Raw genomic sequence first — 71316 nt, forward strand, 5'->3', positions numbered from 1 at the left:
TCTCATCCTCCCTTTTGGTTGTGTGGGTTTGTGTCCCACTGGTGCAATTGTAATTAACACTGTATGGACTCATGGACTGTCACTACGGACCCCCAGCTGCAGATCAAGAGTGTGACTGCGGACCGGGCCTCTCCATGGAGCACGACCGTGGATTCCTACTACATTACACTATACCACTACACTATACTGTATATTATCTTAACATTCTTATACCATTATATACTGTATACACATTATTGTTGTACTATATTATATTATCATATACTATCTTACACTATTATATTTGCTACTATTGTTATTGTTACTACTTTTATCTCTCTCTCTCTGTCTCTCCTCTGTGTCTCTCTCTCTCTCTCTTCTTTCCCCCCGACACGGTCGAGGCAGAAGGTCGCCCACCCTAGAGCCTAGGGTCTGCCTGACGTTTCTTCCAGTTAAGGGGGAGTTTTTTGTTGCCACTGTCGCAAAATTGCTTGCTCAGGGTGGGACTGTCGGGTCTCTGCTCTACATGTAAAGTGTCTTGAGACAACTTGTTGTGATTTAACACTTTAATAAAATTGAATTGAATTGAATTGAATTGAATTGAATTGAATTGACTGAATGAAACGTTAGGCAAACCCAGGCTCTAGGGTGGGCGGCCATCTGCCTCGACCGTGTCGGGGGGAAAGAAAGAGAGAGAGAGAGAAGAGAGAGACAGAGGGGGTGACAGAGAGGGAGATACAAGAAAATACAAGTAGTAGCAATAACAATAATAATAAATATAATAGTGTAAGATAGTATAATGATATAATATAGTATAACAATAATGTTAGATAGTATGGTATAGTATAAGAATGTTAAGATAATATACAGTATACTGGTATAATATCATATATTAGCAATCCACAGTTGTGCCCCATGGAGAGGCCCGGTTCGCAGTCACACTCTTGATCTGCAGCTGGGGATCCGTGATAACAGTCCATGGACCTGCGAAGTGGGAGACACAAAAAACGAGTGGCAGGCCTTACTGGAGCGTGAGTCTGTACAGTGTTAATTACAATTGTACTGATGGTACATGAACCCACACAACCAAAGGGAGGAGGTAGTTCAGCTGGTAGATGAAAGCGTCCTCAACCGCCAAGTCCCAGAGATGATGTGACGACCTCCACGCCAAAGACCCCAGGGTCAGCGAACCTCCACCCATTTGCCCCTCATTCCACGACATTACTTTTTTATCAATATTCTATTTTCTTTAAATAAATAATGCTTTATCAAACTTGATGGTGTGGTTCTCTGAGTAGTGAATTGGGTAACCAGAAGAGTGGGCACCTGAGAATGGGCACTTTTTGGACTGACACAATTTGGGGTGCAAACTGGGTTCTCTGACTAGCTAGTCTACCTGTATTCATATGCTGTGTCCATTCTGTATTATTACACTCTCTATTATTATTATTACACTATACAATAGCTATTACACTAGATACATTAGTTATAATTATTATTATAATGAAAGTTGTCATATCAAACAAACAGACCGAAACAAATGCATTCTAGATTGCTAGCCTGATACCTGTATAAGCCTATACCCCAAACATTGACAAATGGCACTACCATTCTGGACCTGCAGAGAAGACTGTGTGTGAAGCTGTGTCATGTGGATGCCCATACAAAGAATGGGATGGTTTCAACAGCAAGCTTAAAGACTGGGTGCCGTGATTTTTTCTCCCCCTAAAACATGATCATCAGGTAGACCTATTATTGTTATACTAGGAGGAAGATTTTTTTCAAAAAAGTTTACAGAAAGATACAAAAAAGTTAAAATTATGTTTTTATGTGGACACGCCTCCAGTTCATTAAGTATACCTGGTTCTCACCTTAGCACCTCCCACCTGCACCAGTCCCTCCGCCTCCTCCTACAAGACCACCCACCTGTCCTGAGGGGGAGGGTGTATTTCTACTGTGTCAATATAGCGCTGTTTTTCTATTGGCACGTTTGACCCTCAAGATTTCAGCCTCCAGGAAGAAACTCAAAATAGTTAGAGAAGACATAAAACACCATAAAACACCACCAGGGGGCTTAATGAAGTTCTATCAACCTCATAGACACATGAAAAACAGAAAAGGTGCAAAACCATGGCACCACCTCTTTAACCAGCCTGAAGCCAACATGTTTCAACCCAAGGACTGATACCTTCTCATCTCCTCTGCTGTTTGCTGTGTTCTCACCAGCAGACACATATGTGCCTATAACTGCCTAATGATGTATCTTCTAGGGGTAGGAAGGTTCATACTACTACTACTACTACTATTATTATTATTATTATTATTATTATTATTATTAAAATATGACAGACATGCTCATAAACATATTGTACAAAGTCGAGAATTTAATATCTAATGTATTATTATTTATATTTTATATCAACTTTACTTGATAGAAATTAGAAAGAAAGGCAACTCAGATGATGAAAACCTCTGGTTTTCTTAAGTTGTTCAGATTCATTTTGGTCCATGGAAAATCTCTCAAATGAGATTTGAATGTAGTCCAAAAATAAATTATATATGAAACATTTTCCTTTGCAGCATATATAACAACCAGGATTCAAACCCAAGTCTCGTGGGAAACCAAGCATCTACTGCTCAGGAAATGATGAGCCAATTAATAATTAATTAATAATATCATCAAACATTGATAGAAAAACAAATCCAGTTTGCTTTCAATCACAAGTGCACTGAAATCTGGGTTTCACAATCATGTGTGGGCGTGGCCATGAAAAACAACATGGATGTGACAAGCAATGAAATGAAACAGCACTGAGAGATATCATTGGATTGGCCACCAGATGTCACCCTTGTCACTTAATTGCTCCATTAAGATTATTGAGTTCACGGTGTCTTGTCATATCAATGTATATGTTACAGGGAAATTGATAATCCCTGTACTTCTCAGTCTGTATCATGTGTGTGAGCATACAACATATCTGATGCACTTCTCAGTGTTATTTAGGGGACTGAAGAAAATTGTGAAAATATTGTGATTCATATACAAAACAACTAGAATATGTCATCTGATACAACAGCGCTCATAAGTTTAGTGTCTAAGAGATGAGAACGTCATTCTGAGTCCTGACTTCTGATTAGAATACTGAGCAATCGTTTTCACAAAATGATGCACATTTGAACAAATCTTCTCAAACCTTTGGTTCTGAAACCATATGGGGCCCCCTAATGTATATATAGCTTTAGTAGGTCTAGATATGCACTTCCAATTAGGTGCTGGACTGGACAATTAAAATCGGTAATAGGAAAGGTGAGCACCAACACACAAGTAAAGGGAAAACACTGAGTACCTAGGAAGAGTAGGCACTTGGGAAATGTGGGCACCCGGAAGAGTGGGCACATTGGGTTAGAAGAGTGGGTGGGCACTAGGGAAACAGAGTGGGCACCGGGAAAACTGGGCCCTAGGAAGAGTGGGCACATTTTCAGACAAATTAATTTGAGTTTAAGAAAGAAAAAACAATTATTTCGCAGTGTGTCGGCTCAGCTAATTTCCATGCCCGTTTGTATTGGAATGATATGTTTACACGAACAGCAATTAAAAAAAAACATAACATAAACAAACAAAAACAAAAACAAAACAAAAAAAGTCCCATCCTTTTACATTTTTCATACGTTTGGGGGAGGACGGACGAGCCCTAATAATAAGAAGAAGAATAATACATCACACTTATATAGCGCTTTACTTTTGTAAAGTCGCTTTACAACACAAATCCAAATAAACAACTTTATTAGGAGAGAAATACTTAAAAGGCAAAAAATGTAGCAAAGACAAAAACATTAAGCTAAGACTAAAAGGCAGAAAGGGAGATTTGATTTGAGTTAGGCGGTTATAGGCCACCCCTGTGGCGCCCTCTACATTTCTTTCCTCTCCCAACACATTTTTTTGTAGTTTATGTATGGTGACTAGTTTTTAATTAATGTATTGAGTGAATTAATACAAAATCCAAGGGAGAACAAAAAAATAATAATCATAATCTAATCAAAAAATAATTATTTTCTCCATCATAGCAGCGCGCATGCTCGTGCGGCGGTTCGCGGTTGCGCCAAGAGGAGAGGATGTTGCTAGCAGAGTGTTGATGCACCGAGAGAGGAGGCTTTTTTCACAACAATAACACCAACCCTTTCGCATCTGCACACACATTATTCACGGATTAAAACATCTCCAGAGCCGCCTGTCGTTCGCCGCGCATTGGATCATTGGATTGGTGGGGATCTGCACCGTGTGTTCCGTTGCATTTCGTGTGTGTTTTGTTGACAATGGGATCGGACGGGCTTGTTGCAGATTTCCGAGCCTGCTGCTTCTTCTTGCAGGAGCAGAAGCAGGAGGAATCATGGCTGAACAGCTAATCAGGGCCTCCGGAGGATCGTTTTGTGTGTATAACCAGAACCTGAACTGAAAAACGGCAACATCCCACACGGTTTCTGTTTGCATCCGCGAGGCGTTTGATCGAAGCATCAACGCGATCGGACCGCGTTGTTTATCGTAGGGCTGTTGTTGTCTTTTCGTTTGGGCGACTGAAGCAGAAGAAGCTAACGGGGCTAGCAGGGTTAGCCCTAGCCGTTAGCCTCCACACATACAACCTTGACTGGGTTGACGTCTTCTGGTGGCTAGTAGTGGCTAACGTTAGCCGGCTAACATTAGCCACCGGGGGCATTTTTCTAGCGGAGCGAAAAGGGGAAAACAAACAATTAGTTCACACCCAAAAAAAGGCTTGAAAGGGTGAAGGTTCGCCCCGTGGATCGAGCCTTGCTTTTCATCGTCGTTGTGTCTGATCGGATATTTTTCACCCACCGCAGATTGGGTTTGTGCGTTGGCTTCCATCGGATGAATGTGGGACAAAATGGAGACCCCGACGATTGTGTACGACTTGGACACCTCTGGAGGCTTAATGGAGGTGTGTGTGTGTGCAGCTTCTTTCTGCAGGCCTTTTACAGGAGTTTATACACACATCATGATGCAGAGTCAAATGATCTGTTAGTTTTACATCCGAGAGTGTGTTCAAAATGGAGTCAAATGGACCCCGGGCGGGTAGATTAACCCTCAGGATTGTACTGTGTTCTGTTTTTTTAACAGGGTGTGTGTGCAGGTCCTGGAAAAGTATTTAATGTATTTTTAAACTGGGGGTTTGTATAGTACTCAGGCCTTAAGTACATTTACATGTGGACGTCTTAAAGTCGGTGTCAGTTTCTATTTAGTTTTCTATTGATGCACTTAGACTAAGCCCATCATCAAGTCACACGGAATTCTCATTTTATTTTCGTGTCGATGTCACTGGTGAAAGTGTTTTTGATTTACACACCAGTATCAAAACGATCCACAAAACGTCTTATACATGCAGTCACTAAACTGTGGCATTGTTGCCAGATTTAGCTAGAGAAATAAGCAACCAGGTCTATGAAAACAAGCCCAAAATAAGCAAAGTTAGGCCACACGAGCACTTTAAACCTATATGCATCGGCTATTTGAAACTTTTCATGACAATATTTGAGAACCACCGGTTTAAATAATAATGTTTAAAAAAAAATTGGAAGCAAGCCTCAATAAGCAAGTAGCCTACACTTTAGAAACGAGACGAGACCAAAAAACCGCAACCACCAATTTTTACAAGAAACTTTACATTTACAGAAAAAGAAGCCCAAAGTCGCTTATAATAAGCCGACATGGCAACATTGAACTGTGGCGGTTCTTCTGGGCCTCGACGTTAGTCCTCATAAAATGCACCACTATTGCCCCAAAGCAGGATATTAAACTCAAAGACGTGACCATTAGACGTGACTGACAGCCACTGCTAGTGAGTATTTAATACCCCATATTTTAAACTTTCTTTTTTTTTACTACAGCAAATCCAGACTTTGCTGGCGCCTCCTCCAAAGTCTGAGGAGGTGGACAAGAGGAGCAGGAAGCAGGTGAGGGACGTCCGGAGGAGTGGCAGGGCCACCAACCACGACACCTGTGACAGCTGCCGAGAAGGAGGCGATCTGCTGTGCTGTGACCACTGCCCGGCGGCCTTCCACCTCCAGTGCTGGTATATGAAATAAATAAACCTTCCATTCTTCTACACAACCATAAACCATGAGCCTGAATCAGCATGTATTACTGAATGTAGAGAGAGGTTCTCTCTCTCTCTGCTGTGATCTCTGGAATGTCTGACCATTGTAGCCAGGTTTTGTGAGAGAAACAAGCAACAAGGTCTACGGAAACAAGCCCAAAAGAAGCAACTAGAGGCCACATATCACTTTAAACCCAGGCCTGCATCGGCTATTTGAAAATAGCCGATCTACAAGCTCACAACATCGCGACGTGTTGTGAGCTTGTAGATCTGCTATTTTACAATAAAATGTGGAATATATTTTTAAAACATTCTAATAACACATGCTCCCTGGCACAACATTTTCTTGAAAATATTTGAGAACCACTGGTTTAAATGATAATAAAATGTTGGACCAACAACTACACTTAAGAAACGAGCCCAAAAAACCTGCAACTCGCAACTGCCAATTTTTTTACCAGCAACTTTACAGAAAAAGAAGCCCAACGTCGCTTATAACAAGCGAACATGGCAACACTGCGTCTGACCACCAAAAACTACACGGGCAGGCCAGGCAGAAGAACAGAACGTCATGCACGCAATGCTAGATTTAGAGAAGTATGTGTACCAGTAGAGTAGGTGATGTTCCCCCATACGATGTGTGTGTGTATAAATATGAATATATACACACACACACACACACACACACACACACACACACACACACACACACACACACAGACCAGGCGTGCATTCTCTCTAGCTCTTTGATGCAAGAAAACGTCAGGCTGCTTATGGTCCATTTCAAGCTTTTAGAACAACTTAATGGTGTTCACTTCAAAGTGATTCATTGCGGTGGGGGGAAAAAAATACCACGTATGCTTTAGTGGAACAGAGAGAAAGTGCAAACGGACCCCTAAAAAGCTTGAGCCTGTAGTTCCGTTTCGTTTCGGCAAGCGACACCGTCGTACGACGAAGTATAAACATGGGTGCGCTCGATGTTGTCGATTCATTTTGTCCACATTCCGTCTCTTAGTTCATTGATATTGTCTTGTCGTCACGTCAACCAATGTCGAGTGGAAGTAAACGAGGCGTAGAAGCGGTCTCTTCTTCGTTTATGGCATTTTTTTTGATTATTTAGCGGGTTGAATTATTAGAGCATTAATAAAGTTAGAATTTGCCGCGGAACGCTGGCAATCGGTCAGAGCGGCTCTATTCCGCTGCTAAAAATGGAGTCTGTCTCTGTCTCTGTTTACAATATGGCGACCTCCCTGGATTTTTTTTTTTTGTTCTATTCCAGCGCCATCTTACCAACATTTTAAATCGCAGCTATGCACGTAACGGTACATAGGCTACGCTTTGCAGATGAAAATGGGCCTGTACTGTCTGTGTGCGTCGTTTGTGATGATGCATTGCATGCAGATGCAGGGGCTATTTGTTATTATAAGACCGTTGTACAGCCCCCCCCCCCCCCCCCCCAGATGACATTCTCAGCATTTTTTTTAACCATGCAGGCTAAGATGTTTTTGAAAGTAGCCAATGTATATGTTTAAAGGGAAAAGGGCTCGCTTCTTTTGGGCTTGTTTTTTTTAGACCTGGTTGCATGTTTCTCTCTCTAAACCTGGAAACACTGCTGACCACCAAAAACTAAATAGGCAAAAGGACAGAACGTCATGCATGCAATGCTAGATTTACAGAAATATGTGTAACAGTCGTGTGTTATTGGTACACATGCCTTTCTCCACGAACGTTAACACATCTGTTTGCCATATGATTGTTGTTTTAGTCGTGGGTTCAGAGAGTGACAAATAATGTAAAATAGCAACTGTTTGACAAAAGGTGAGGTGGGATTTGCTTCTCTACAATGATGGATGATCATTATCTTGGCATTGGTATCAGTGGCATGTTGTGCGTGTCTGCTATAACACTGTAACACTAGACACATTTTACATACAGTTTGCATGCGCGTGGGACCTGGGACGTTTGTGACTCACTGATATGATTGAGCATAATACAAAAAGGATATTGCACACAATATACTGCAGGTATGGTTTCTGACGAGGCATGAACAAATATGTACGGCATGACATGAAGTATGTAAGACACACATCTCAGAATGTATACTACATGCATACAGTATGCACGCATACATTTTGGGATGTGTGTATGTCTCCAGATATGAACAGGTGACAGCAATTTACTCTAGTTGAAAAATGATATATGGTTAAGTAATATATATACACATTTGTTTTTACATGTGTCTCTTTACATACATATGTCATGCCTCAGTTGTTGTAACTGGTGCTACGAACTGTTAAGATAACATTCAGTTCATGGTCGGTTTTACAGCTGAGTTGTCAGCTGTACTAACTAAACACAGGCATTACAGTGATAGAGTTATACAGTGATATAATTTGTCCACTAGATGGAGGCAGAGCAAAGTGTATGTACTGAATTTTTTTGTTATATATATTTTCATTAATGACTAATGATTCAATCTGACTTTTTTTGTCTTTGTTACTAGATTGAGTTTTAAACACTGCTGGTATTGTACAGACATAGGGCTAGATTGAGTTGCCCTGAACTTAACCACTTCTATCTGTTATATCAACATTAGGGATAATGAATAACTAACAGTACTGATAATAGCCTTTTATCTCTTTGTTACCATAGTAACCCACCTCTAAGTGAAGAGATGCTGCCCCCTGGTGAGTGGATGTGTCATCGATGTAATGTCCGAAAAAAGGTGAGCAGCATGTTGTTGTTTTTATTCAGTACCGTTTGAGTGCAAACTGTTTATCTGTCGTTGTAGATGTAGCATTTAAAGGTCCTCTTTTGCCATAGATCTAAAGATCAAAGATCATTACAGCATCTCTCTGATCTCATCTGCTCCCCTTCCCTCAGAAACGAGAGTCGAAGTCTGAGCAGACCAACGGTCTGCCGGAGAAGGTGGTGGCCAAGCGCTCGGTGTCCCCAGCGGTGGAGTTGGAGCTCAACTCCGGTCCACTGCGGTTGGACGGCCTGCCCCCGGGGGCCGGGGCCGCGGGGCCCGGCCTCAGGGTGGCTCAGGTCCGACTCCTGGACCGCCGGACCGGCAGCAGACCCAGCAGTCGGCCTGGCACGCCGACCTCCAACACTTCCTCCACGCCGACTCCTTCAGAGGAGCAAAACGACGGCGAGGACGAGACGGCGGAGGTAGAGGAGGAAGCTCAAGGGTCGGAGCTTGAGGGCACTATTCCGCCTCCGCCCATGCCTCGCCTCCTCAAGAGGCCCTTTCAGTTGCTGATTGCTGCTGCTATGGAGAGAAACCCCACACAGTTTCAGCTGCCCAATGAGCTCACATGCACTACCGCACTACCAGGTAACGATATGCTGTCCTGGTCTGGGAAATTCATAAAACCCAAGATTCAGATACAGTTATCTGCTTTTAAGACTTCTTTTCGATGGGCAATGCAATGTCTTTTCTTTTGTGGTTGATCATCAGGCAAGCGTTTTGATTTGCTGTTGGTTTTTCCAGGCACCAGTAAGCGGAGAAGAAAAGAGGATCTTCTGGGGAAGCCATTCAGGAGGCCCCAGCACGAGTTGGACACCAACGGCCTGGTCCCTCTGCCAGTCAAAGTCTGCTTTACTTGCAGCAGGTTGGTTATTACTGGGTTTATACACTCAAATTTGCATTTAATGTATGGATAGTATATCGCTATATTGTTTATCACAATTTAATTCAACAAAACTTGAAAGGTCAATGTGGAATATTCTGCCATGGACCAAAATACCAGAGATCACAACATTCATGAAAAATATAACAATTTGTTGTCAGTATTGTGCAGTCCTAGATATGAATGCAGATAAAGTTACCTCCTCTGCTTTGCATCCTCATCTCAGGAGCTGCAGGATGGCTCCTCTCATCCAGTGTGACTATTGCCCACTGCTGTTCCACATGGATTGCCTGGACCCTCCGCTCACCGCCCTACCAGCCGGCAAGTGGATGTGTCCCAACCACGTTGAACACCTCGTGGTAAGAGACATGGTTCTGAGCACAAACATTATTAGTGCCCAAGAAGCATTATGCTTTAGAAAGTACTTTCTCTGAATTGTACGCGTCTGTGCAATCTAAGACTTTCAGTACAGTAGACATCAAAGTTATAAAATGGTCCAGGACCAGTCCCTTTCAAACAATATCTTAGCAAGTAGACGTTGCGTGAAGACTACATGAAGGGATAGACCTGCACTTCTGCATTAAAGATGCAAATGAAAAATGTAAACAGAGTGGTGTCCATCTTTCTATTACAGCTAGCCTCCTACAGAGCCACGCTTTAAAAAGTCTGGCGGGGGGGTGGAGGGGTTTTCTAATGAACCATTCTTAAGGAGAACAGTATAATCTAAAAGGATTTTAGTCATATGCACATCCCTACTATTTTTGTGGCTGCACCTTTTTTCTTTTGAGGGAGCCGGTCTTTCTTCTTTTTTTCAAGATTTATTTTTGGACTTTTATGCCTTTTATTGATAGGACAGTAGGCTGATCGGAAATGGGGAGAGATATGGGGAGTGACATGCCGCAAAGGCCGCCGGGATCGGGAGTCGAACCCGCGACACGCTGTCAGGCTGGATTACCAGCCTAGGTGCCCAGACGGTTATGCCGACCGTCCGGGCCCTTTCTTCTTTTTTTAACGGTTATAAAGACTGCCATTTGTTTAGATATTGACCTGCTGTCCTGCTGTTGTCTAGCTGAACCAGAGGAGCCTGAGCTTGACCAACCGCTGCCAGCTCTTTGACCAGTTCCAGGACCGCATGTCCCAGCATGCCGTGAAAGTGGACTTCCTGCGCCGTGTCCATCGGCAAAACACGCCCAACCGACGCACCACTCACCAGCACAACAAAAAGACGATCAAGGTACAACTTCTTCTTGAATTAATTGGAGCATGGAAAATTCAGCTTTTTGTTTGAGTCCCACCTCAAGTCCCTGTGTTGCATTTCAACCCCTCCTATGCCTATTACTTTCCTGTCTTTATTATTCACTGTCCTCTTTCAGTAAGGCAGAAATGTCTGAAAAGAATCACAGTGATGCATGAGAAACGAATTAACGTTTTATACTTCCAGTGTTCCAGATTATACTGTATTTCATGAGAAGCTCTTTGTTCTCAGGTGCCAGATGCCATCAAGTCCCAGTATCAGAACCCTCCCCCCATGCTGGCCCCCGCAGGGGTCCGTCAATCAGAGCTGGTCTGTAGTGGCGTTCTGGACCAACAGTCCCCCAAGCACTTCACCACAGAGGCAGAGCAGCAGGAGGTATGCACAGCTCGCAAAGCTCAATAAATAAATAAACACAATGATTCAACGGCAAAAATACATAGCCATTTTATTTTACCACATAAGTCACGGTTGAAATATTATGGGGTGTCATTTATGTCTTAGTACAAAAAAAAACTATCGGAAATTGGCAAGGGAACCCGTAGCTCAACCATGATAACTCACCTCCGGGTTTTAGGACTACAAAATGCAACACTTGGTGTTTTCCGCTTGTTCTGGTCTAAATCGTGCCTTTTAATATGCTCAACAGTGGCTACAAGATGTCCTTGCTCTCCAGTGCAGCATCATGAGGCACCTTTCCATCAAGCAAAAGGCCTCGTCGTCGTCAACTCCCACATCAGTGTCGTCATCAGTGGGATGGGACACTGAGCAGAAGGTCGATATTAAATCCTGTGTCACGGGGGAGCTGCTCAAACCTCTGGTCTCATCGGAAAGGACTTCCTCTCCCGTCCCCTGTTTGAAACCCTGCGGTAGATTTGATGGCCCCCACGGGGCCCCTGTACCCAAGGGCCCCTTGGCCGAGATGGATAGTTGTAACTGCATTGTGAGGCCCTGTCAGAATTGCAGAAAGCCCAACGGGCCCCTAGTAGAGGAGCGGCGGCCTCCCAAAGCCAACGGCCCTGTGGACTGTGACAGTGCGTCGGACTCGTGCAGGCAGACTGAGCTCCAACACAGAACGCAACCCAGCCCGACTGTACAAGACCCTGCCCCCACAGCCGCCTCCACCACCTGCTCTGATCTACCTAACCACATAGTTGCAGCCGTCATAAAAAGGGAGAGCGTGAGCCCGATGGAGGTCTGTGCCCAGAAAGGCTTCCCAGCTCCCCCAACGTTAGTTTCCAAGACAGGGCAGCAGAACCACAGGACCCAGTCTGGGCCACTGGCAGACTGTATGAGCAGTGATGAGAAACCACCCCTCTCCACCACCCCCAGTGTCCCCTCAGCCTCCCCACTCCCTAAAGCCATCCTGGACCATGGCACAGCCAAGCTAGGATCGTCACCAAGTCCAGCAGGTAAGGCGTTCTCTGAATCAGTAGTTGAGTAGATTTCAGGGATCGTTATTTTTTCCTGAGGTTGCTTTGAACTCTTGCTGATGGATATATTCATGAACGATATGAATTGTTCCCGTCCTGGGATATAGAAAGTATTCTCAGGGTCAGGCTTGTGATTACAGGAGGTCAGACGGTGGACTATGAAGCCTGTGAACAACTAGGAAGCCTTTTAACAATTTGTGAATGATTAAGTAATTACTTAAATAGTGTTCTTAATAGATAATGTATTACATGAGTAGGGACTTAAGCAGGTTTTTTCCCCTCCCTCTTGGATAAAGAGTTGAATCTTGCCCATGCTAATGAAAAGAAAACAATTGACTAAAATCTTCCCTTCCTTACCTCTGTGATGCTTCCCTTTTGACATTTGGTATTCAGAAGTTTGAACATTTAAGTTGTGTTGAATACATTTTTTGCGCACCATTCGAGTTGAAGTTTGTGAAGAAGCTTATTGAAAGTCAAAATCACAGAGACTGTTTGCATCGGATGTGTGCCATTCCCAAGGTGAGCGCTTGTTTTGGTTCATTTCATGTTTCGTGTATGTGCAAGGTTTTACAACAAATGAAGGGCTTTAAATCCCTTGAGAACAAGACAGGCGTGCCTCACGAGCCTCCAGTCCTCGCTGTTGGCACACCTGACGTGTTCTCAAATGATTGTAAAAAGTTTCAGAGTTGCCAGGCTAGGGAGTGCCCGCACAGAGCAGCCAGTGGCCTAGCGCGTCCCCGAGCGCATTGTCCAAGTTGGCCAGCCATGGTGGACGAAACAGGTTATCGTGTGAACCAAAACAAGCGCTCCCTCCAAGTGTCACCCACTCTGTCAGCCAATTACAGCGATTGTATGCTTGATTTTACGTTGGGAATGGCATACATGCGTCTGCATCACGTTTCCTCCATTCAGTTCTGTGTCGTTTGCATGTGTCTCCAGGATTCTCCTCTCCAGGTGTAAAGGCAGTACTGGGTAGTACTGGTGCTGGTGTCATCTCCTCCATAGCTGACCTGTCCAACCACATGAAGGCTGCTATGGACGGTGATGGAGGTAAGCTGTGTTGCCTTATTATTAATTCATACTGTGAAGCATCCTCCTGATAGTTTGTACGCCATAATGATCTTGTCACAGGGTCGTCGGTTTGGGTCTGGTTATGGGTTTGGATCGATCACTGGGTCATACGTTTGGGTATGTTCACAAGGTTATGGGTTTGGATCTTTTCCCAGGGTTGTGGGTTTGGGTCTGGCTCATGAGCCTGTGATACAGTGACGCACAATATCTTCCATTTGCATACCAGCTTGCATCTACAAGAAAGATGTCATATCCGCGAAGTGAATGATGCAACAGTACCTTGAATTTGTTCGTTAGCCATGCCCAAACTGGTAAAGTAATGAGTCATCAGCACTTCCTTGTGCAAAAGCACCTTTGTTCTGACTATGTCAGAAGAGGAAATCGACATTCTGACTACACTTGTTTCTGATACTTTTGGCCCAATTGTTACAGCTACATGCCACCAGGACTTTATTTTAATGAATACAATGTTTTTTAACCAATCTGTGTGGTGGAGTTGCTACAATATAACTATAGCACATCTGTTGTAGTTGGAGGTGGTCTCCCTACTCTTGAGAAATGTAGACCCTGGTGTCGGGTAGGACACCTACTGGTTGACAATGTCTTTAAGGTTATTTAAAGCGGAGGGCAGAACAGATTGGACACTAGCCAGATGTATTGTAGTTCAGACATGGTTGCAATTACCTCTCTCCATAGGGAGACGGTGGACATAAAACCTATATATTGTAGTTTAAAAACAAAATTATCTGAACTATACTCGTGTTGGCCTATTAGGAATTGAACTGGACAAGCTGGATGGAGAGATGATCAAACTCTTGGCTCGGCAGAGGATCCAGCAGCTTTTCCCACCCAAAATGATGTCCACTCCTCAAAGCAGTGGAGTCACTCCGCCTCTTCTTCCTCCTCCTCTTCCTCCTCCTCCTGTCACCCCCACCCTGAAACCCCCATCTCCAGTCCCTGAAGGTAAGATAGCGTAGCCTGGTGTTGGTGCTCGCCAATATCTAATTGTTTCCACTGTTTTTCTTTTCTTTTTTCCTCCACAGTAAGATAAGGAAAGACAATTTACAAAAACATTCTCTTCTTTTATCTGAGCCCTGCCCAGCACTGCCAGGGAAGGTCATGGAAAAACATGTCATAAACATTCAATTAAGATACTGCATATACTGTATGCATTGCACCTTTTGTTTTTATGTCATCGAGATTTTATTCAGGGTTTAAATGTTTTGATACGTGCTTTATAAATGAATATCATCCTATAACATGGACGGTACGTCATATTGTGTGATCAAGGAAGTTTCGAGAAAATCTGGCTTTCATACAATTTTGCTTTTACGTCCTAGTACTCAGCACTGCCTAATAAGTGTCCATTCTGGTCCTTGGTTTTGTTCACCGGTGTCGTTTCTTACAGGTCCAAAGAAGGTGCAGGCTAGAGCAGTCTTCTACCCTCTCACAGGAAAGGGTGAAGCTGTCAGCATGTGCTTCAGGACATTGTACATAGGATCTGGTAAGAACCTTTCCATCTAACATCCAATGCAGCTCTCTGCGTTGATTAATTAGTTATGAATCAATGAATTGATCGACTGAAAATTCATCAGATACAATGTTAAATACAAAGTAAATATAATAATAATAATATATTTCTAATGTCTTGTTAACAATTTCACCACAATGTGAATGCCTGTCCTTGTACCATTATATTATATTTTTGTGCCATTTTGCATTCATGACCTTATTTTACTGTTACAGTTTATTGAATAATTGAAAATAAAATGTATTATGAAAGTAATCATTAGATACAGCCCTACACCGAACACTAGTTTAGTAGTGTAAGTAATTGATACAACAGATCCTGTGTACTTGTGTATTTGGTCTTTTCAAGCTCTTCTTTCATTCCTTTTATTTTTCAGGTGCTGACATGGATGTGTGCCTTACAAACTATGGTCATTGTAACTATGTGTCGGGAAAACATGCCTGCATTTTCTATGATGAGGTACGTTGGCTTTGACATCATTGCTGTTTGTTCTTAGCCACATGACACTATTTTGGGTGTCTTTTTATAGGTACATATATACATTATACTCTATGGTACGCAGGTGTCGTGTGGTGAAAACTGCAGATCTACAAGCTCAGCTAGTTTCACCATAATTTGCAGGACATGGTGGTTACATTATGCTTGAGGAGTAATGCATATTCATTTCATACACAACAGCCTGTCTCACACACGCACACATTCACATAAAATAGCAGATCTACTGTGCGTCATCTGGGACGGATTGAGAGCTTTTTTTCCCGGCGAGTGACACTGTCGTACAATGAAGGATACATTTGCAGTTAGGTGCCAAGTAGGCTGCCCCAACGCTCCTGATTTCGTGTATAGAGGGGCGGGTGTATAGAGCCGGTGAGAGATTTCGCCTGATCCCATTGGTTCACCGATCTATCCGTCAACCACCGCCCCGTTAACACAACATTACGAGTGACGCCCACTGCACTCTGGTTGGTTGGGAAATGAAACACTTCCTCATACCGAGTACACCGACGCGCTGGGCCAGGCTTTTATTTTTTAGCAAAACTAAACAATAAAAGCCTGGAGATCGAGGCTAGGTGCCAAGTGCCTTGCTCTGGGACTAACCGCCTCTTTACCCACTAATTACTAGTTGTAGTTTTTATGCATGGGTTTTATTTATTTTTAAGACACGGTGTATAAATTAGGTTGTTCTGTGTCCCCTCAGAATACTAAGCATTATGAGCTCCTGAACTACAGTGAACATGGGACCACAGTGGACAATGTGCTTTACTCCTGTGACTTCTCTGAAAAGGCTTCACCATCTCCACCTAGTGGCCTGGTGTCCAAAGTGCAAGGCATTATCCGTGAGTTTCTCCCCCCATTCTTCGACCTTATTTCATTGTTCTCTACTTCCATCAGAATAGCCTTGTTATGGAAGTGCCTTTTTGCTACTGAAGAGAAATTAAAAGGCCTGAATTATCGCAATTGTGCATGAGAATAACTGCCTTATTGAAACATATATAAAATTGCACTTCAGAATTATGAGATAGAAGTCCACAATAGCATTTTGTCGCCAGTCTTAAATGTGTGCTGGCTTTTGAAGTCTTCATCATTCCAGTGGATAGGAGGAGGTGTGTAGAAACCTGTACATGCAGCTGCTCACACAATGCTTTCCTTGTTTTGCCGCGCTTCAGGCCGCAGCAAGAAGAGAGAGCAGCAGGAGGCGCCCACTCCCACTGTGGGTGTGATGCCGGCAGGCGGAGTGATGAGCAGTCAGCCCCAGGGAGGCCCCGGCCTCACGTGCAACTGCAAGGCCAGCAGCTCCAGCCTGATCGGAGGCAGCGGGGCCGGCTGGGAGGGCACAGCACTGCTCCACCACGGCAGCTACATCAAACTTGGCTGCCTGCAGTTCGTCTTCAGCATCACAGAGTTTGCTAGTAAGCAGCCCAAAGAGGAAGAGGCAACCAACAGCAGCACCACCACCACCACCACCTCATGCACCAGCACCACCACCAGCGCCATCACAACCACCCACACCACAGTAACCATACCTGACACTGCCACTGTCGGCATCCCGTCCAATCAGGGCGGGGCAGTCAAACAGACTCTGGTCGTCCACCAAGTGCCCGTACTTCGTTGCAGTTCAGTTCCATAGCCCACAGAGTCTCCCCTTTTTTTGTTTTGCACCTTCTTTCTACTCACAATGAAGGGAAACACTGCACAGCTGGTTGGTGAACAGGGAAGAAAATGTTTATTTTTTCATTTTTAATGGTTTGTACCTTTGCATGAACTTGAAGTATTATCGACAATCTCTTCTGTTTTATGAACGACTGACTGTAATCTTTTGTTCACTTAAGACCATTGGGACTTTGAGCGGACATTATTTACATACGCTCAATTTTCTTTCTTTTTATTTTGCCAGTATAGTAGTTATGTATGGTGTAACATTACCTTATTTGTCAGTCAGCCCATTTAGCACAAACCTTTATTTTGTAGTATTGAAGTCATACAATATAATTTCTTTTGCTGCTTTTGCACCACAGGTAGCTATATATGTATGAAAACATACATGCTTATACACTTTTATATGTATATATTATGTAAATATATACAATTCAGTGCCTCTCAGTTGGAGAAACATTGGATTTCATGTAGATATACCATTTTTTGGTTTTTAAGTGTACAGTTCCTCATGGGATTTGTGATACTTGGTAGAGTAACAGAAGTTTTGTGATAAAACTTGTTCTTAGTCTGTACTTTCCTCTGTAGTCCATCTGTAAATAAGGTACTGTTTTAGCACTCATTTTAACATCTTGTGCTGCTCTGTATATAAGCACTCTTTGTCTGTACCTGCTTGTCTGTTAAAAACCTGTAAATACAGAAAGATTTTCTAAGAACAAAGTTAATAACATATATGAGTCAATTTATTATTATTTTTATTATATTTTTATGGCTTCGTGTTATTTGTTTTGGCCATAAACTCATGCATAATAATTAAGATTCTTGGTTTCGATTTAATGTGAGTGAAACTTTGTCATAGCTTAATGAAAAAGCACTCAAACAAATAATTCATCTACTGGGAGTTGTAGCTTTGTAAATACGGGGACTACAAGCTTGCCATGTGTGTTCTGATAATATAGGGCAATTGTGTGACACCTGACCCGAAAGAAAACAACCAGTTGTCACCTTTTTCACCTCGGGGCTGTTTGCATGCCTGTGATATGTTCTCCGACTTAGGACATTCCCAAAACTGACGCCTGGTTGAATTGGGTTAAAGGGTAAATCTGCATTGAATAACAGCGCAGAAAACTTGCTCCACTTCTCTCTGTCACACGTCTGACCACACCCAGTTAGTGATGTCACCACAGGTATTTTGCAGTTGACAGCTAATGTACACACCTGCTCTAGCCCATGTGATACAGTTTGGGTTACAACAAATCACCCAACATTGTGGCACTTATATGGAGCTGATGCTGCCAGGTGAGTGATACTGTGGTACTTTCAGTCTGTCCAAGAAATCTTATGGTGACAGCAGTTTTATTTGTAGGTATTCCAAAGTAGTTAAAGAAAAACTATGGCTACAGTGAATCTATGAAGGGCCTCCATGTTAGGGACATACATGTTAGGATCATTATCCTTGACCTTGAATCTACTTACCTTAGAGTTGGGTTGCTGGCCTCTAACCTCATGATAGTTAGGATGGGTTAATTGCCGATAACAAATTCCAGGTATATGCAAATGTACTTGGCAAATAAGCAATAAACAAACAAATGGCAATTTATTTGAAAGCTTCAAGCCTTGTAAAGAAGTTTGAAAACATTTTTTGTTTGTGTGAATGATTTGAAGTACACAGGTTTAGAGGGTGAGAGACGGTTGAAACATCGCCTTCCTTTCTGTCATACAGGCATTTATGTGCAAGGTAAAACAGAGGATGGCCTGGGGATGATATTTGGTGTCAATGAACGCAATGAACCCCATCGGTCCCTTCCTGCTCACCAACCTGTCACACTTCTGACCACACCCAGTTAGTGATGTCACCACAGATATTTTGCAGTTGCTAATGGAAAACACCTGCTCTAACCCATGTGATTCAGTTTGAGCTACAGCAAATCCCCCAACATTGTGGCAGTTATATGGAGCTGACACTGCCAGGTGAGTGATACTGTGGTACTTTCCGTCTGTCCAAGAAATGTTATGGTGGGATGCACAGTGCACACCTTGCGTAACGCCCAGTATTTGGGTGTGACTGTTTGAATGCTGTCATGATCTGCTCCTCTGAAAACTATTGTCACACCAGGAACAGAGTCCATAGCCATGTCTGTCTTTCTGTTGGTCATCGGAGTACTCGTAGGAGTTGGATATATCTTTCATAATGTTGTAGTGAAGGGGAAACGATGCACCAGCAAAACGAAGCTGCATGGTAAAACAGTGATTGTGACAGGTGAGTTACTTATGTTTTTCCCCCCCCAGGATATTGGGTGTATTTGTAAACTATGAATAGAAAAGGACACAAGTAGTTGGTTTAGAGGTGAATGTGGGATGAGGGGTTGCCATCCCTGGTCATTTGTCATCAGCTTAGGATAATTCTGGTTTGGTTCTTTGTCTTGTTCCCATCCTCTTTTATTTTAAGGTTTTAGAAACGACCAATATCCATGTAAAGTTAATGCCATTAGTACTATTCTTTGATAATTCCATTTAGTGTTTTAAAAGAGAATTCATTGAGGATTTATCTTGTCAATGCAGAATGTCAGAATGGTGTTGGATTCACATGGAACATTGCAATACAGTCACATTTTACCTCCACTATCTGTTCAACTACAGGCAGCAACACAGGTATTGGGAAAGAGACAGCCATAGACCTGGCTAAAAGAGGGGCCAGGATCATATTGGCCTGTCGCAGCCAACAGAGAGCTGAAGCTGCTCTAGCTGAAGTCAAGAGGGTGAAAAGTTTATTTAAATTATGTTGATGATTGTACATTTCACCACACCCAAAGCACAAACGGTTTCTTCTGATGGCAACAATTTTAACAGAAATCTGTTTGCCCTTCAGCTGGGTAAAAGCAATGAGGTGGTGTTCATGCAGTTGGATCTGGGGAATCTGAAGTCTATTCGCTCCTTTGCTGAAACCTTCTTGAAGACTGAGCCCAGACTGGACCTTCTCATCAACAACGCAGGTTAGCTGCAAACAATGCCATTGCACAATTGATATTGATACTGCTAACTGTCATAAAACTTTTTTTTCTTAACACTTGATTTAGTGTAGCAAAGGGTCCTGCTTCACTTGATGCTTGTTATTGCATTACAATGTCAAATTACTTGACCATTTTCTTTGCTTAAAGGGATATTTCCCTTTTTTTTAAAGGCTTTTGGGAGCACCCCGGACAGTTTTTAATTTGCTTGATTCAGTATTTAGATATTTGATATTAATTTTACCAAACACGCCCCCTTCCTATACAAACCCATTGTAACTTCAAACTCCATTTTAACAATGTTAGATTAATCAAAAACACCCGTCCTTGGTTCTGGTGACTGATATTGTCCTTCTAATACGTGAGGAGACCGTGTTTTTTCAATAACCTTTTTCATTTATTTGTAATCCTTTTTGGAAAAAGAAAGTAATTCAATACAATTTAAAAAATATATTATATTAAATAAATGAAAAAAGTAATAAAAAAAACTCAGCCCCCTCATGTATTAGGAGGGCAGGATGAGTCACCAGAACCAAGGACAGGTGTTTTTGATTAATCTAACATGTTAAAAAAACAAACTTAAAACCTGTCTGGGGGGCTCACAAAAGCCTGAGTAGACGATAAAATGACCCAAAATGTTTTTGAAAGTGAAATATCCCTTTAATACTTATTGCAACATCATGCACTGGAAATAAATAACTTGTTTGGTGAGATTGTGAGAGTGCATACAACATCGATGATAATAAGTAGGCTAATGTTTTTTTTGTGTGCCACAAGAGACCTTAATATTTCCAATGTGTAATTAGTCATTTAGACACAGAATCTTTAGCCTGCACGTGTAGTGAGGCTGCACGTGTAGTCTACCCAGGACAAGTTGAGCTGGTACATACCTGTTTGTCTTGTTGCAAAAGGAATTACGACACAAAGACAATCCTGAGACAATTGATGCAGACACCAGACAGTCCAAGTATTCTCAGAATACTTGGGCAGAAGTATTCTCTGCAATAAAAAAGAACTCTGTTTTTCTTCACGTTACCCCAGTTTTATTTGTAGGTATTCCAAATTGGTTAAAAAAACCTATGGCTACAGTGATAATCTATGAAGGGCCCCACTACTCCCAACATTACCCTTGACAAATTCCGGGTATGTGCCAATGTACTTGGTAAATAAGCGAGAAACACATGGCAAATGAATTATTTGAAAGCTTCAAGGCTTGTAAAGAAGTTTGAAAATTGTGAATTGTTTGTGTCAATGATTTGTTGTTCACAGGTCTGGAGGGTTAGAGACAGGGTTGAAACATCACCTTCCTTTCTTTCATACAGGCATTTACGTGCAGGGTAAAACAGAGGATGGCCTGGGAATGATGTTTGGGGTCAACCACATCGGTCCCTTCCTGCTCACCAACCTGCTTCTGGAGAGGCTGAAGGAGTGTGGTCCCAGTCGGGTGGTCAATGTGGCATCTGTTGCACATAATACAGGAACAATTGACTTTGATTGTCTGAACACCCACAAGGCTCTAGGGTTGGGGGACTCGTTTGTAGCTAGCATGAAGATCTACAGTGCCAGCAAGCTATGTAACGTCCTTTTCACCCATGAGCTGGCCAAGAGGCTACAGGGCACCGATGTCACCTGCTACAGCCTCCACCCAGGTCAGCTCACAACTCCTGTGTTTATATGACAATGACAAGTCCCGTAGTCGAGGGGGGGGGGGGAATTATCATGCATTTTTGTACATTCTGAAATCGGCAATTCATTTTGCACTGAAGTAGATTAGTGATTAATTATTGTAATAAACTACTTTTGGAAAAGGAAGCATCACAGAGCAGCCTACAGTAACAGTATGCTATTGAGGCACAGTCAGGGAGATATTCTTTATTTGAAGCTCTTTTCTCTCATAAGACAACCTTTGAAAGCTTTCTTATGAAGAAAATATCCTCAACCACTTTGGAAAGCATCGTAAATTGGAGATTGTTTTGTAGGGTGTAAATTATACTAAAATGGCTACCATCAGGATGCCACTTTAGGACCCTTTCATGGTGACTACCCTATTTGTTTTACAACACAAGTAATATTACTTCTGTTCTACTTGAGTAATATTTAACTTGAGTAACAGTACAACTACGTGAATAGAATATTCCCTTTATACCCCTGCTCACAAAAGTGTAAAAGCTGTGTTGAAATAAGGGATTTATCATATAATGCCTTGTGCACACTGATCCTAATGGAGCTTTTTCTATCTCTTCAGGAAACATCAAATCTGAGCTCGGCCGGCACACTAGCTCCTTTCTGAAATTTCTTATGAAGCCCATCACAGCCTTCTTCTTCAAGACCCCTGTTCAAGGGGCCCAGACCACTCTACACTGTGCACTCCAGGAGGGCATCGAACCCCGCAGTGGACACTACTTCTCCAACTGTACAGAGAGGAAAGTCTATGCTAAAGCCAGGGATGATGCTGTAGCCAAGAAGTTGTGGGAAGTGAGTGAGACACTGAGTGGACTGATATAAAGTCTAACGTATACCTTGTTGCTTGACGTTTTTAACGGGTGGTGTTGAATTATTGTAGCCTTTTTCAGTTGAAAATACAAGTGGCATAGATTAAACACTTGAACCCTAGCGTCGCCATTCTGTGGATGCCATAATAGGAAAACATTCGGTGAAAATGGCAAGAATCCACAAGCTCAATATGTCGCGTTGCAACGCATTGTGTGAGCAAGTAGACTGGCTATTTTCGGTGAAGAGATTTGTAGAGGGGTAAAAAGGAGGGGCCAAGTACAGACCCCTGGAGGACGCCGGTCAATGAAGGTTTAGGTTTAAATGTTTAAAGGTATATTTCACTCAGGCTTTTGTGAACCCCCAGACAGTTTTTAAGTTGCTCGATTCAGTATTTATATATTTGATATTAACTTTATCAGACACTATACAAACCCATTAACTTCAAACTCCATTTTAACCATGTTAAATTCATCAAAAACACCCGTCCTTGGTTTTGGTGACTCATACCGCCCCCCTAATACGTGAGGGGGCCGTGTTTTTTCAATTACTTTTTTCATTTATTTTTTATATTTTTTGGGGAAAATCAAAAAATAAAATCCAATAAAAAAATAAAATAAAATAAATGAAAAAAGGAATCAGAAAAACACGGCCCCCTCGCGTATTAGGAGGGCAGGGTGTGTCACCAGAACCAAGGACAGGTGTTTTCGATGAATTTAACATGGTTAAAATGGAGTTTGAAGTTATAATGGGTTTGTATAGGAAGGGGGCGTGTCTGATAAAATTAATATCAAATATCTAAATACTAAATCAAGCAACTTAAAAACTGTCTGGGGGGTTCACAAAAGCCTGAGTAGACGATAAAATTAGCAAAACTTTTTTTGAAAGTGAAATACCCCTTTAAGTACTGTATGGAAGCATGGCACAAGTCACTGATTTTTAACAGGGCCTGTTGAATGGACAGCATTTACTGTAGTAAATATTGTTGCCTTTTTTGCATGTGTATGCTCTGAAATTATAATGTACCCAAAACTGAAATTCTTATAATATACCCCAAACTGAAACACTTGATGTACCTCAAACTGAAACTGTTAACATAAATTTATGATAGAAACCTTTAAAGGAGGAGTTCACCCAAAAAATGACATATTTTCTATCAATTGCACACCCCATGAAGCCTTGAATTCATGGATTTATTTTTGTTTTTGTGGGATTCCTAAGCCAATAATTTGATGACCGGGTGTGTATCCGGTAGGAGACACAAATAATCTACTTTGTGTCTCCTACCGGATACATTAGCCGGTAGGAGACGGGAATCAAATTATTGGCTTAGGAATGCCACAAAAACTAAAATAAATCCATGAATTCAAGTCTTCATGGGGTGTGCAATTGATAGAAAATAAGTAATTATTTGGGTGAACTACTCCTTTAACTGGACTGGAACAGATTTTTTTTTTATTAACTGAAAGAAAAGCGAATGCATGATTCCACACCTATTAATAAACATAAATAAAAATCCTTGAATCCAGTGTCTTTCTTTTCCTTTGTTTGTAGTTTATTTTTTTTGTTTTTTCTTTCTTTTTTTCTTTCTTCAGTCTCTGAACCTAGCAGAAGCTGCTTGTACTACACTATACCAGTGGTTCTCAACCTTTTCAGGCTGTGACCCCCCCCAAAATAATCATATTTGAACTGGGGACCTCCCCACCCTGATAAGCACTTGGAATGAAAGAGTTGAGGCATTCAATTTTCGGTTCCACAGATAAATATTGTGAAAATAGCAGATCTACAAGCTCACAAAGTGAAGTGTTGTGAGCCTGTAGATAGGCTATTTTCACAATTCTTGCCTCTTTCTTATATTAGACAACTTGGCCAATGTTTCACCAGTTTTTATAGTAGTTTGTTGATTACTTTTGATGCAGTAATGGTATTTTATTTTTGAGGTATTAAAAAGTCCTTAAATGGTCACTTCCGTGTCATCTGGGGACCCCCCAAAAAATCATGTGCCACAGGTTGAGAACCACTGCACTATACTGCACTATACCCCCTGGCCTGCAGAGGGCGGTGAAAGCAACATGTCTTCAAAAATGTAATGCGCTTCCATCAAGGCCAAAACAAAGGGTGGGTGTGTGTGAGAGAGAGAGAGAGAGAGAGAGAGAGAGAGAGAGAGATTTCAGCTCTCACCCAGTATGAAGCACAGTAGAAAAGTTGTTATTCAGTAGACCAACGTGGTATACGCAGACAGGGTGTGATATCCAGAATATTGAAGTGATGGATCCATTTGTACTTATTGGTGGGGTTCTAGTGGGAGTTTATGTGATTATTTATATTGTTTGTGTTAAAGGAGCTTCATGCACAAGCAAAGCAAAACTGAATGGGAAAACGGTGATTGTTACTGGTGAGTGCATTTCTAGTATTCATTCTGTTAATTCTACTGAAGATAAGTGCTGTGTGCAAGCTTTATAACGTAGTTATTGTATTTGTTAACTACTGTACTGCAGTACACTACTACAGTACTACAGTAACTAGTATGTTATTGCATATTATTTGGTGGATGCTATAATTCATAGTGCATCATCTATACTGTGATGCCATATAGTGATAACTACACAGTACTTCAAACACAATGTTTGATATGAGGACAATACATTTCTTTCAGGAAGTAACACAGGAATTGGCAAGGCTACTGCCATAGAACTGGCTAAGAGAGGAGCCAGGGTCATTCTGGCCTGTCGCAGTAAACAGAGAGCTGAAGCTGCTCTCGCTGACATCAAAAAGGTACGAAAAAATAACCCTGAAGCTAAAGGTACTTTATTGCCACTTTGTAATGAATGATGGTCTCCTGCAGGAGAGTGGGAGCAATGAGGTGGTGTTCATGCAGTTGGATCTGGGGAGTCTGAAGTCTGTTCGCTCCTTTGCTGAAACCTTCTTGAAGACTGAGCCCAGACTGGACCTGCTCATCAACAATGCAGGTAACAATGTTGGAAAAGGAATACCTCTTTTATACAGTAGGCCTGTACACAACATTTTCTAAAGTCGTCTCCATATATGGGCATTTTATGTTTGTGACACCCCATATATGGGCATGCTATGTTTGTGACGCCCACCGCTCACCACCTCTAGGTTGTTCTCAGACGAACCCTCCATCATCGCCTCCAGCCTCCAGCTCGTCTGTACTTTGTGCTCCTTTATCTTTCTTAAGTAGGTCCACCATGTTAATGTGGGACAGCCTCGTGACCGATGCCCACAGCACCAATTTGCTGGCTGGCAGTTCTTGATGTCTCATTCTACTGGCTGCTATTTTCTCGCTCACCCTTGGCATTCCCTCATACAGATTCTTCTTAACATGTTCATTCTTGCTGATAAGTACTGAACGCAACGTTCTGGTGTAGCACCCGTCTAGAGACTTCTGCAGGGTTGGTTTCAGGGTCCAGCATTCGCTGCCATATAGAAGAACAGACTCTACCGTTGCATAGAAGAAGCTGAGTTTGTCGAGGGAGGCTAGAGTTCCATACACTGGCCATGACTACCCACAAGGCAATTTTAATATAGTAAAGGTTCGGGCTGCTACACGGCCCTCACACCTATGTTGCACCGCCGATCCAACCGATATGCCCATAAATGGCGATATGTATTTATTATTATCTTTTTAATAGATGGAGCAGGGTTCAATCTGGCAAAGAGGATAAGGAGAGGTAGGAATACAATTGCCCAACATGCCATTGTGGTCCCTGGCCAGTGTGGTGGCAATGTCACCCTTTGTGCAGCTGCAAGTAATCAGGGGTGTTCTCCACCATCATGCAATCCTAGGGCCACACATCACTGAACATCTCATTACATTGTGGGTGGTCTTAAGGATATGTTGGTTGAGTGTGAACAGCTGGATCATCATCAGTAGGCAGTGCATCCTGTCTGTTGTGGTTTGGGACCGCGCCAGCTTTCACCATGTTGTCCAGGTACGCCAGTGGTTCATAAATGTTTGCCTTCAGCCATACAGCCCTTTCCTCAACCCAATAGAAGAGTTTTTTCTGCGTGGCAGTGGAAGATTTATGACCAAAACACACATACCAGGGGAAATCTATTACAGGCAATGTAACTGGCCTGTAGTTCCATAGCTGTGGAATGTTGCCAAGGCTGGATCCGGCACACCAGAGGGTTTCCCCCCCCCCCGTTGCCTGGCAAAGGACAACGTTGTGGACGAATCCTCTGTCCGGACCCAGCACGACGTGATGCTGAGGGAGAACAAATCGCTCATTGACTTTTTGCACAATATTTTGTACAATATCTTTTAGTGTACTGTAATTCATTTAGAGTATTCTTGGTTCATGCAAGTTCTGAAAGTTCTGAAAGTCTGTAAAAGACAGACTGAAATTATTTGGTGGGTCTGATGTCATGTATTCACAGAAATATAAAACAACATAGTTGTTGATGGATTAAAAGAAAAATTCGGGGACAAAACGTTTGGTGATGAAGGGTCCTTTGCAAGATTAGCTCCAGACTCTCTCTCTCTCTCTCTCTCTCTCTCTCTCTCTCTCTCTCTCTCGCTCTCTCTCTCTCTCTCACACACACACGATTAGAGACAGCTGACACTTTTCTCTGTCTGTCACAGGCATCGTCATGCAGGGTGAAACAGAGGATGGCCTGGGGATGATGTTGGGTGTAAACCACATCGGTCATTTCCTGCTCACCAACCTGCTACTGGAGAGGCTGAAGGAGTGCGGTCCCAGTCGAGTGGTCACCGTGGCGTCTACAGCTCACAACATGGGCAAGATTGACTTTGACCTACTGAAAAGACACAAAAGGCTGGGCATGGGCCACTCACTTATACAAATATTTAAGACGTACAGCAACAGCAAGCTGTGTAACGTTCTCTTCACCCATGATCTGTCCAGGAGACTGCAGGACACAAAGGTCACTTGCTACAGCCTCCACCCAGGTCAGCTCTGACTGGTTATATATTTGTATTTTAAAATGACACTAGAGATTTGCCACGACAGACACAGCTTTTGTTTTTTTATAAAAACATTTCAACTTCCTCTTGATTTTACTATTTGAAGATCCAGGTCTGCAGATCCAGTCTGGATCTTCTTCCCAATTCAAATAGTAAAACGGATTGGAAAATATTCAGGGAGTGTATTCCTGTATGCCTACTGGCAGCGTGCACTGATTGGTCCAGTGGTTTGCAAGATTAGCACTGAGCACACACACACACACACACACACACACACACACACACACACACACACACACACACACACACACACACACACACACACACACACACACACACACACACACACACACACACGCACGCACACGTGTGCACACACACAGATGGATGAGAAAATAATTTCTCGCTTTATTTTGAATATTACATTGTCCAACTTTAGGTGATGTGAAGTGAAATGCCCATTGATATTTGAACTTATGGACTGTATGTCTTTGACCCTTAGGTGCTGTCAGCACTGAGCTAGGCCGTGATGCCAGCAAGCTCCTAAAGCTGTTTTGGAAACCCATCTCTGTACTGTTCTTAAAGAACCCTGTTCAAGGGACCCAGACCACTCTGCACTGTGCACTCCAGGAGGGCATCGAACACCTCAGCGGACGCTACTTCTCCAACTGTACAGTGAGGAATGTCTATGCCAAAGCCAGGGATGACGCTGTAGCCAAGAAGCTGTGGGAAGTGAGTGAGAAACTGAGTGGGTTAGCTTAAATGGCCAGGTGGATGAATATACCATTACTTAATAGTGATATTGCATTCAGGGGACAACCTATAAGTAGTGTATGTTGTGTGTCATGACTAATTATCCTTAATGGTATGTGTATTTTCTCTCTCGTCCTAAATAAACAGTTTTGACACGTAAGCTATTGAGTGTGCGGCTACTTTGACCCTTTTAGACACCCATTGTGAGAGTATGGGATTTGTTTCTACCCTCTATCACTAACGTTGGGTGAAATCAAACCGAAGACCTGCCTGTAGAAAAAAACAGGGATAGGGGCAGGGAAACAAACCTACCATCTATGACGTCAGTGAGCATCCTGAAGGCACCCAAGGACCCGCCCACCTCAGACATCAGCATCATTATGAAAGGTTTTAAATACTACTTTAATATTTTGTATATTTTCTTTGTTGAAATCATTTCATGGTGTATTACACCACACATTTTAAAAACATTTAAAACATTTTAAATTGTAATGTCATATTTTCATTATTATCATAGTTTTGCCAATGATTTGGGGGGCTGCTTGCAGTATCCTCACAGCCCACCAGTGGGCCCCAGCCCACAGGTTGAGAACCATTGCTATAGTAAGTATACAATGCTTGACACAACTGTCCATGTCCAACTCACAGAAATACTGTAGCTGAAAATCTGTATCAATGAGAAATGAAACGTGGTCTCTGTAAATTGATGTTTTATTGACACAATGTGAACACAAATTCATTTCTTCCATTTTTGACACTGTGGTCAGAGGAACTTTCTGACGCCAATATGGAGTTACCTGCTGTAACAGTTTTGGAAGGCCTGACTTGTCAGTGTGTGTCTGGTTGTGTGTTTAAATGCTTGTATTGGTTAAATATGTGTGATGTGTGACATTTTCGTTCAAAACTTCAAATGGATTACACGTGTGTGTGTGTGTGTGTGTGTGTGTGTGTGCGCGCGTGTGCGTGTGCGTGTGCGTGTGTGTGTGTGTATACTGCAAACATGTTCTAGGGTTTGGCCCCTCATAGTCAAATCAATTAATCTGTCAGTTTGGTCTTTGTTGACAAAGGCTTTGCTAGTTTTGTATGCTTTTTCCCACCATGCAGATCTCTTGTAAACTCTACATAACCCTTTCATTGTACATTTCCAAAACTTTCAATAGCAGTAGTAGCCATTGTGAAATTACATTTGGAATGTTAAGTTCTCAACAGGATGGATCCCGAGCAGCATTTTATGAACATGCTGACAAGGTCTTGGCACTTGAAAACCCTCCTGTGATTTGCATTGAAAACATCTAAAATGAATACACATTTATCTATCTTTGCAATGGGTTTACAAAATAGTATATAGCGGACCTGTGAGTTGGAACCAGAATAATCTGACACACCAGATAATAAAAAGTGATTGACAAGACAATGAAACAAAATGATTTTGTTGCCACCTTTATTGAATACAATGGGTCATATTTTATGACTTTTCATGGTGCGGGCCTCCCATCTAGCGTGAATATAATGGGTCATATTTTATGACTTTTCATTGTGACTTGAATTGGAGAACTTATTCAGCAGCATCTTTTCCCTGTAAACATAAAAATATACTATTAGATATTCAATCAACACTAATCTTTAGTTAAATCTTAGTTAAAGATAATCATCTTAATAAACCTTCATATTGCACATGTATTTACCTTGGCGTCACGACCTTTAGCTCTCATCTTGTTAACCTGGGATTCAGCAATGTCAGCACGCTCTTCAGCCTCCTCCAGCTCATTCTGAACCTTTCTACACTTGGACAGGTGAGTGTTGGCTGCTTCCTCCTACAATATAATAGAGATGGTTCAAAGCCTCAATATTTGAAAAGAGCATCTTGCACTTATAGTCCAAACAAGACAATTTCAGGAAATTGTAAAGTGCGGTTGTGGCTAATACAATGGCCCATGCAGCATGTTCATGAGTGGAGTGCCTTGGGACCACATGAATGAGCATGGACAGGTTCTTATTGGAACCGTACTATGCCCATGGCAGCCACAAGTGAAAATTCATCACCATGTATGTTTGTTTGTCTTACCGCTTCCTCAGCTTGTCTCTTGTAGCCCTTCACCTTCATCTGCAGCTTGTCTACCAGATCCTGAAGCCTGCCAAGATTCTTCTTGTCCTCTTCAGTCTAAAGTCAGAGTAAAGTCATGCAATCTATTCATTTTGTCAGAGGCATGATGGTCATTAAAGTGAACATGGTATACAGTACCTGGTATGTCAGCTCCTTCACTCTCCTCTCGTACTTGCGGACACCTTTAACAGCATCTGCTCCGCCTCTCTGTGCACCTTCAACCTCTCCCTCCAGTTCACGCACCTTCACAATTGAATTGTACATTATGAGGTTATGTCTTCTTATGTCATCATCTATGACTATAAGCTGTGTTGAAGTAAACTACATCTTACCCTGCCCTCCAGTTTCTGGAGCTGCTTCTTGCCTCCCTTCATAGCCAGGTTCTCAGCCTCATCTAGACGGTGCTGCAGGTCCTTGACTGTGACCTCCAGGTTCTTCTTCATCCTCTCCAGGTGAGAACTAGTGTCCTGCTCCTTCTTCAGCTCCTCGGCCATCATGGCAGCCTGGAAAGTCATGTTTGCATTGTATTGTATGTTAATATGAAGCATGACATGAGTATATCTAATACTGTAGATATGGGTAGGGCAATAGGCATCCTAACTTACATCAGTGATGGCTTTCTTGGCCTTCTCCTCAGCATTCCTTGCTTCTTGAACACTGTCGTCCACTTCACCTTGGACCTGGATCAGGTCAGTCTCAAGCTTCTTCTTGGTGTTCAAAAGGCTTGTGTTCTAAAATAAAGATTCAGTTGAACAATGTAAGTAAGATGATGTAAAAAAAAAAAAAAACATTCTGAATATTGAAAGTTTTTTATTGACTTGTGTACCTGAGAGTGCAACAGTCCAGCGCGCTCACTAGCATCTACTAGTTCTTGCTCAGCCACTTTGCGGCCTCTCTCTGTCTGTTCCAGAGCCACTCTCAACTCCTCGATCTCAGCAACCATGAGGCCATTCCTACGCTCCACCATGGCACCTTGCTCCTTCACATCTTCTGCACCTCTGACAGCATCGTCAAGGTGCAGTTGGGCATCCTAAAATAAATCACATTTGAGGTGGTCACGTTAAGAGAAACATCAGAATGTGACTTGTTCAGTGCAGTTCCATTGTTGTCTCCGCCAGGCCGAAGGGCATGGCGAGAGTATGTTTTACTCCCTGTCCGTCCGTGTGTCCGTGTGTCCGTGTGTCCATCTGTCTGTGACCAGCTAATCTCCGGCACCGTTGGCCCGGTTGCTGCGAAACTGTGCACACACACTCCCTGGATGCCAATTCAGAACCTCAGATTTTTCACATGGGCCTGTTATAGCACCACCAGGAGGCCGATTTGTGCAAAACGATTTTTTTTATATTACTCCTACAGATTATATCCAAACATCACACAAATCGGTACACAGTATCTCTATAGTCATGTGATCAACACGGATCTGTCCGATTTTCCATATTCCATCCTGATTGGCTAAGATTGGCTTCCAACGTTTGCAGGATTGGTTTGTTTTGAACAAAATGCCTCAAATCATGAACGCAGCATGCAATTTCCGTGAAATTGGCCACGCACATTCCCACTAGGCCAAGGAAGAAATGCCACTTAAAAACTTTCAAATCAGCCTCATGGTGGCGCTATAACAGGCCGATTCACGTTTTTACCTATAACTGCACCGATCTGCGTGAAACTTTGCACGCACACTCCCTAGAAGGCAAGGAACAACCTTTGCCCTGCATTTTTCACATCTGCCTTTTAGAGCGCCACCAGGAGGCCAACTTTTGGAAGAAAAAATGTTGCTCTTACTCCTTCAGATTCTGTCCAAAAATCACGCAAATCGTTACACAGTATCTCTTTAGTCATGTCATCATGAGCGTAGTGTGCAATTTCCATGAAATTTCACACGCACATTCCCACTAGGCCGAGGAACAAATGCCACCCTTGGTCTGTTATAGCGCCACCAGCAGGTCTAATTTCACAAAACACATTTTTTTTAACAAAATGCCTCAAATTATGAATGCAGTGTCCGATTGCCGTGAAAGGCCTAAGAAGAAATGGCACCCTTTTCACATTGGCCTATTATAGCGCCACCAGGAGGCCACACTAACCTACCTGACCTGGCGGAGACTTGTGCTCCGAGGAGCACTTTTTCTAGTTTGAATATGTGTCTAACTAATGTTTTGCACCTTAAACTGTCCCTGGACGTTCCTCAGCTGCTTTTGGGCCTCAGCAGCCTGGCGGTTGGCGTGGCTCAGCTGAACCTCCATCTCGTTCAGGTCTCCCTCCATCTTCTTCTTGATTCTCAGGGCATCGTTTCTGCTCCTGACCTCAGAGTCCAGAGTGCCCTGCATGGAGTCAATCACCCTCTGGCTGTTTCTCTTGATCTGTTCCATCTCTTCATCCTTCTCTGCCAGCTTCCGGTCGACCTCACCCTTGATCTGGTTGAGCTCCAGCTGCACACGAAGAATCTTGGACTCCTCGTGCTCCAGAGTACCCTAAAATATAAGGATCAAAATGTAACATCATATGCAGCTACACTGTTTGAATATAAAACGTATTGAAAGAAATCTAAGATATAGACAAGATATAGTTCATCTAGAAACTAAAAGTTTTACCTCAGCTTCCTCCAGGGCTGTCTGGATCTCGGACTTCTCTGTCTCCACCTGTTTCTTGGATTTCTCCAGCTCATGGATGCTCTTTCCAGTTTCACCAATCTGTTCAGTCAGGTCTGAGATCTCCTCTGCAGTTTATTGAAAATAATGAATAATCAGCATCTATTTTGTATTTGCATTTGAATAAAGTTGTAGCCTGATCCACAACTGCTCTTGAACATTTAATGTTTTTTTTCCTCCTCTCTGTTATTAAAAGAATGATGTAGAGAAAGACTCACGTTGCAGGTTCTTATTCTCACGCTTCATGGTCTCCAGTTGGTCCAGAGACTCCTCGTAGGAGTTCTTCATCTTAAACAACTCAGTGCTGAGAGAACGAGCCTCTTTCTGAGCTCCTTCCAGTTCTGCCTGACCCTCCTCATGCTTCTGCTTCCATTCTGCCAAGACCTGCACAGCATTGTAATGAAATGTGTCATTTACCCCACTTTAACCCTTCTATTGTGTTAGTTAGGGTCATTTTTTACCCGCTTTCAAGTTTAAATAGGTAAAAAGTACCCTTTACATTTATTTATTGGAACAAGGCTTTTTTTTTGGGGAAGTGTGTTCTAATATTAGTCTATTATAGCTAGATAACATTATTATCCATTGTCTTCATTATAGGAAATGTAATGAGAACATTTTTATAATTGAAAACGAGATATATTGAAAGATGAAACCCTAACCCAAAATAAGATTTTAAAAAGCGTTTGCATGGATATGAATGCACAACAAGTCAGCTATGAGGTGGGAGAAAAAAATTGTGTTTTGGGCTGAGTTAAATCATGGGTAAAATTTGACCCGCTAACACCAAAAGTGTATGCAGGTTTCTAACAATGCAAGGGTTAAGGACCTGCTCAGCATTTGTAATGAAATGTGTCATTTACCCCACTTTAAGGACCTGCTCAGCATTTGTAATGAAATGTGTCATTTACCCCACTTTAAGGACCTGCACAGCATTTGTAATGAAATGTGTCATTTACCCCACTTTAAGGACCTGCACAGCATTTGTAATGAAATGTGTCATTTACCCCACTTTAAGGACCTGCACAGCATTTATAATGAAATGTGTTATTTACCCCACTTTAAGGACCTGCACAGCATTTATAATGAAATGCGTCATTTACCCCACTTTAAGGACCTGCACAGCATTTATAATGAAATGTGTCATTTACCCCACTTTAAGGACCTGCACAGCATTTGTAATGAAATGTGTCATTTACCCCACTTTAAGGACCTGCACAGCATTTATAATGAAATGCGTCATTTACCCCACTTTAAGGAGGCAATAATTAATCTAGTTTAAAAAATAATGAGTGTCAAAGCACCTTATCGAAGTTCCTCTGTTTCTTGTCAAGGTTGGCAGCCAGACCATTGGCCCTCTCCACATCAATCATGAGGTCTTCCACTTCACCCTGGAGTCTCTGTTTGGTTTTCTCCAGAGAGGCGCACTTGGAATTCACAGCCTCGATTTGCTCTTCAGCCTCCTGAAGACGCTGGGCTAGCTTCTTCCTGTTGATCAGTGTTGAATGGAATCAAATTAATGTGGGCAATATTTTGCATAGTGAGTGGTGCCTGACAGTGTAAAACATTGGTTCTCAAAGCAGGTTCCGGGGCCCCCCAGCAGGAGTCCTTGGGGGGGATCCAGGGGGTCCCCAGCAAAAGTAGTTAATGTAGCACCAAAATCATTTAACCACTTTATCCATTTATATGTTGGCTATTTAAAAATAGCAGATCCACAAGCTCACAGCGTGACACTTTGTGCCACGTTGCGAGCTTGTACATCTGCTATTTTCATGGAAAATGTTTGGAACATTTGGAATAATTTGGAATTTGTTTTAATATAAATCCTCTCTTCTGGGGGTCACTGCCACAAAACCTTTGCAGAGGGTGGTCCGCGGCCAAATATATATATCAATTAGGGGGTCCTTGAGACCAAAAAAAATTGAGAAACACTGGTTTAAAACACTAATAACTTACTTAGCTTCCTCCAGCTCCTCAGTGCGTTGGACAGCATCAGTCTCATACTTGCTCCTCCACTGACACACCTCAGCGTTGGCCTTGGACATTCCACGCTGCAGCTCTGCCTTGGCTTCCTGTTCCTCCTCAAACTGCTCCCTCAGAAGGTCACAGTCATGGCGAGCTGACTGCACAGCATGAGCAAGGGCATTCTTTGCCTGTCAAAAGAAAATGGACAAAATAATGTCAGCTGAATGAAATTACAAAAATATAACATTAGGCCTAAAAAAAGGGGGTAAAATCTGTTCCTCACCTTAACCTCCTCTTCATTGAGTCTCTTCAACTCCTCAATCTGCTGAGTGAAGGCCTGCTTGCCTCTGGTGAGCTGTGAGACTAGACCTTCTTTCTCCTCCAGTTGACGACCAAACTCACCTAATTAGAAATTTAAATATTCGTTTCAAACATAAGGGGGGAAAAAAATCATCAAAGTCCAAGGATAACAGTTGATCAAAGCATTATCTCTAATTATGGTCAATTTGCCAAAAGTATCGACCAACCATGTCGATAAAGTAGACTTTAAGATGAATATTTACCGTTCTCTGTCAACAGTCTTGCTCTCTGAGCTCCAACATCATTGATCTGGCGAACGTTCTCATCACTCTTGGCCTTAATTTCACTAAGTTGGTCCTCAAGGGTGCGGCACATCTTCTCAAGATTTCCCTGTAAATGAACATTGGACTTATTCAATCATCCTTCTTTTCTGATTGGTTCATTGCTTTGATTTGAACAGTAAAGCCACTCGATGCAGTCTATCCTTCAGTCCTCCTGTTTATAACTGGAGATGGTTTCCTTACTCATTACTAGGTTGGCCATCATTAGCTATGAGGATATCTGTTATCTTGTTATTTATTTTGTTTAATGTTAAGCTATGTTTACTCTATCAGGGCATCATTGGAAAAGAGAGCTTGCCCTCAATTGACCTTTCTGATGAAAATGAAAAAAAGTGTTATCTCAAGAATTATATTATACACAGGCATTCCATCCTACCTTTGCCTTAGCAACAGCCTCCATGTTGCTGGACAGGTCATCGATCTCCATCTTGTATTCACTCTTCTCCTTCTCTAGTTTCTGCTTGACTCTTTGGAGGTTGTCGATCTGTTCACCCAGTTCAGCCACGCTGTCAGCCTGTTTCTTACGGAGAGCAGATGCAGTGGCTTCATGCTGCAGGGTGGACTCTTCAAGGTCACGACGCAGCTTCTGGAACTCAGCCTCACGCTTCTTATTCATCTCAATCTGAGCAGCGGTGGCTCCTCCAGCCTCCTCAAGCCTCTCACTGATCTCCTCAAGTTCCCTGGAGAGATCAGCTCTCTGCTTCTCCACCTTGGCACGAGCGGCACGCTCCGCCTCGATCTCTTCTTCCAGTTCTTCAATACGAGCCTTTCAAATTAATGATGTTAGATTAACACCTGAAAGTAATAATTCACTCTTACTTATTATTAGTGATTTTACAGAAAATAAAAATACCTGGAGTTCTTTGATCTTCTTCTGTAGCTGAGCCCCCAAAGATTGTTCATCCTCAATCTTACTCAGAAGCTGGGTTACTTCAAAGTCCTTCCTGTGGAACACAGCACATCATATTTTAGTGTCATTCTGCAAGTGGTTTCTCTCCATGACATTTCATATTGTTGGTCCACATTACTTTTTTATCTTCTCGTCAGACTGCTGCTTGTCATTTTCCAGGTCCATTATGGATTCCTGGGCCAGTTTCAGATCACCCTCCAGCTTTCTCTTGGTTCTCTCCAGGTCCATGCGGAGCTTCTTCTCTTGCTCCAGAGAACCCTCCAGCTGCACAATGATAAATGAGTTGTACATCATTCAGTGAAACAAAAAACATAATGTGTTCCAAACATCCAATTGCTTTTGTAAAACTCACATCGTCAACTTGCTGCTCCAGCTTGGTCTTGGCCTTGGTCAGAGTGTTGACTTTGTCTTCCTCTGCCTGCAGGTCATCCAGGGTCTGCTGATGTGCCTCTTGAAGGGCCTTTTTCTCCTTGGTCAGCTTAGCAAGTCCCTCATCCTGAGAGGCCATCTCCTCGGTCAGGTTCTTCACCTAAATGAACACAACATGAACAGTATTAATAAGTCCTTCATCCTGAGAGGCCATCTCCTCGGTCAGGTTCTTCACCTGATATAAGCAGAACTGAATTTGCTGTCATGGAATAGATCATTATTGCACTTGGTCTCTGTCGGGTGGAAACCTCAAATGTCCAAAACAGTTACTTGCCAGGATTCACATCCAAAATTAACGAAAGTAAGAGGTTTCTACCCGACAGCAACGACTACTAACTTGATAAAACCCCAGAGAGTGTATAATCTATACCTTGTTTTCAGTGGCGTGCTTCTCCTTCTCCACTTTGGCCAAGGTGAGCTCCAGGTCATCAATGTCCTTCTTGAGCTCAGAGCATTCATCCTCCAGCTTCCTCTTCTTGGCGGTCAGTTCAGCGTTGATCTCCTCCTCGTCCTCCAGTCTCTCAGTCGTCTCTTTGAGCTTTGCCTCCAACTGGATCTTACTTTTAATAAGACCCTCACACCTCTCCTCAGCATCATTCAATGCTTCATCTCCCTAGTGGTCAATGAAAAAGAAAAAACACACAAGCATGTCAGCATTTGTCCTGTTCAATATGTACTTTTGCAGTTGCCGTTTAGGGGGTACAGACTCTTAGGGAGCATAGTGTGAGAAAGCACAGCTTTGTGATCTGAGGGAGGGAATTGTAAAATGTCCAGTGTAGCCTGCTTACTGATGATGCTGCCAGGGCAAGGTTATTTTTCTCCTGTATCAGAGCCACCAGCTTCTCCTCTAGTTCCTTCTTCTTGGCCAGGGCAGTAGACAGGTCAGTTGTCATCTTCTCGTAGTTCTCCTTCATGTTGGCCAGTTCCTTCTCAGTCTCAGCGCTCTGCAGAAGAGGCTTGATCTTGTAGTAGACCTTCATCCATGGCCAGTGTTTCACAGCGACGAACGAGCGGAGGTTGAATTGGATGGTGTAAGCTGCCTCTCTGTGGAAAAGTGTGTCATGATTGTGGACAGTGATGGAAGAAGTATACGCTTTTATTATAGTTCTGTCAGATAACTCTCGAATATATTTAACCAATATTATAGACCGAATATATTTAAGCAATATTATAGAATGAGAATACAAGTGTGGATGTAATATTTTATCTTGGCGTTCAGGCTCTGCTATATTTTTTCTCCCTGCTCAGCACAATCATACAGCCATCATTAACCATTAAGAGCAGGAAGATAGATATACATCAATGGGGAGCAGACCAATAGCAGAGCCTACTGGTGGTGCTGGGGTGGTGGTGGGAGCAAACGCCGCATGACAACAAGCTAAAACACACAAGCGGATGGAATGCCCATTTCAAGAGAACTTAAATACCCGCCCAATTGGACAGCTGATTGCCACGTCAGTGTATGACGTATGGATCTTGCATGACGCTGTAAACAGCCACATAGAACGAGCATGCATGTAACCTATCTCAAGTGTATGCTGACCAAAACTAACTCGCAGGCTACGTATAATTGATTTGACACTATAACAATTGTATTGGACAGTAAGTGTACTTAAATTATACTAAATATTGAATAAATTATGTTTTCAAAGTACCTGAGAGCCGTCATCTTAACAAACTCCTTCCTCATGAGGTAAGCTCGTGCGAGAGCCTGAGTCATGGTAACCAGAGCAAACAGCTTCTCATCTCGCATCTCCTCCAGCGTACCCAGCAGACCAGCTTTGAAGAACACCTGAACACAATGTTACAAACACTGTAAGTAAACAACTGTAAAATCCACTTTTAGTCCTTTCTTGATAATTTTAAACCAGGTTCACAGTGTGTTTACCTTGGTGTGTCCAAACTTGTACTCATCAACGGGAACGTCAATGGACCCAAGCAGCTTCTCAGAGGCTTTCTTGTTGTCCATGAACGCGCCATCGGGACATGCGCTGGCATTCAGTACTTTGTACCTGTTTTGCAGAAGTTCATGGTCATTTTGCGTGACTCCCGTGAATGGGTTTGGAACTAAAAGCTGCTGGAAAAAGGAATGAATACCTCTGCTTGAAGTCAGCATATGGGATTCGGCTTGGGAAGCCCTTTCTACAGATTCTGATGCCCTCCAGCACACCGTTACACCTTAGCTGATGTATGACCAAGAAATTCTCCATCAGGCCTGTAAAGATGTTGCTCCATTATTATTAGGACAAAATAGTTACACACTGGCCAAAGCATTAAATGACCACCTCACAATCATTGTTTACGTTTGTATTTTCTGTGTTTACCTGGAGTCTTGGACTCGTTGGGAATCAGGCAACGCACAAAGTGAGGATGAGTTGCCCTCAAGTTCGTCATCAGCATCCCCAAGTTCGCCTATTGAGACATAAAAGAACCAAGTAGGTTTATATTAGTAAAACGTTCTCCTTTAGATACTAGTTACTTTACAGATTTAGATTGTCCTAAAACATTAACCACTTAAGCCCTATGTTATACTTCAGCTATTCAAATATAGCTGATCTACAAGCTCATAACTTTGATAAAGAAATTGTTTGATTCCAACATGAAAAGACGTGCCTATTTCTTATTTGGATATAATGTTGTTAATAATAATGCTTAATTCTTACAGGAATATAATGTTGATAATAATGAATAAATATTCTTACCCTGAAAGCACTAGACACAGTCTGCATGGAACCACCCTTCTTCTTGCCTCCCTTCTTTGTGTTATCTGTTTATATTTGTTAGAAACATTAAATCAATTCAAAGTTTATTTGTACAGCCACTTTTCAACGACCAAGGTCGAACTAAAGTCCTGGACAAGAACAAATAAAAAAATCACACCCAGTGTGAAGTGGGCGGTGTGGTCATCACACTGGTCATCACAGTGATGGAAGCTCACTTTAAAAAAAAGGTTTTTTTTAAAAGTGCATAGTCCTATTTATAGGTTATTAGTTTCATCATGTGTCTCGCTAGCCAATCACAGTGCTGAATAGAGTCAGCCAATAGAGTCAGCCAATCACAGTACAGCTAAGGGTGTACTAATGAGGTGTCCCAACCCCACTTATAGGGGCGGCTACACCGCCCAAAAAACGTCACACCCCAAAAAACGTCACACAATGTCCATGATAAAAGGGAGACGAGAGGAATGTATAGAGGGGACAAGAGCTTGAGAGCGCAGGTGCACGTGGGCAGGCAGAGAAAGGGGCTGAGGGAGGGATCTGTCACAGTCACAGACTTTGCCTGTCTTGTCTAGGTCTTGTATTTCTATGTGTTATGTTCTTGTTCTAGTTTTCATAGTTCTATGTCCATGTCTCCACAAGCTGTATCTCATGTGTAATCAGTCCTCATGTGTATATTAGTCTTGTTCCTCAGTCAGTCCTTGTCGAGTCATTGTTTGATGTCACTAATAAACATACCTTCAGGCTCAGGTGGGGGATAGAACACAGCCAGCAGTTTAACTGTAGACTTCTGGAACAGCCCAATGACAGAGTCGTTCAGGGGGTCCTTGTTCTTCTCAAGCCAGCCTGTGATGCTGTAGTCCACAGTTCCAGCGTAGTGGACCAGGGAGAAGTGGGCCTCACCCTTGCCTTTGGCAGGCTTGGGCTTCTCAAAGGCCTTGTTCTTCCCAAGATGCTGGTCAATCAACTTTTCAGCGAAAGATTTGTCCGAAGACTTTGGGAACATGCACTGCTCTTCAAGGATGGAGAAGATGCCCAAGGGCTTTGTAAAGGAGACAAAAGAGAAAATGACAAAAATAATATTAACATCATGTCCATTAACGGACAAAATAATTGTATACCTTCTCAATTAGCTCAATGCAGACAGCCAAGTCCATGATAATATATAATATAATAAAATAATATACCTTCTCAATGAGCTCAATGCAGACAGCCAAGTCCATGATAATATACAATATATTAATACAATATAATAATAATAATAATAATAATAATAATAGTAGTATACTTTCTCAATGAGCTCAATGCAGACAGCCAGGTCCATGATAATATATAATAATATAATATAATAATACAAGTATACCTTCTCAATGAGCTCAATGCAGATAGCCAGGTCCATGATAATATATAATAATACAATATAATAATAATAGTATACCCTCTCAATGAGCTCAGTGCAGACAGCCAAGTCCATGTACATACCTTCTCAATGAGCTCAATGCAGATAGCCAGGTCCATGCCGAAGTCAATGAGATCCCAGGGGATGCCTTCTTTTTTGTACTCTTCTTGTTCCAGAACAAACATGGTGTGGTTGAAAAACTGTTGCAGTTTCTCATTGGTGAAGTTGATGCACAGCTGCTCCAGGGTGTTGAACTGTAAGTGGAAATATCATTAGCCCAATATCTTGCAATTGTGTAATTGTGACAAAAAGTATTTGTCTCCCACTTAAAAAAAAGTCCATGCTTACATCAAAGATTTCAAAACCAGCGATGTCCAGCACACCAATGTAAAAGTTTCTCTGCTGCTTGGTGTCCAGCATCTCATTGATCCTAATGACCATCCAGAAGAACTCCTTCTCATAGAGGGACTTGGCCAAGGCACCGACTGAGTTCATTACCTAAGGACATAGGTAGGGGTGTGAATTACACAATTTACAATTAAGAATTCAGGCATTTAGCAGACGCTCTTAATCCAGAGCGATTTACAGTAAGCAAGGAAAACACGAGGTAATACATCAAATGCATAGCAATCTAGGATCACAGGTTCGCGACACGACGGGACGCGTGTGGGGGGGGGGGGGTGAATGGGGGGGGGGATGGAGGGGGCGCATATCCCCCCACGGGTATGGACTAGTGCTATCTAAATGACATTTTAGCCTTTGCATAAGCCTGCAAGGTCGTCAAGGCTAGTAAAAGTGATACGGGCTAAGGTGAAGTCTGAAGAGGTGAGTCTTCAGATGTGAGATTACGGCGGAAGATTGGGAGTGAGTCTGTAGTTGTAACTGCAATGGGGAGTTCGTTCCACAGTTTGGAAGCCAGAAGGGAGAAGAGTCTGTCCCGGGTGTTTTCGGGAAGGTTCTGACAGCTTCCCTGTGTTAGCTGATCTGAGTGGGGTTGTATGGTTGGATACACAATGTGTAGTGTGTTTTTTTTTTTGTTGTCTTTTACAGGTATAACAATACTGTTAAAATAATACATCAGAGGTGCATTGAACTGCACATGTTTCTGCAAAGTTGTATATTTTGTAGGCCTATGCTCTTCATATATTTAATAAATAAATAGAAATGAATTTGAATAATGTTGGAGGATCATTTTAACTACAGAAGCTGATTTAAGACACAACTCAAAAAGATATTAGAGTTCTTATGGTATGCTGTATTGAGAATATAAGGTGTGTATGAAATCAGAACATGTAATTTACTCACCTGTGGCACAGTTTGTCCCTTAGTTACATACTCGTTTCCGACTTTCACTCTGGGGTAGCAATACGCCTTAAGCATCTCTGCTGAGTTTATACCCAACAGGTAGCAAATCTTGTCAGCCTCTGAAATGTTCATACAATTAGCAATTTACAATTTAGGCATTTAGCAGACGCTCTTAATCCAGAGAGCGACTTACTTAGTAGTAAGCAAGGTACACACGAGTTAATACGTCAAATGCATACAGATCTAGGATCATAGGTAAACCAAATAATCATCAGTCTAAACAGTATAATATATATATATATATATATATATATATATATATATATATACATATATGTTTTTTTGTAACCCATTTTATTTACCCAGTGCCAATTGCCTAAACTGTAATCCTGGGCGCTACTCTCCCTCTGCCAGCTTGGGGAGAGCCCCGAACTGAGCTCATGCTTCCTTCAATGCATGAGGAGTGAGCAGAACGCTTCTTATCACCTGACAGGGTGGAGCTTCCCCGGAAGGGTGTAGCGCGTGGAAGGAATACGTTTATTTACCATAGGGGACACAGGGAGAACATGCAAACTCCACACAGAAAGGCCCTTTCGCCAACCCCACATAGGGTCTGGGCACTGATGACACGGAGGAGAGAACACGCCCCCAGCTCCCACAGTGGGAATCGAACCCAGGACCTTCTCGCTGTGAGGCGACAGCGGTACCGACTGCGCTACCGACTGCGCCATAGTGCCACCGTAAACGGTAAAATATATATATAAAAAAAAGATTGAAATATATTGAAAATATATTTAGCTTAGTCCATTTAGAATGTAAGTAAATACAATACTTGTGACAAAGTATGCATTACTTTCATTCCTTAGTTGAAGATGCAGCTAACCCTCCGTGTTAATGATACATAATAATAATAATAGTAATAATAATAATAATAACAAAAAAGATCAGCTCACCCTCCGTGCCGTCAGGTTCTGCCTGTTCTTCACGCTGCTTCTGTTTGAACTTCATGACACCATGATGCATCACTGCACCGGTGAACTTGTAGATCATCTGTTTTTCCTCACCGTTGAAGCCCAGGACGTCAATAGCATCCTGATGTCAATAAGCAGAGATGTATTCAAAAGATTGAGATTAAGCATTAGATTAACAAACATCATTTAGAACTGTGTACAACTCAACAGTTAACAAACCAACATACAGTATAAGTGTATATACATGGTATCTGCACATTTCTAAAGTGACAATTTAAGGACTTTTAAGACCTATACAATCAGTAAGTTGAAATAAAACAAATGAGACCATTACTGCGTCAAAAGTAATCAACAAACTATACTATTCAAATTGTCAAACATTGGCCAAATTGTCGAATATTACCTAAGAAAGAGGTAAAAAAATTGAAAACATGTAGATCGGCTATTTTCACAATATTTATCTGTGGAACCGAGTCAAACTAAATGTAATGCCTCAATTGCTACAATTCCAAGTGCTTGTCAGGATGGGGGGGTCCCCAGTTCAAATAGGATTATTTTGGGGGGTCACTGCCTGAAAACTTTGAGAACCACTGCTTTATAAATTACATTTTGCAGAGCAACTGACTGCAGTCCACACTAGTGAGTATTAGAAAGAAACAAATAGGTTCACTGACATCAGTAGCGTCCAGCTCCTCCTTGTCGTTAATGCTGGCCACAGTGATCTGACCCATGCTGATCAACGGGAAGTCGTAGGGGTTGGAGGAGATCAGACACATTTCTTAAAAGGGATTAAAAAAGGGTGAACATGTGTTTTTATTCAATTATTTATGTTCTCACTGCATCATCAGTAATTCCACTTACCAATAATCTCCGGTTTGTGGTTGGTCATCATCTGGAAAAAGATGTGGTAACCTCTCTCTGCAGGAAGCTGATAGGTCACTCTAGACTTCTCCAGCAGATCTATATGGGTTGTACATAACTCATAATAATGATAATTATAATGACAATTACAATTACAATTACAATTACAATTACAATTATAATTATAACAATAATAATAATCTATATGGGTTGTACATAACTCAAAATGTAATCCTCAAATTAACGCATATATAATTTATCATCTGTGAACTTCATACTTACATGTCTCAATATCAGCACTGGCCAGTTTACCCGTTGTGCCGAAATGGATTCTGATGAATTTACCCTGTTTGATATAGCACAATTAGCTGCATCTATGTGTGGAATTATTGCAGGTTTTCTCATAAAATGTCATTATTTATACTTACAAAGCGAGAGGAGTTGTCATTCCTCACAGTCTTGGCATTACCATAGGACTCCAACAAGGGATTGGCTGCAATAATCTGATCCTCCAGTGACCCCTAGAATGTTTTAGACATCGCCCAATTTAAAATTTGTTCAGAATTATTTTAAATTGAATTGCTGTATTGCATATAAATGCTTTACGTTAAAAACATTTTTTTTAAAAACCTGTACACATACCTTGATTTTACCGGCCGCCGCTTTTTCTCCACCAGAACTAGCTGTTGCAAAGTACTGGATGACACGCTTGGTGTTCACAGTCTTTCCAGCACCGGATTCTCCACTGGTTATAAATGCATACGTTCAGAGAAATGCAGTTAGTGAATTTGTGTACAATGTTGCTTTTTTAATGCCTATTAGATGGGAAACTTACGTGATCAGGACAGACTGGTTCTCTTTATCTGTAGAATGTAAAGCAAACTTTTAGTCATGGATACAGCACAAAACCATTATACAGTAGTTATATATATATATATATTTTTTTTTTTACATTGTCCTGACTAGTACGTACCCATCAGCATGAATTGATAAGCGTTGTCAGAGACAGAGAAGATGTGGGGTGGAGCCTCAATACGCTTCTTGCCTCTGTAGGCATTTACAACCTCCTGGTCGTACACTGGGAGCCACTTGTAGGGGTTCACAGTTGCACAAAACAAGCCAGAGTAGGTCTGAAAAGGAGAAGAGAGAAAACGTTAACATCATACAACATAGCACTGAGCAATGAGCATGCCACATATCTGGGACAACGGATCACTAGAGCTGGGATTACAGTCACGAGTTGCGAGTGGCATCAACTAATGAGCAAGTTAACTTCAGAACCATGAGTTTGTTTGAATCTGTCATTCTATGGATTTCACTTGATGATATAACGTGTGCTCTGTATTTTTTCTTTGCTATCGACAGGGGCGATACTCTACTGTTCTCAGCATGTAGAAAACCTTACATAGATCATCCACGCTGCATAACGCTCTTTGAGGTTATACAGGACAGTGGCTTCAGTGAGGTGGGTCATCATGGCCATATCCTCAATTTTGTCATACTTGGGAGGGTTCATAGGGGTGACATCAGCCTCAGGCACAGTTTTTTCCTAAAAATAAAAACATAACTTTAGAATGTCTTGCAATTACAGTTGTACTGTGTCACTATTTTATTTCAGATCCACTTCTACCTACGTACCTCCTTTGTAATGAGCGTTTCCACGGTGACTTTGGCACCGTCCTTCTTTAGGATTTTACACTTCACGTACAGCTCCTTAACATCAGTTACAAATGCTGCAGATTTGGCATCAAAGGGCGTACTTTGAGCCGCCATTCTCTCCTTCTCTGGCTTACGGAGGTAAATGGCGGCCGGGCCATACTGCTCCATCTCTGCGTCCGTACTCATGGTGGCGGCTTTCTGTAGACGGACAAATAGATGGTGTTGATGCCTTTGCTGACTTGGGATCTGAGCAGATACTTATAGGACTATTCTTATGGTTATAGCTTAGTGTAGGTTTAATAGAATAATTATGAACACTCACTTTTCACCTCTACCAGTAGCAGTGAAACCTTGTGTGCAACCCCTGTGAAAGAAACACATTATTTTCAGGACATTAACATGAGTTGAATGCTTCAATACAATTTATATTCATGAATTAAATTAGATTATATGAATCCTAATGTTCATTCTTGCCACACACCACTTTGATTGATTGATTGATTGATTGATTGAATTCTTTATTTAGAAAGACATGGTAAAAGTACATGGAAGTACAATTCACAATACAAGGTCCTCTAAACTGGATCGCTCATAAAAGCACTTGGCTTATTTAAAATGAGATCCCTGTGCACTCAAATCATGATGACATTTAAGAAGTCACATTTAAGAAGCCACTGCATAAGTTCGTATTAGTTCCGCACATTTGAAAACATTGATCCATTTCAATATTGATGCTTGCCCATTCAGTTCTTTTCACCTTTGTGTGTTTGTTATTAGCTTATTCCTAATTTCACCAAGTTATTTTTTGTCATTACAGCCATGTTTCTTGTTTTTTTTTATATTAAGTACTAGATGTTCTTCTTCTTAATTCTAATACACTTTGATTCCATTGTATGAATTAAGGTTACAGTCAGAGGTGGTTAGACTAGCCAAACGGTACTCAAGTAAAACATATTAATACTTAAAAATAATAATAATAGTAGATGCAAAAGTACATGCAATCCAAATTATTATTTATATAATCATAACATAATTGAAATGTCTAAATAGAAATGAATGAACAAAAGGACATTCCAATCTGGCCCAAACCATATCATTATAAATAAAAGAACACACAATCAATCATTTCAATCTATACAATATAACATCAATTATGCTGCCCACTCATTGTGTGTAACCTCGAGTCATGTGTAGCTATGTGGCACTATGTACGGACTGGAGTCAGGTTAAAAAAACATGTCTAACAGATTTATATGACTAGGAATAGCTAACACCTCTAAAATATTTATGACTACGAATAACTAACGTCTCTAAGACATTTATATGACCATGAAGTCTCACTCACCACCTAATGGAACTCTGAACTCCTGCAATGGGTTCCGTGTCAACCGTCTCCGCATGCTTATATTGGCTGTTAATTGCAAGCTATGCAGAAAGTAAAAGTAGGAATGGCCCTTAAAGGACTTTAGAGACCATTCCAATAGCATCCTTGTAACCAATATATTCCCAGGAAACTTGATAGTGCTTCTTGGTTATGTGGTGTTTGTCCATCAGTCCATGTCAGTGGCTATGGTATAAAAATAGTATAACAAGCAGGGTGCTGGGGTGCTGGGTCACAGTATGTCGTGCCAGATACATTTGAGGAATTTGTCATTTTACTTGTGAAGTAATGTATCAATACCACAATGTAGGAATACTCTGTTAGGGCACGGCCCCACCGCACTTTTATTTTACCTCTGGGGCGGAATCTGCCAATGCTTTGTCAATGCAAATGCATGGAATCCACGCATTTGCATTGACAAAGCATTGTCAGATTCCGCCCCAGAGGTAAAATAAAAGTGCGGTGGGGCTGTGCCCTTAGGGCACGGTCACACTGAAGTTTAATTCTTCCTATGAGGGTGGATTCTGCCAATGCTTTTCAATGGCAAAGGAGAGTTTTTTTTGCAGAAATCGGCGAATGTCAAGAAACCACTCCATTCCCATTGAAAAGCATTGGCAGAATCCACCCCCATAGGTAGAATTAAACTTCAGTGTGACCGTGCCCTTTCAAGTAAAAGTCCGGTAATGGCACAGTCACACTGCACTTTACCTATGGGGCGGAATCTGCCAATGCTTTGTCAATGCAAATGCATGGATTCATGGTCTTGCGCATCTTTCTGTGTGTCGTGCACATCTTGCGTTTATGCGCTCTATACGCCTGCTGATACATGCCATACAATACTGCCTGCAAAAAACTGTCGGCCGCGCACAACCTGAGTTTAACAGCGGGCAACCATATTTTGGTGTGACCGTGCCCTAATCAAAATTTACTGGAGTAAAAGTACAAAAGTATTGGCTATAAAAGTATACAAAAGTTAAATTACTCATACGCAGAATGTCCCATTTCACAAGTTTCCAAATGTTTAAAAAAAAGTTTGCCTCTTGTATGCTTATACTTCCACTGCACTCCATTTCAGGAGGAAACTTAAAGGGTCTACACCATGAATTTAAAATAATAAATAAAATAAAATAATAATATTTAATATCATATTGTTTTGTCCCTGAAACGTTTTTCAAAAGGTTTGAGCCTAAATCAAGCCTCAGATATACTCATTCCAACTAACTTCTCTCTGGCTTATAAAGCACTTTCACCTGCAATACCACATTGTCCTGTTTGGCACGGGGCGCTATTGAGCCAGTTTGTATGCATGTTATCTCCTGGTTCTGTGTGGAAAAAGTAAAAAAAAATAAAAATGTTTTTTTTGGTTGGAACTGAAAAACGGGAGAGATTGTACCCTGACGTGACGACCAAATCAGTTTGGCCTGTTTTGAGACCAATTTACAGAAAACCCCAGATTTGCTGTGAAAGCCTGAGTGTTCAAACTGGGGTATTTTTGGGGATAGAAGAGAGGTAGGGGAGACCAAAAACACACAACAAATAAGAAAAAGTTAAAATTCATGGTGTAGTCCCTTTAAGCTTTAGTTACTTTATTGGGGTTTTGATGTTTTTGTTGTCAGGGTCAGAGTTGTTAACAGCTCCAGCTTAATGTGCAACATTGTTTTCTCACTCAACAGTTGAGTGAGAAAAACAAACAGTCTAACAGTAGTGTATACAGGGTATTTGCAATTTAAGGTATTTTAAGACCTTTTTAATACCGCTAAAATGCAAAAAGAAATAACATAAAATTACCATTACTGCATCGAAAGTAAAAATCAAACTATACCTTAAAAAAATAAAACATTGGCCAAATAGTCAAATATTACCTAAGAAAGAGACAAAAATGTTGTACCCCAGACAGTTTTTAAGTTGCTTGATGCAATATTTCGATATTTGATAGCCACTCCCCTGCATTTATTTAAGGTTAAAGGTAGGGTAAGTGATATTTTTTGGCTAAAACAAAAAGTATTTTGTTAAAAGGTTAAAGCACTATATTCTGATAGTAATCATTGCTATAGAGTGTTTGTTCAGTAACAGGAGTCTCCCCGTCTCTCCAGCTCTTCAATAAACAGAAAATACATTTTCCGGTAGGTGTCAAAATCTCAACCAATCAGGAGAAAGTACCCATTTTTAAGCTTCATTTTTATAGTGTTCCAGTTCCAATTTTGCCTGGTCATTTCTTAGTGTCATCACTTCCAATTTCATCTATATCCTGATTGAGTTCTCTATCCTGATTGGATAAAATCTGAAATGAAACTGAAACTGAAACAAAAATGCATTTTCTGTTTTATAAAGAGCTGGAGAGAAGGAGACTCCTTTTACTGAACAAACACTCTATAGCAATGAGTACTATCAGAATATAGAGCTATTTAACAATTATTTTAACCAAAGAAAATCACTTACCCTACCTTTAAAGGTTCTATGACATTGATTTTAACTTTTTTTTATTTTTTATGTTTTTTGGGGGGTTTTATGACCTCAATTACACCCAAAAAATCTGAACTTTGAACATTCAGTGGATTTTCTGTGGTCTGGGGTTTTCTGAATAATTAGGCTGAAAAGTAATCTGAGCTTGGCCCTTCGGCAGTGAGGTCACAGCCGATTAATCCCGCCCACTCTCCTCCTCGCCCCTCCCCTCCCCTATCCTTTCCTTTGGGGGGGGGGGCGGAGCAGAGGCGATGATTGACAGGCAAAATCCCTCACCAGCGACACCCGCAGGCAAAGATTTATTTTTTCATTGCAGTTGAAAAGGCTTTAGAAATGTGAGAGAAAAACACCTGCCATGGATCAATGGAGTGGAATTTTTTGTTAAAACTTTCTATACACGTTTGAAGGACCATGACAAAGACTTTTAATGTGTGGTAAAACTGAACGTCATGAAACCTTTAAGCTACATACTATTGTTAAACAATGCACATTGAGGTGAGTCATTTAGACCACCGTGGGCAATAGAAAACTCACTGTTGGACAGAAATATATAATAATTTTTACTAAGATGAGACACAAGTAATGCTTTGAATAATCTGATGTAAAGTGGGTTTTATATATATATTTTTTAATGTGTAATTTTAAGTGTGTTTTTTTTTACTGTAATATCAATCTGGGAACCCAAAGCCAAATGAGAATGAAAAACAGCGCCCTCTGCTGTTTGTACTATCTCATGTTGGCTCTGGGACAATGAAAGCGCAGCACACATGCGCAAAGGAAACCGGGGTTTTAGTCTGCCTTCACGCTCCACTTCCGGGTGGTGCGACTATGTTTTCATTCCCACTAACAATATTTCTACACGGAACACTAACACCACTTCTCCCAGAGAACATGGATCGTTTTGGTTATAAGCCCACTTGTTTCTATGATGAAAGAGCAAGTTAAAATGTGAATATCTTTCCGTGGTTTTGTCTGCTCCGCGGACACCATTGTTAAATTAGTTTCGGCTTGTTTCGAGTAGGGAAGGATCAGCGGACACGTAAATCCCGCCCACTACATTTGATTGGGTAAAGCGCGGCCTGCTTCCTGATCTGAAGGCACGCCCACGCCCACACAGTGCGTACACGTTATGACGAACCTTCACGACAGATTCCAACGCAGAGCAGAATCTGTTCTTGAGAGATTACTGTAATATAAATCAAGAAGATTAGACCATGCACATGCCAGACCTTTTTTTTCTCTCTCCTCGTGCCTCTCAGACCGGAGGCTGCGGTCACTTGTAGACGCCCATCCTTCCCACAGCTAAATGAATTAATCAATTTAGCCAGATTGACAGTTCAGTGACGATTCCGAATGAGAACCAAGGTGGGATGTCAGCAGTAGATGATGCACGACCATTTACACTGAATCTAAAACAAAACAAGTGATTGATTGATTGATTGATTGATTGATTGATTGATTGATTGAATACTTTATTAGTCAGAAATGTAAACAGCACAAGATACACTCAGACATTACGGCTAAGAGGATAACACAAAAAAGTCCTGGGGAATTGTTTGCATTGTGGTCCTATGTATCACACAGTTGAAGGCAACAGACATTTGGCTTCTTAAAGGGCCATATTAGTCCTATAGCACATATTCCGGTGTCTCTTCGAAAGCTTTTGTGTATGTGTGATTGTGTGTGCAGTGTGTAAAGATTTTAACGTAATTCATTGCCATGAATTACGTTAAAATTACTTTAGTTAATTAAATAAATGTTCCATTAATTTACTTCATGCTGTAGATGTTCCAGAAAATCTGGTAACACTTCCTATGAAGCCCATGTCTATAATGCATTATGTAATAACTTTGGTGGGGTTTATCAATATTCCACTATGATCAAACCATGCTCTGATCCAAACTGGGCCTCTATTTTTGCTGATCTAAATTAACACAACTCCACAAGCATAATATGGATGAGCACTGCCAAGGAGAAGGTTGACCCCAGAGGTCAAATGCCCCTAACAGCTCCTTTTACACACAACCCTGCAGACTACTGTACGTGTTGCTGACATGTAAACTTGACATCAGGACAAAAACTTGGGTCAGATTTAAACTGCAAATTAGCCATGATTTGTAGGTGGTGACAGTTAGCTGTCACATGTAGAGCTCCGCTTCCAACCAAATGGCCTGCTTGACCTCAAGCACTCTTCAAAGATTGGAGACAGAGTTTGTTTCATATGTTCATAGTTATTATCCATAATAAACAAGTGGTTATTACGTGTCCTACTGTGTAAGCTTGCTGATATATTTGTAACATTCAAGTGTGATTAAGTATACTTGTCTATCATACTCTCACTTATGCATGAAGGTACATTTTTATTATCATTTTGACTATTCATTATATTTCCAATTCTTTCTAAACGGGAACCAAATGTGTGACACAACAGTGGGAGAATATTAAATATAATGAATTAATAACTATAGATTGAGTTAATAAGTTAGTTTGTTGTGGGCTCAGATGTCTCTTTCCCCCTCTTTCTAAACATACCTTCCTGTGTTTCAGCCAATGACAGGGAGAGGATTGAGTTTCACATGGTATTTGGGATGGACAATAAATGACCATCTCCTCATGACCAAGACTCAGTCTTGTCTAGTCTGGTCTTGTCTTATCTACGTTTGTATGCCGAATCCTCCCCTTGTCTTGTTTTAGTGTCAGCTAGGTGTATTTTTGTTTTGCTCAATTTAAATGGGAATTTCAAGATTCATTGACCTTTTCCAGTCATTCATTATTGCGTTCATCTACTGCAAAGGACACACTTCTGGAATCAAAGTTGTGCCTCTCATCACACCAGAAGAAAATCTCTAAATCAGCAATATCTCACTGAAGACTCTAGCACCTACACTATCTCTTTCGTGAAGAATATAGACTCAAATGCTATCAGCAAAAAGACAACTGTTGTTAACAGTGAAGACTTGCTTGGCACTTAAGGAGTGTCGAAGAAAAGTTGTTCTACTCCGCAGGTGACAAAGACACTACATGAGAAGTGACCCCTGTCAATTAAAGGTCTGTTCCCATCATCTGATGTGCAACGGCAATAGGATTGTATTGTGTATTAGGCTTGTTTTCATCAACTTATTGACAGGGCTCTTTAAACTAGTGTTTTAGGCTGTTTCTATTTCTTTTCAGCCCTCTCATACCTTCCCTCTCTCTATCTCTTTCTGTCTAGGAGCTCACAACAATTATTATATCATATTTTACACATAAAGTTCCAATCAGGGACCACAGCAGAAATAACATCTTGTATGGCTGTATTGGATCATTCATATGGCATGTCCATTTTAGTTAATAAGCTTCCTTGATTAGAAATAAAAGTTGTTTGTCTTTTGTATATTGCTGGATGATCTATGACCCTGCCTCGGCCAATAATTTAAAATCCTTCAGAGTATATGAGACTGATTTGTATTAATTAACTGGTGATATATAATTTAATTAATATTCATTTAATCATAATAATCACTAAATTACCCCTAATTGCACTACAATTATTTAATGTACTAATAACAATGTATATTTATAGTTAATTCACATACATTTAAACCACTGTTTGCGATATGAGTACATGATTATAAAAGGCAATGAATCGACATATACATTTTTCGAAAGAAGGTTGAATCGGTGTCAGCACCATTAAAATCATCAACCTGTGACTGGAGGCATTATCAATAAAGGTTTGATGTGAAATAATTGTGTCCCTTTTTCGTATTGTTTATTTGTGTCACTCCTTAATTAGGACACATCTAGTACATAGTAAAGGGGAAAAAAAGTAATGATTACATGTGAGAGTGAATTAGAAACATTTATAAAACATGGTTGGGTATTGTTTATATCTGTCCAGTCAGCTCTTTGATCTCACAGATATAATTGGAATCACTGAAACTGATCAATTCTGGGGTGTGATTCAAGAAAATGTAATAGGAGTTTTTTATTAACGACAGTTCAACAGAGAGATCGAACTGTTACTCATAACATTCCTCTCCTATCAACCAATTTCCCTATTTGGCTCTGTTCCAATCAGATCAGTTCAGCTCATGACAGTGTTCCTTTAAAACATGCCTCCTCCTTCCCTAACTCTCTCATGCTATCTGTTCAGATCAGGTAGCACTGCTGTGATGTCAGACGCTGAGTCCCGTATCTCCACCACGCCTAGTCGCCGCAGCAACCGGCTTGCTGCAGCAGAGTTTTCTTTATGGCCCGACGATAGATTAATCGCTACCCTGTCCAATGATCACGGCATCATTGCTGAACCGGGCTTGACCCATCCTCAACTGGTCGACCTCCTTCTAAATACACTGGAGATAGATCAGCCTCAGCCCGATGTAGCGTCTGATGGTTCGCCTGTTCACAAAGGCAAGGCTAAGGCTAAAAAGAAACACGCTGCCCAGCAAAGCGCAGCCGGGCGCAGTCGTAACGGTTCGGGAGGTTCGGGTGGCTCACCAACCCGATCCGACACGGATCCCAGCGTCTCTCGTCTTACAACACCCAGCACTACCGCTCTGTTGATGACAGCCATGACTTCATTGATGAACGCAGTGGGGGTGCTGGATTCCAGGATAAACCATATGGGGTCCACACCTTCCTCCTCAGCTAGTCCCGCACTCGCACCTCCTCTTTTAGCTTCTACTTCTGCAGCAGGAGTAGCGGCTACTGCTAACAACACGTGCCTCCTCCTGATCCTAGCCCGGTATTCACTCTATCCTCCGCTCAACCTGTCACTCATTCTGGTAATCATTTCATTTCTCCTTTCGCTTGTGTTTCACAAAAATTAAAGCAAATCATTCAAGGAAAAGATGTCAATCTGGCCTCTCTTATCCTCCCTAATCCTGAATGTGATAAACAGTTAATTGGGAACGACCAGTTTTCCGCTGTGTTTAGAGCCTCGGATCCCCGTGTTAATCGCACTTCTTGATTTCTGTGATTTCGTCACAGCATTTGGAATCTTTAGAGATGCACTCTGTGATACTTTTCCTAACCGTAAAAATGATCTCGACTCTTACCTCGCTCTCATTAGCGAACTCAAAAACAGGTACGGCGGGTCACTGTTCTACGACTATCACAAAGCGTTTTCAGCTAAAGCAGCTTTGTTCATCAATCGATTTAACACCATTTTAGATTGGTCTTGCCTTGACACAGATTTGCTCATTTTACATACGGGTGGCCACCGCGTTGTAATATTTGCAGTCAAGTGGGTCATTCAGCCGAGGTTTGCCCCAAGTCAGTGTTCCTCTCACTTCCAAAAGTGAAACCCGAACTCCGCCCGAGCGCTGCTTTTCCCGGTTCAAACTTTAATCCACCTGCCTTCAGTCCACAGGCTGAGAGCCCCCAGAGAGACGTCCGCGGGAGAGAGGTGCTTTTTTTTAATAATGTTCCAATTTACAATAATTTCAACGAAAATGTTTGCACTTTTTCTAAATGTCAATTCTCTCATGTTTGTAGCATTTGCAAGGAACCCCACCCAAAGTCTGTGTGTCCGCGGCGATTCCGAGAGCCGGAGAGAGGGGGGGCCTCGAGCCAAAGCCCCTCGCCTATCGAAACCATTCTAAAAGATCACCCCTCAACTCCCATTAATATCCAGGCGCTGTCTTCTGCTTTATCTACACAAACCCGACTCGGTATTTTCAGATCAACTTCTTACAGGACTGTCACAAGGTTTCCGTGTTGGTGTTATTTCCCATTTAACAATTAAACTAATCAAAATCGCAGGCCAAGGCGCTTGGCTGGCGAAGGCAGATATAACCGACGCTTTTAAAGTAATGCCAATCCACCTGTCACAATGGTCATTATTTGGAGTAAAATGGGAGAATGCATTTTACTTTGCAGTCCGGCTGACGTTTGGTTGCAGAAGCAGTCCTCACATATTCAATTCATTGTCAGAGGCCCTCTGCTGGATTTTGTATAATTTATGCCGCCTGCCGTTCGTAGTTCACCTACTAGACGATTTTCTGTTAATCGATTTTCCTCATTCAGTTCCCAACAGCAGCCTGGCTAAGCTCAAAGCAACGTTCAAAGAGTTAGGGGTCCCCCTGTCGGCGGAAAAAACTGTCGGCCCTGCTAAGTCCATAGAATTTCTCTGTATTACTTTAGATTCGGTTAAAATGGAAGCTTCTCTTACGATGGAGAAGCTGATTCGCACCAGGGAGTTGATTACCAGCGCTGGTTTACCCTTATCAAAGCGTCAGCTGTTGTCCCTGCTGGGCTATTTTAATTATGCTATTAGAATAATTCCCCAGGGCAGATCTTTCATTGCTCGGCTGTTAGAAGCGGCCAGCAAAGTAGATTCTCTAAGTGACCAAATAACACTAGACGCAGGTTGTCACTCTGACCTTGCGTTTTGGTCCAAATTACTACAAGAGTGGAATGGGATTTCTTTTTTCTATAATGACATTGAGACACCAGCTAACGAGATGACCCTTTTTACTAACGCAGCGCCCTCTACAGGTTTTGGGGGAATCTTCCAGGGAGAATGGTTTGCTGCTAGCTGGCCACCAGAATTGAGCCAATCTGACTGTCTGTGTCATTGTCAGCCATTATCAATTGCGCTTCATGAGTTGTATCCCATAGCGGTAGCCTGCAAACTCTGGGGATCTCACTGGTCTCGTAGGCGTATAGTGTTTCACTGTGATAACGAAGCCACAGTGAACATTATAAATAAAGGTCACTCTTCTTCCCCTCTATATATAATAATGCATTTCATGAGGTTCATCACCTGGTCTTCCGTTATGCAAAGTTTCATAATTAAAGCAGCACATGTTCCAGGTCGTCTTAATAATAATGCTGACTGTCTCTCCCGCTTCAAATTTCAGGAGTTCCATCAGCGCTGCCCTTCAGCCAAACCATTCTCCCTGGTCTGCCCCGATTACCAAGATCTGGTTCTGAATTGATCCCTTTACATAGCCTTCATTCTCTCTCTCGCAGTTATGTCAGAGCAGCTCTTTCTCCTGCCACAGTAAGCTCCTACGACTCAGCATGGCGGAAATTTGGTCTATTCTGCTCTGAATATTCTATTCCTTTAATCCCTGTGTTGGTTTCCTCTGTTTCTGCTTTTCTTACTTTTAACTTTAAAGTAAACAATGTCCGGTTTGGTTCTATCCATAGCTTAGTGGCAGGGGTCCAGTTCCATGCTCGTCTCATTGATCCTTCCTTCCCTAGCTTGTTCACAAACTCTCATATTAGTCTCCTTCTTAAAGGCTTTCGTAGATCTTCACCTCCTACCCCAGATAAACGCCTTCCCATAACGCTAAATATTCTTCACACCCTCATTACATGTCTTAGGAATGGAATCTTTACCCCTTATGTAGATTGTCTATTTGAAGCTGTCATCCTACTCGCCTTTTATGGCTTTCTTAGGGTAGGAGAGTTCACCACAAAGTCCACAGCTTTCAATGTCTCCAGAGATATTTGCTTCTCAGATCTTTCATTCGTTCACCTTGGTTATAAACTGTTTTTAAAACACTCAAAATCAGATAGAAAGCTTAAAGGCTGTTTCATTTCAGTCGCTAGGGTTTCCGGTAGTTATTGCCCCTATTCTTCTATGCTTAGGTTCCTCTCTGTCCGAAAACGCACTCCTAGTCATGCTCCCTTGTTTCTCCTTCCTAATGGTCTTCCTCTCTACCAAAGCTTTTTCTCCTGTCACCTCCATTTTCTCGTTAAAAAATGCGGACTACCTCCTGACCGATTCTCAAGTCACTCTCTGAAAATCGGCGCTGCTACTACTGCTGCCACTAGCGGCATCCCAGTTCATACTCTGAAGTCCATGGGAAGATGGTCTTCATCTGCCTACTCCGATTACATTAGACCAGAAGCTTCATCAGTACTCGACGCCCAGCGATTCATGGCTGCTAGTTACTTACATTTACTGGTGGTTGTGTCAGGTGGCAGGGTTCAGCACTCTAATTTATTTATTTCACCATTTTCTATCTGCCATTCTACTCATTTACATTTTATTGTTAATTATTCAGTGTACTTTCCACTCAGTGAGTTTCTCAAGGTCTGCCTACTTCTCTCAATTTCTGACCCCAGTAGCTTCACTATCGGTGTAGTGCCCATATGGTTAAATCTCTACTCATTATCCTGTCATGAGCTCTTTAATCTCCTTTCTCTCTCATAGGATTCTCATACATCCTGTTCATATCATCCTTCATCATTCCGTCCCTCCTTCACACAGGAGACCTCCGCCGGGAGCTCATCTACATCAATAGGTGACATTCTCATTACAAACATGCTTCAGTTAATTTGAATCCTCTATCGTGAGGACGCCTCTCAAATTTAATCTCATCTCTAATTAGATTCTGCCGGCAAAAGCTACCCTGCTAGCATTTCACAGACTACTCAAAAGCACCAGGTCATTATCTTCTCATTTCTCGTCATTCTGTTAAACACTCATCTCCTGCGAGCCTCAATCGTGAGGGCTCCTATATCAGTAGGAGCAACCATTATCTCCTGCGACCCGTGAAGGGTCCCATAACGGCAGGAGCATAACCTCCTGCGAGCCTTCAGTCGTGATGGCTCCAATAAGCAGCAGGAGGATTTTAATATCATTTGTGAACCTTCTGTCGTGAAGGTTCAACTACAGCAGGTGTCAGTCTTTTTCTCTCCCCCTAGAACCCTCGGTGCTGAAGGTCAGATGTCCTGCCTCTTCCTGGAAACCTCAACCGATCCATGTTTGTATATAATCATTCTCAGGTATGTATTCCATTTCACCTTCTCCTTTGGGGCGGGCTCCGGAGCCCCCTGCCTTTCATCAGGCAGGATCTGATGTGAAGCTACATATCGATTCTCCTTCGATGGGGCCCGCGCCAAATTGTTAATTCATAATGACTCTTGATGCTTACCATATTACTTTATTGTAATAAACATCATTGCATTCATTCTGTGTGGTGAAGTCTTTCTTAAGTTGAAATAGGAGTTTTTTATTAACGACAGTTCAACAGAGAGACTGAACGAATTGTTACTCACAAGTAAGACGCGCGAACGCTGGAAGCGAACGCAGCTCGAAAATATTGTGTATTTACGGACTTGTACTCCGTGTTATTTCACCGTGATGGGGAGAGAACATTGACATTGTGTGTGTGTGTGTGTGTGTGTATGTGTGTGTGTGTGTTTTGCAGGCTGTTGTGCATTGTAATCAGAGCAGGCTGTTGTGCATTGTAATCAGAGCATTATGAGAGCATGAACACAGACAGACACACAGACACACAGACACACACACAACCTGAGCAGGGTTACATAGTAAGCTCCACTTGGTCGGAGGCGCGGCCGCGCCTCTTCCGGGTTCGCAATAACATTCCTCTCCTATCAACCAATTTCCCTATTTGGCTCTGTTCCAATCAGATCAGTTCAGCTCATGACAGTGTTCCTTTAAAACATGCCTCCTCCTTCCCTAACTCTCTCATGCTATCTGTTCAGATCACCCGCCACCTCCCCGACACCGCCCAGCAGCAGGAACCACCAGGAGGCCCTATCTACGGGGGCGGGCTCCGGAGCCCCCTGCCTTTCATCAGGCAGGATCTGATGTGAAGCTACATATCGATTCTTCTTCGATGGGGCCGGCGCCAAATTGTTAATTGTCTCCGCCAGGCCGAAAGGCATGGCGAGAGAGTATGTTTTGCCCCCTGTCCGTCCGTCCGTGTGTCCGTGTGTCCGTCCGTCATTCTGTCTGTGGACAGCTAATCTCCGGCACCGTTGGCTTGCTCGCAGTGAAACTGAGCACACACACTCCCTGGATGCCAAAGCAGAACCTCTGCCCCAAATCTTTCACATGGGCCTTTTATAGCGCCACCAGGAGGCCGATTTCTGCAAAACATATTTTTGGACACAACTCCTAAAAATTTTCCAAAAATCCTGCAAATCGATACACGGTATCTCTATAGTCATTAAACGAAACGTGTCTTTCAGATTTTTCATATTCCATCCTGATTGGCTAAAAATGGCTTCCAAAGTTTGCAGGAGTGCTCCGTTTTGAACAAAATGCCTCAAATCATGAACACAGCATGCAATTTCCTTGAAATTTTGCACGCATATTTCCACTATGTCGAGGAAGAAATGCCACTTGAAAATGTTCAAATCAGCCTCATGGTGGTGCTATAACAGACCGATTTGTGTTTTGACCTATAACTGCAATCAAAACTTTGTAAGCGCACTCCCTAGAGGTCAAGGAAAAACCTTTGCCCTGCATTTTTCACATCTGCCTTTTATAGCGCCTCCAGGAGGCCGACTTATGTAAAACATTTTTTTTTATATTACTCCTTCCGATTTTATCGAAATTTCACACAAATCGGTACACATGATCTCTACAGTCATGTGATCAAGACGGATGTGTTTGATTTTTCATATTCCATCCTGATTGGCTAAGATGGACATCTAAAGTTTGCAGTAGTGCCTTGTTTTGAACAAAATGCCGCAAATCATAAACGCAGCATCCGATTGCGGTCAAACTTTGGACACACATTCACACTATGTTGAGGAGCAAATGCCACCCTTTTAACATTGGCCTGTTATAGCGCCACCAGCAGGTCTAATTTAGCAAAACACATTTTTGAACAAAATGCTTCAAATCATGAATGTAGTGTCCGATTGCCGTGCAAGGCCTAAGAAGAAATGGCACCCTTTTCACTTTGGCCTATTATAGCGCCACCAGGAGGCCACAATAACCTACCTGACCTGGCGGAGACCTGTTCTAGTTCATATTGACTCTTGATGCTTACCAAATTACTTTATTGTAATAAACATCATTGCATTCATTCTGTGTGGTGAAGTCTTTCTTAAGTTGAATTGTTGTGTGCTCGCTGCAGCAGCAGCGAACACACAAACTATTTATAGTATCTTACCAAAACTTTGCCACACTACTAGTCCTACATACTTCCACCAAGAAACTCCATTCAAACTGTAAACAAACAAGATGTATATAAAAAAAAGACTGACAGTCATATTATTACCAGCTGCATGATGTATTTTGTCTCTCTGTCTGTGTGTTTCAGGGCTCCAGACTAACTTTTTTCACCACCGTGCCAGGACCGTCCCAAACTACTTAATTAATGTATTATTATTATTATTAGTAGTAGTAGTTGTAGTAGTAGTAGTATTCACCTATTGGAGAGTCCTAGACCTAGACCACTGATTACCAATGCTTTGACCGATATATTGTCGGTCATTTTTAAGTTTCCAAATAAATTTGAACATTTTAACAAAAAGCAAGCAAATAAATACAAATAAACATAAATAATGTTTTGATGGATAAATGTCACGTCGCTGAAAACTTGTATCAGAAACTTGTATCTCCATATTTCAACTTTTTATGTTTTTTCATAAATCAAATGCCCTACTTAATCATACAAGAGTGTTGCACTGTAAAAGTAAAAATAGCAGATCTACAAGCTCCCACCACCTTGTAGATCGTCTATTTTCACTTTTTGTTTTTTCAAGGAACGGTTTTGGACATACAAGGTTTCCACCCGACAGCCACATTATAAGCCTACCGGTATATATGGTTTTGTATCAGTATAACAGTTAGTTTGAGCAGATTTCATTCCAATTGGCTACTGCCTATGAATTTCACAGGCCTGGGTAGACAACCTGGCCTGGCGGGGATATGCAAGCCCCGCACAGCAGCGCAGCAGGTGAAAACAATTAACTACAACAAGGGAATTTGCGACTTGTGTTGCACCAAAAACGGCTCAAACAATGTCAAACTGTCATGATTCTAGCTGCTGAAACCTTCCCATTTGGATTATTGTTTAAAAAAGTAACAGAACTTTTACTTGTAAGGGCACGGTCACACTGAAGTTTAATTCTACCTATGGGGTGGATTCTGCTAACAAAACTGGGCATGTTAGGCACGCCCCAGTCGATCTGCAAGACCACAACGCATCGCTGATGGAAGCGGTGTGGGCTTGTACGTCAGCTCAGCTGTGTTCACTGCAAAACGGGGAAGTGTTCCCATTGGCTTAAAGGAGTGAAGGACAGCCAATCATTGAAAACATGTTGCAAATGTCGAATGATGTCTCTCTCTCTGCGTGGCCTGCGTGTGTGTGTGTGTGTGTGTGTGTGTGTGTGTGTGTGTGTGTGTGTGGGGGGGGGTTTAGCAGCAGGCGCACTTGAGTTTGCAGGCTCTAGTCCATGACCGTACAGACGATGTCAGATACGTGAATAAATGAAGTCATATCGGTCGGTGCAACTCTAGTGTGTGTGTGTGTGTGCACTGCGCGGCGTGCACGCACTTTCTCTCTCTTCTCTCTCTCTCTCTGCGTGGCCTGTGTGTGTGTGTGTGTGTGTGTGTGGGGGGGGGGGGGTTTAGCAGCAGGCGCACTAGTGCCCTGCCCCTGAGACAAAGAGAACCTTCTCCACACATTAAGTATAAGTAACTAAGTATATTTACGCAAATACTGCATAAGCTGTCCACAGACCTAGCCACGCCCCAGGCGATCTTCAAGACCACAACGCGCCGTTGATGGAAGCGGTGTGGGCTTGCAGGTCAGCTCAGCTGTGTTCCCTGCAGGGGAGGGGGCGTATGATCCCATAGCATGGGAGGAGGGAGGGCCCGTCTCCCCATTGGCTTAAACGACAGGCAAAACGTTGAAGTGTCCCCATTGGCTTAAAGGAGTGAAGGACAGCCAGGACAGCCAATGATGAAATACATGTCGAACATGATGCAAATTTTTAGGATGACGATGAGGTCTGCCTGTGTGTAGACCAGCGCTTGCAGCAGCTGGTAAAAAAGTATCTATACATTTTAAGTTGTCTGTCTGTACAGATATGCCTATATGATGCGTCACAGCTGCGTTCTTATAGACTGGCCTCCAAGTACTTTTGTGCCTATTTCACCCACACAATAACCTGGGCAATGCAGGGTACCCCGGCTAGTAATATGAATATTGTTGACATATGCTCTCCATTGTATGTACTCTTATTTTGAAGTGCTCAACCGGACGTGCTTGTTAGCCTGACATGTATAAAATGACTGACTTAATAAACACACCCAGTTCTACTTGAATGGGTTGAGATGATGCCTGATGTCTCCTTGTCCTCCTTATTCCTCCGTCTGTATAATTTCACCTAAGTATTTTGGTACACATGCAGATCGCTGCAGTGTAACTCTGCCAACAGGTTATGGGCCCAGAGTGACCACATTTATTTTTTAGGTGAAATGTTTGTTGTCCAGGCTGTGTTTTGACGGAGACGAACAGAGGTATGAGATTTGGGAGACGAAGTTCTTGGCCCACTTGTTACTACAAGGATTAAAGAATACGATTCTAAATGATCCCGAGCCACCCCTCGAAGAGAATGAAGAGGGTGATGGTGATGCCGGTGATGCCGGTGAAGACATGCCTGACGAGGCTAAAAATGCTTGGCATATGCCGAGTTGATCCAGTTTTTGGACGACAAGAGCTTGTCGCTGGTTATGCGAGAAGCATCTGATGATGGAAGAAAGACTATTATGCAGGCAAAGGTAAGCCGCGGATCATTTGCCTATACACCGAACTGACTTCACTACAGAAGTCCTCCAGTTAAAGTGTGACAGACTATGTGATCCGTGCCGAGACGGCTATAACAGCCTTGAGAAATGCGGGAGAAATACTGAGTGATGGACTATTGGTGGCAATGGTTTTGAAGGGACTCCCTGAAACTTTCAAACCATTTGCAATACTTGTATCACAAAGTGAGGAGCCAGTGCCCTTTTCCGAGTTCAAGACTAAGCTCAGGAGTTTCGAGGACACTGAGAAGATGTGCAGAGCAGCAGCATCAGGTGACAACGTAATGAGGACCCAGGTGCAACCGACTGTACAGCGGACGAGTGCAGGTGACCGGCGAGGAGCTGGGAGCGGTGATGTGGTGTGCTACAGATGCGGCGTGAGGGGGCACCTAGCTAAAACATGCAGCGAGCAGCAGTGGTGTAACCACTGTCGGAGTTCCACACACCGTTACGCAGCCTGCAGAAGGAGACCGCAGCGGCGAGATGACGTGCAGAGAGTGTCGGAGGAGGACGGTGGTAGCGAGTACTCATTCCGAGTGAGTGACTGTGATGCCCGGATTCAGCAAAGACGTCGTGTCAAGCAGACAGGTCTGATGGTCGACACGGGAGCGACTTCCCACATCATCACAGACATCACTAAGTTCACGACGTTCGACGACAGATTCCAGTCAAAGACACACTTATAGCCAGTGGTGGAAAAAGTACTACATTTTTTTTGGTGTATACTAGGTAAGATCGCAGATCTGTGTGTACACACACTCCCCCTCCCCTCTCTGACAGGTATCACAGTGATTGCTGTCTTTGATTCATTCATTGATTAGAGAGAGCACTAACGAGCACAGAACGCGTTTGACACTTTTATGGCCCAATCAATCAACTCAGTTCATAACCCCTTTAGGGATCAATTAAGTCTTAATTGAGCTCCAGTGTCCCTGCAAGAGATGAATGTCAACATAAACAGTGGAATGTCAACATAAACAGCGGAACAAAACAAAAATACAGACAGAGGGATGTGTCTTTCTGCAGGAAAACACACCCAGCATATTTATATTGTGGCTGATTGAAGGAAAAAATGCAATATATATAAAAATAAATAAAAATAGGCTCAAAGTTACCTAGTTAACCTTTAAGTAGAATTATAAATACTGCAATGTAGAAATACTCTGTTACTCTGTTAAAGGAGAATTTTGGACTAAGTTTTTCTTACCTTTTGCATGCAATGCATCACAACGCATTGTGAGCTTATAGATCGGCTATTTTCAAATGGCCAAAATGTATATAGGGTGGGTTATGTTTTGTGTTATGTTTGGGTTATTTTTTGGGTTATGTTTTGTAATAATAATCAAAATCTACAAATGTACTAGTAACACAAGTTTTTAAATAATTGAAGAGGAGTAAAGTGCAAAATGTGTCTCTCAGATGTAGTGGAGTAGAAGTAAGAGTACTGAAAATTGGAAATACTCCTGTAAAGTAAGTACCTCAAAATTGTACAGTAGCCTACAGTACGTGAGTAAATGTACTTACTTTAAACCACTGTCCAGTGTCCATATAGCCTACGTATGCCATTGCCAAATATTCCCCAACACCACAGTGTCAATCTTCCTATTATCCTTTGCTTTTCAATGCCCCCTCACGCCGCTCCCTCACCCTTTGAAACCCTCAAGGACCCCATCATGGGGGTCCCCGGACCCCACTTTGAGAACCACTGGGTCTATGTCACGTGTCCTCTGAGCAGGACCAATCAGGTCCAGTCCTAGTTACGACAACCAGCGTTGCCACGTCTGCTTATTATAGGCGACTTTGGGCTTGTTTTTCTGTTGTACGTGTAATGTTGGTGGTTGCGGCGGGTTGCGGTTTTTTGGCCTTGTTTCTAAAGTGCTTGTATTTTGGGGTTGTTTAAACCTGTGATTCTCAAACGTTTTCATGTCAAAGACCCCCAAATTAATTTGCATTTGTCTGCGGACCCCCATCTTAAAGACATTGGTGCCAGGGACCTCCAAACATGATTTGTGTTATTAAAATGTTTTAAAAATATTCCACATTTTCTTCAAGATTTATTTTGAAAACAGCAGATCTACAAGCTCACGCGACGCGTTGTGCGCTTCTAGGTCTGCTATTTGCAAATAGCTGATAAGGTCTCATCACATGCAGGCTAACCTCGCGTCACCAGTCTTTCCACCTCGGAGGAAACATGCAGGCTACTCGCTTCTTTTGGGCTTGTTTTCACATAGATAGCCCTGGTTGCTTGTTTCTCTCGCGAGACCTGGCAACACTGACGACGCCGTCTTCCGCCGTGATGCTATTGGTCAAAAACCATCCATGTGTATGCCGGGCGCGAACAAGCGTATGGGGGATAGATGTAAACATTAAACAACAGCATCTTTCTCCGTACTAGTTAGAAGAGGAGTTTATTTCGTATAACAGTATTAGAGTAACCTCATAACCAACTACACATGGACTCCAACCGATGAAAGAGTTGTCGAGCTCAGTTGTAACTTGTTAGTTGCTGGTTAGCTTATTATCGCCCACGGTGCAGGGTGCTGTTAAGGTTAGCAGCAGCTAACACTAGCTAGTTAGTCTCAATTGGTTCCTGGCCATCAGGTTAGTTCAAGCAGTGGTGGAAAAAGTACTCGCATGTTTTACTTAAGTAAAAGTATCAATACTGCAATGTATAAATACTCTGTTACAAGTAAAAGTCTGGAATTCATAATGTACTCAAGTTAAAGTATAAAGGTATTGTTGGCATCAAAATGTACCTAAAAGTTCCAAAAGTAGAAAGTACCCATTATGCAGAATGTCCCATTTCATGAGTTTTCGAATGTATCAAATGTATACAAATCGTTTGAAAATAGCAGATCTACAAGCTCACACTGCGTTGCATCGCTAGCTTTTGATCTGCTATTTACTTTTTTATGTATTTATATATATATATTTTATATATTTATTATTAAAGGGCCGAAATGTATATAGGGGGCTGAAGTGGTTAATTTATGTTTTGTAATCAAAATCTACAAAGTAACTAGTAACCAGCGTTTTCAAATAATTGTAGTGGAGTAAAAGTACAATATTTGCCTCTGAGATGTAGTCGAGTAGAAGTAAAAGAACTGACAATTGGAAATACTCCATTTCAGTAAAAAAGGTATACCTCAAAATTGTACTTAAGTACAGTACAGTACTTGAGTAAATGTACGTAGTTACTTCACACCACTGGGTTCAAGTTATTGAACTGTTATCCAGACAGTCATTATAATACCAGCTTAACAAACCGCTGTGCTGCTAAAGTTACCACAGAAGGATAACGGTTGCCATAGCAGCTGTCATGTTTGAGTTTCTTTTAGCTGACGTGTTGCTCACCATATTTCACTAATTAGTTGTAACATTAATGTACACAATAAAATCCAGTGTTCATTTAACTCTTGAGTGTAGAAATTTAACTACAGTTACGTGTATGTATGAGAGTGTGGAGATTGAACCAAATGACAGGTCCAAGGAGAGAGGAAAAATATGACAAAAAGGCATAAAAAATCCAGGTCCAGGCACTCACATTGGATTTGACAGGTCCATTTGACTCCCATTTCCACTTCTACACTCTCATAGTTACACATCGTAAAGGTCTATTTGTACACACTCAGTGACTTCTCAGGATTCTAAGTGGACTGTGTTTTTGTGCCCAACTTGAACGAATAATAATCAGTGTTGAATTTCTGCGTTGTCAGAGACGGATGAACATGGCTTCTTCTTCGCCCGCGGTGGAATACACCATTGGAGGGGTCAAAATCAATTTCCCATGCAAAGCCTATCCATCCCAGCTGGCCATGATGAACTCGGTGAGCAATCATCCTCACCATTTCAACAATATCGGCTACTTATCTGTCTAGCATGTCGAATTTTATGACCATTAGTGAATTGGATTAAGCATTAACTGTCATGCTACTATTCTTCATAAAAAGAAGTGATGTTGAGTTTGACAGTGCCCAGTATCTAATCAATGAACCACAAATAAGTTTGTTACTGCAGGGCTCAAATGTGGCCTTACATGTACTGTTACAGTCTCTATTGGGCTTTAAAATTGCTTAAATTAATGAATTGCTTTGTTGTTGACCCTGACACTAAATGGAACTATGATTGTTTCTTGGTACTGCAGATAGTAAGAGGTCTTAATCATAGCCAACACTGTCTACTAGAGAGTCCCACAGGAAGTGGAAAGAGCCTGGCCCTGCTCTGCTCTGCTCTGGCCTGGCAGCAAGCACAGTCTGGTAGGACTGCTCTTTATTAGATTTGTATATCTCATTACTTCACTAGACATGTTTTATTTTGAGAACGCATTAGATTGTGGCCCTTCATTAACATACTCTGGCAATAAATGGTTCTGCGTGAAATCAGGTTTGTAACGGAATTGGTCCTACTTATTTTCTTAAATCAGCAGCAGTGTTCTTTTTTGTGAACTTTTCAGTTGCAACGGGGCATTTCACTGACTTTTGTTTCACCTTTTAAAAAAAGGTTTGTCTATGGAATATGAGGTGTGATATGTTGTTTGTCATGGTCATGACCCCGTTTCATGTCTTTACAGTCAAACCTGAGCAAGGAGCCACCTCCCAGGATTGCAAAAGCCCTTCTGAGGGCAAGACACATACAGACGGTAACGTTAAGAGTCCAGATGTAACCACCCCGTGCCAGTGTGCCTGCCATGGCAGGGCTGTCTGTTCCCCTCCCACACCCAAATCAAATGTTATGGATGTTGTCGACTTAACAAATGTTGTGGACTCAACAAAGTCACCAGACAAAGTCGATCAGCTGCTGCCCTCAACCTCTGAAACTGGTAAATATCTTTGACTAACAATTCTAACGATAAGATACCTTTAATGTTCAGAGAGGGAATACATTGTGTTTTTTGCAGCTTTTTCTTTTTAAAACAAAGCTCTGGACAGATACACATGGTGTGTTGGAAAACCACACAGTTTTTCGCATACTGTATTTGCTGAATATTGTTTAAATGCCAACTCTGTATTTCAGTGTCCCCACCAGAAGAATTCAAGTTAAAGAAAGAGTCATTGGCCTCCCGTCTGTCTGAAAAGATGCATACCTCCCTCAACTCTGACCATGAGACAGATGACTTTCAGCCAGAAAGGAAGCGCATTCGCACTCCTGCCGTTGAGACCAAGGTAGCCAAACGTGAAGTTGTGACCTGTCTCATCTCCTCTCTTGTCCTGTCCATGACAATAAGTGCACTCCGTGTCAACCAGTCACTGTGGTTGATTTATCTATAAATTCAAGAGCTATTTCAATTGTCTTGACCAGCCAGCTACATTTGGGCATTTTGGTGGTTCAACTAGTTGGTATGGTTACTACATTGACACAGACCTATTCATGGATTCATAATAATTTCAAATCCGGCTCATGTGTGTCATCTCCTCTCCTACTCATCTCTCTTCACTGTATTGTCTGGAGAATCTGGTGGGTGTAGATTTCCTGACCTTATACCATTTAACATTTTGTTTGTACTGTGATGTTTTGTCCTTCAGAGTTGTAAAAGGAGGTGCGGGGACCGGGGTGTGGTGTTCATAGATGATGAGGATGATGAGTTAGACATTGGCACTCGGCCGCCGGGCCCCCGAAGTTGGACCATGGAGCTGAGCAGCCAGGCCCAGGCTGCGGAGAAGAACTCACAGTGCTGTGTGAGTACACTTCAGAGACCCTTTAGATATGGACAGCTTGTGGTTGGTCGCAATTTTAAGCTTGATATTTGAAATATTGTCAGCCTTTACTAGTACCACTAGGTGGCAATACACACCATACAATTGACAAGCTTAAGAAGCTAAATACGTTTTTAAATAGATTTTTTTCTAAAAGAATAGAAGGGATCTAACTTAAAACATATGAAATAGTTCTGCATTAGTACATTGTATGTATTTATCTTTAAGATAATGTATTTATTTGAGCATCAAATCAAGTGTTCAATACTGTTCAATACTGAGGCTGATTCTTTCATTTTTCAAAGTAATGGGAAGGAAGAATGATTTATTTAATTTAATTGTAATACCAAGAACTTTTATAAAGACTAACTTGCAATACAATAGACAGTCACAGCCAACTCAAAGGTGGCTATTTCACTTGTTGAGCCAGAGTCACACCTATCAGTTTGCACTACCAGATGAAATTTCAGCATTTCCTGCAACGCTTTCTTTTCGTTCCAATCTGAGCGAAGAAGGCAGTTCACCATCACAGCTCCCAGTGAATGTCAGGTGGATGGACATGGTTCAGTCCAGCTTGTTGAAGGTGGCACAAAGCTTGAACGGCTAAGGAGCGATGGGGAGCGCTGGTGATTTGATTGCTGATTGGAGATAATATATATCTATTCCAGATCCCGTCTTAGGCTATTATGTAATCATATATTACATAACATTTTTGTTTCTATGTTGTACAGAAAATAGCAGACCTTGTAGGTCGTACAACAAAGTAAATCAGGCTTTGGTCGTAAGACAGGTTTATGACAACATGACCAAATGCTGTTCCTGAAGTTTGGGTGGGTAATTTGGGGCAAAATGATCTTGTAGAACTCAAGGTACCCCTGAAATAAGAGCCCCCAATATTTTGAGTTGAAATTATTTTTTTGTTACTAGTACGGGATAAAGCTGCATTGTGCAATATTTTTGATTGTCTCAAAGCCTGGAAATGTACTGTGTATATAAGATTTCTTTGAGACACTACTACAATACAATTATTTTCAATTATGTGTGGTAGACTGGTAAAGGCTCACATTAGGAATTCCATTATTTTGAAGGTAATGGTAAACGGAAGAAAACACCTCTTAATTACATTGGTGGTCAAAAGTGTCGGATGAATAATCCATGTTACTGCATTCACCCCTCGTCCCACAGATCCGACCCAGGGTTACTTATAATCATTACACAAGCTCAGAGTGAACGCTTGTTCTTGTATAGCGCTCCACACAACGGGGTAAACTCCCACAGCCGCATCCAATACTGCCACAGGTGTGTGGCTTGGATTTGGACCGGCGGATGGCGGGAGGTGGAAAAAGAGGAGGAGGGAAAGCGAAGAGTCGAAAGAGCGCGGCCGTCTCTGGTTTCCCCGCAGCTACCTGACCCTGGCTCTTTTGTCCCACGAGCGCTGACTGACGGCCTGAATGGGGCCCTTTGAAGCAAGCTCCAGTTTTAATTAAGAGGGTTTGCCTCGCTTGGGCCGATGATCTGTGAAAGCCACGGGGATAAATATTGAATGGGGTTCACCCGCTGGTTAGTGCGCCCCAGGGATAAACAGGTGCGTTGGAGGGCGGATATTCGCTGAGGGCCCCTACCCACACGGTGTGCCCATGCAGGGAGGAGAAGAAGGAGGGGGTTAGGTGTCCCATGTCTCCCGAGGTATTGGGTATTGGAGCCCACCCTTATTGGAATGCATTCCAAGCCTTCGAAGGCCGAGGAATGAGGAGCAAATTGGCGTCCAGCGAGAGGCGCCAGTGACACAGAGCCGGCCCACAGCCCGCGGCCCCTCAACGCCCTTTGACTGGCCCCCCGGAGTGTGAGATTTCCATCTCTCAGGTGTTGGCAGTGGGATATAGCAACAGCAGCAGAGAGGCCTGGGTATCATTACCTGTGAATACTCTGAGGTATTCAGTGACACCACTGAACTTAGCCCCAATCCCACCTATTCCCCCTATTTGAAAATGCCAGTCGAATTGTGAGTGTCCGTACATAGATTATTAGCCAGGTACACACCTGGTAACCTGACAAGAAAGGTGTACTGTTGCAAAATGCTGTGTGTTAATAAGATGCATCAATTCTCTCAGGTCCCATATAGTGTGACAGAGAAAGTGGAGCTTTTTCTTCAGTGGCGTCACCCAAGAAACGACACCAGTGGAATTGTCCGGTGCTGAATGAGTCGGTGTGTGCTTGCTGCTAGCAGAGATGGTGCCCTATTTGCCCCTTTCGACAGTTATCTACATTCCTTTCCAGGGGGTGTCTGCTCTCGGCTGTGGGG

General features: G+C 42.1%; 4 protein-coding genes and 1 pseudogene across 6 annotated transcripts in view; 4 read left to right on the forward strand and 1 right to left on the reverse strand.

The window, feature by feature from the left end:
- Positions 1-3958: 3958 nt before the first annotated feature.
- phf12b (PHD finger protein 12b) lies at positions 3959-18000 on the forward strand. Its single transcript, XM_080429552.1, has 15 exons — positions 3959-4931; positions 5878-6062; positions 8739-8811; positions 8970-9426; positions 9583-9703; positions 9948-10080; positions 10791-10955; positions 11208-11351; positions 11623-12385; positions 13346-13456; positions 14252-14440; positions 14886-14981; positions 15385-15467; positions 16207-16345; positions 16676-18000. The coding sequence occupies exons 1-15, from the start codon at positions 4866-4868 to the stop codon at positions 17134-17136; spliced, it is 3186 nt and encodes a 1061-aa protein (XP_080285678.1). The 5' UTR covers positions 3959-4865; the 3' UTR covers positions 17137-18000.
- Positions 18001-19013: 1013 nt separating this feature from the next.
- LOC308085732 (dehydrogenase/reductase SDR family member 13-like) lies at positions 19014-23267 on the forward strand. Its single transcript, XM_080429028.1, has 6 exons — positions 19014-19133; positions 19279-19422; positions 19803-19921; positions 20032-20155; positions 21493-21819; positions 22416-23267. Exons 1-6 carry the CDS (start codon positions 19115-19117, stop codon positions 22673-22675), a joined length of 993 nt encoding a protein of 330 aa, XP_080285154.1. The 5' UTR covers positions 19014-19114; the 3' UTR covers positions 22676-23267.
- Positions 23268-24890: 1623 nt separating this feature from the next.
- LOC308085733 (dehydrogenase/reductase SDR family member 13-like) lies at positions 24891-28488 on the forward strand. Its single transcript, XM_080429029.1, has 5 exons — positions 24891-25055; positions 25317-25435; positions 25506-25629; positions 27267-27593; positions 28111-28488. The coding sequence occupies exons 1-5, from the start codon at positions 24929-24931 to the stop codon at positions 28368-28370; spliced, it is 957 nt and encodes a 318-aa protein (XP_080285155.1). The 5' UTR covers positions 24891-24928; the 3' UTR covers positions 28371-28488.
- A 4255-nt stretch (positions 28489-32743) lies between these two features.
- LOC308085278 (myosin heavy chain, fast skeletal muscle-like) lies at positions 32744-46159 on the reverse strand (annotated as a pseudogene). Its single transcript has 32 exons — positions 45947-46159; positions 45714-45857; positions 45282-45438; positions 45144-45171; positions 44951-45053; positions 44737-44829; positions 44591-44654; positions 44309-44407; positions 44122-44225; positions 43430-43568; positions 42477-42595; positions 41520-41669; positions 41255-41425; positions 40511-40814; positions 39758-39822; positions 39380-39467; positions 39153-39270; positions 38944-39067; positions 38711-38847; positions 37844-38099; positions 37426-37668; positions 36979-37155; positions 36745-36890; positions 36570-36660; positions 36093-36482; positions 35639-35765; positions 35359-35477; positions 35067-35263; positions 34415-34598; positions 33332-33497; positions 33057-33181; positions 32744-32936 (listed from the first exon to the last, which is right to left on the reverse strand). The product of its transcript is annotated as a myosin heavy chain, fast skeletal muscle-like (transcript).
- Positions 46160-65698: 19539 nt separating this feature from the next.
- The window catches only part of brip1 (BRCA1 interacting helicase 1), a 38655-nt gene continuing 33037 nt past the window's right edge, over positions 65699-71316 (forward strand). Inside the window, exons 1-6 of one of the 2 annotated variants that reach the window (XM_080428736.1) lie at positions 65699-65947; positions 67038-67148; positions 67466-67577; positions 67892-68140; positions 68335-68483; positions 68844-68996. In XM_080428736.1, the coding sequence (XP_080284862.1) occupies positions 67044-67148; positions 67466-67577; positions 67892-68140; positions 68335-68483; positions 68844-68996 (768 nt within the window). In that variant the 5' untranslated portion in view covers positions 65699-65947; positions 67038-67043. The remainder of the gene's footprint in view (positions 65948-67037; positions 67149-67465; positions 67578-67891; positions 68141-68334; positions 68484-68843; positions 68997-71316) is intronic. The other variant, XM_080428735.1, reaches the window with a different exon arrangement.

Source organism: Gymnoscopelus braueri (genome assembly GCF_963280865.1).
Source record: "Gymnoscopelus braueri genome assembly, chromosome: 5".
Lineage (NCBI taxonomy): Eukaryota > Metazoa > Chordata > Actinopteri > Myctophiformes > Myctophidae > Gymnoscopelus > Gymnoscopelus braueri.

What these genes read in the sequence shown, in the direction of transcription:
- phf12b (XM_080429552.1), top strand. Translation starts at nt 4,866, where the DNA reads ATGTGGGACAAAATGGAGACCCCGACGATTGTGTACGACTTGGACACC. An exon ending in GTCTGCTTTACTTGCAGCAG is followed by an intron (nt 9,704 to 9,947) that starts GTTGGTTATTAC and finishes TCCTCATCTCAG; the next exon opens with GAGCTGCAGGATGGCTCCTC. An exon ending in CCCATCTCCAGTCCCTGAAG is followed by an intron (nt 14,441 to 14,885) that starts GTAAGATAGCGT and finishes CGTTTCTTACAG; the next exon opens with GTCCAAAGAAGGTGCAGGCT.
- LOC308085732 (XM_080429028.1), top strand. An exon ending in TAAAACAGTGATTGTGACAG is followed by an intron (nt 19,423 to 19,802) that starts GTGAGTTACTTA and finishes GTTCAACTACAG; the next exon opens with GCAGCAACACAGGTATTGGG. An exon ending in CTCTAGCTGAAGTCAAGAGG is followed by an intron (nt 19,922 to 20,031) that starts GTGAAAAGTTTA and finishes TTTGCCCTTCAG; the next exon opens with CTGGGTAAAAGCAATGAGGT.
- LOC308085733 (XM_080429029.1), top strand. Translation starts at nt 24,929, where the DNA reads ATGGATCCATTTGTACTTATTGGTGGGGTTCTAGTGGGAGTTTATGTG. An exon ending in GAAAACGGTGATTGTTACTG is followed by an intron (nt 25,056 to 25,316) that starts GTGAGTGCATTT and finishes CATTTCTTTCAG; the next exon opens with GAAGTAACACAGGAATTGGC. An exon ending in CCTGCTCATCAACAATGCAG is followed by an intron (nt 25,630 to 27,266) that starts GTAACAATGTTG and finishes TGTCTGTCACAG; the next exon opens with GCATCGTCATGCAGGGTGAA.